General features: G+C 38.8%; 5 protein-coding genes across 9 annotated transcripts; 3 read left to right on the forward strand and 2 right to left on the reverse strand.

Moving 5' to 3' along the window:
* The first annotated feature begins 13,478 nt into the window (after positions 1-13,478).
* LOC115686249 (E3 ubiquitin-protein ligase At1g63170) lies at positions 13,479-18,771 on the forward strand. Of its 2 annotated transcripts, none has more exons than XM_030611475.2 (5): positions 13,479-13,608; positions 14,659-15,474; positions 16,889-17,014; positions 17,148-17,427; positions 18,213-18,771. In XM_030611475.2, the coding sequence occupies exons 2-5, from the start codon at positions 14,810-14,812 to the stop codon at positions 18,393-18,395; spliced, it is 1,254 nt and encodes a 417-aa protein (XP_030467335.1). In that variant the 5' UTR covers positions 13,479-13,608; positions 14,659-14,809; the 3' UTR covers positions 18,396-18,771. The 2 variants fall into 2 exon arrangements, with proteins under 2 accessions (XP_030467335.1, XP_030467334.1); XM_030611474.2 differs by lacking the exon at positions 13,479-13,608 and adding an exon at positions 13,649-13,744.
* A 3,264-nt stretch (positions 18,772-22,035) lies between these two features.
* LOC115686247 (uncharacterized) lies at positions 22,036-28,770 on the forward strand. 2 transcript variants are annotated; one of them, XM_030611472.2, is made up of 5 exons: positions 22,036-22,143; positions 23,818-26,063; positions 26,770-26,890; positions 27,581-27,640; positions 27,717-28,770. In XM_030611472.2, the coding sequence occupies exons 2-5, from the start codon at positions 23,914-23,916 to the stop codon at positions 28,602-28,604; spliced, it is 3,219 nt and encodes a 1,072-aa protein (XP_030467332.1). In that variant the 5' UTR covers positions 22,036-22,143; positions 23,818-23,913; the 3' UTR covers positions 28,605-28,770. The 2 variants fall into 2 exon arrangements, with proteins under 2 accessions (XP_030467332.1, XP_030467333.1); XM_030611473.2 differs by having other exon boundaries at positions 22,068-22,143; positions 23,913-26,063.
* Positions 28,771-29,630: 860 nt separating this feature from the next.
* On the reverse strand, positions 29,631-32,286 carry LOC115686164 (uncharacterized). The gene is made up of 3 exons (XM_056318857.1): positions 31,684-32,286; positions 30,834-31,245; positions 29,631-30,354 (listed from the first exon to the last, which is right to left on the reverse strand). Exons 1-3 carry the CDS (start codon positions 31,850-31,852, stop codon positions 29,916-29,918), a joined length of 1,020 nt encoding a protein of 339 aa, XP_056174832.1. The 5' UTR covers positions 31,853-32,286; the 3' UTR covers positions 29,631-29,915.
* Positions 32,287-35,888: 3,602 nt separating this feature from the next.
* On the reverse strand, positions 35,889-40,537 carry LOC115686232 (polyadenylate-binding protein-interacting protein 5-like). Its single transcript, XM_030611452.2, has 3 exons — positions 40,390-40,537; positions 37,010-37,465; positions 35,889-36,401 (listed from the first exon to the last, which is right to left on the reverse strand). Exons 2-3 carry the CDS (start codon positions 37,451-37,453, stop codon positions 36,261-36,263), a joined length of 585 nt encoding a protein of 194 aa, XP_030467312.1. The 5' UTR covers positions 37,454-37,465; positions 40,390-40,537; the 3' UTR covers positions 35,889-36,260.
* A 13,327-nt stretch (positions 40,538-53,864) lies between these two features.
* On the forward strand, positions 53,865-60,725 carry LOC115686185 (uncharacterized). Of its 3 annotated transcripts, none has more exons than XM_030611395.2 (6): positions 53,865-54,105; positions 54,283-55,116; positions 55,218-56,780; positions 57,063-58,673; positions 59,397-59,649; positions 59,742-60,725. In XM_030611395.2, the coding sequence occupies exons 2-6, from the start codon at positions 54,358-54,360 to the stop codon at positions 60,281-60,283; spliced, it is 4,728 nt and encodes a 1,575-aa protein (XP_030467255.2). In that variant the 5' UTR covers positions 53,865-54,105; positions 54,283-54,357; the 3' UTR covers positions 60,284-60,725. The 3 variants fall into 3 exon arrangements, with proteins under 3 accessions (XP_030467255.2, XP_056174703.1, XP_056174702.1); XM_056318728.1 differs by having other exon boundaries at positions 55,221-56,780; XM_056318727.1 differs by lacking the exon at positions 53,865-54,105 and having other exon boundaries at positions 54,240-55,116.
* Positions 60,726-60,948: the final 223 nt, after the last annotated feature.

Genomic DNA, 60,948 nt, shown 5'->3' on the forward strand with positions numbered 1-60,948 from the left:
CAGTTTAGGTTTTTGGTGATTAAAAAATTAATTTATGATAAATTTGTCACAGGTAATTGGGAGTTTTTTATAGTCAAAAAATTAGTTTTGGGTAAATTTGTCACAAATGTACTAGTTTGAATTTTTTTTTTATATTAACCATTTTGTCTATACTTCAGCGAAGGCAAAAAAATCTTGAAAAATTTAAAGTATTATCCAAATTTCAAAATATAATCGAGGAACTATATGTGCATCTAAGTATTAAAAATTATATGCTGTGAAAATTTCAAGTGTTATGAAATAAAAAAAGTCAAAGTGTGTCCCCTATAAGATTTGTATTAAGTTAAAAAAAAAAACAGCGGATAACAAGACAAATGGTACCTGAACTTTGATTGTCGGCAATGAATTCTTAATTTGATCAATGTAGTCCTTAAATTTTGACCTAATGTGCAATATAGTCCCTAGACTTTTAATTTGTTAAATATGATCCGTGAACTATTAATAAATGTTAAATGTAGTCTCTCGATTACATAAAAATGTTTAAAAGTTCGGAAATCACATTAAATATTAGATAAAAATTCAAGGATCGCATTGAACAAATTAAAAGTTTATGGACAACATTGTATATTGGACAAAAGTTTATGAACTATTTGTTCAATTTTCCCAAAAAATAAAAAGTAAAAGTCTATTCATACGGACATGAGATAATTATCAAAAAGATTTATTGCACTATTTAGGGAAAATTCCAATTAAGGACCCCAAGTGGGGTCAAATTTTCAAATAAGGACCCAAAGTGAATATTGTGTCAAATAAGGGCCTGAAGTGCCCAATCAGTCTCAAATAAGGACCCGAAGTGCTCAAAAAGTCTCAAATAAGGACCTGGGTCCCCGGCCGGCCAAAATACCCGCCGGCGGCGAGAAAATTTACTGTTCCGCCACCGGAACAGTACTTTTTCATTTTTTTTTATTGTTTTTTTTCTATTTTTTTCTTTTCCTTTTCCTTTTCTTTTTTTTTTTTTCTTCTCTTCCTCCGCCGGCCATAGCTGGGGCCGGCGGAGGTCGCCGGCCTCAGGCGAGGCCGCCCTCGCCTGGTCTGGGCGAGGTCGCCCTCGCCGGCCTCAGGCGAGGCCGCCTCGCCGGCGTCGGCGAGGCCGCCCTCGCTGGGGCCGGGCGAGGCCGGCCTCGCCCGGATCCGGCGAGGGCTCGGCCGCCGGCGTCGGGCGAGGTCGCCCTCGCCGGCGTCGGGCGAGGCCGGCCTCGCCGGTTGCGAGGCGAGGTCGAGCCTCGCCGGATCTGGCGAGGCCTCGGCCCCGCCGGCGTCGGGCGAGGCCGGCCTCGCCCGGTTGCAGGCGAGGCCGAGCCTCGCCCGGATCCGGCGAGGCTCGGCCCCGCCGGCGTCGGGCGGGTCGCCCTCGCCGGCGTGGGCGAGGCCGACCTCGCCGAGATCCGGGCGAGGCTCGACCTCGCCGCAACCGGGCGAGGCCGGCCTCGCCCGGCCCAGCGAGGCGGCCTCGCCCGACGCCGGCGAGGGCGGCCTCGCCTGAGGCCGGCGACCTCCGCCGGCGCCGGCTATGGCCGGCGGAGGAAGAGAAGAAAAAAAAAAAAAAGAAAAAGGAAAGAAAAAAACAGAAAAAAGTAATAAAAAAAATGAAAAAGTTACTGTTCCGGTGACGGAACAGTAACTTTCTTGCCGGCCGGCGGGTATTTTGGCCGGCCGGGGACCCAGGTCCTTATTTGAGACTTTTTGGGCACTTCGGGTCCTTATTTGAGACTGATTGTGCACTTCAGGTCCTTATTTGACACAATATTCACTTTGGGTCCTTATTTGAGAATTTGACCCCACTTGGGGTCCTTAATTGAAATTTTCCCCACTATTTATAATGGGCAAAGCTACCGTTGTCCAGCGATTTTATAGGAAGGAGGACACATCTATTCCAAATTACAAAAAAATTTCAAATGGCTGTCTACAGCACGGAATCCTTACCTATCCATGTTGAAATAGTGATTCATGCGTGGTTGGTTCACTTTACCATCTCTTTCATCAATCGGGAAAATGACACAAATAGTCCCTGGACTTTGGCTTAATATGCAATTTAATCTTTGAACTTTTAATTTGTTCGATATAATCCATGAACTTTAGCCTAATGTTCAATGTGGTCCATGAACTTTTAATTTGTTCAATATGGTCCTTGAACTTTTGATACATATTCAATTTAATCCCCAAACTATATGAAAATGTTCAATGTTGTCCTTCCATTAATTCAAGTTCAAGGACATTTTAATATAGTTCAGGGACTAAATGGAACATATATCAAAAGTCTAGGGACCATATTGAATAAATTAAAAGTTCAGGAATCACATTAAACATTAAACTAAAGTTGGACCAAATTGCACATTTGACCAAAATTCAGGGACTGTTTGTGTCATTATCACATGTCCGTCCTTAAGACAGGATGGAATTGAGTCGAGTAACGGAAAGAAACAAGGAAAAGGTGTGGACCGTAAAGTGTCAGTAGGTCAAGTGCTAAAATGTGTATTGGATTTCGACATCGGAGTGTTTTGCCATGAATGTATTTCTACAATACACAGAAATGCAAGCAGAAGGATACCTATAACGAGCAGGCTTCTCGGGCCAGCATTGACCGGTGTTCGTCCACAGGATGTCGCAGACCGTCTCTCCGGTAGTGCACCTTCTCTTTATCATAGTTGACGCTCGTGTACAACCTGCAGCTCCTCGTTGGGTCTTCAGACTAAGATGCTCGCCTTTGTCCTCGATTGGGCAGCCTGAAGAACTCCTCCGCCGCCTCCAACACATCGCTCATTAGCTTCTTTGAAACCCCGTGATTCGTCAACTGCAGTTTGACACGCAACGGCACGTTTATCTCTCTTCAGCATTTGCAATATCGCATTCAGAGTGAATTCACCGGTGCTGGCGCACCATTAGACTATCTATTTCCAAAACCTGATTTTGGCGCCCCATCGAAAGTTCTTGTTACTCCGTTTAATTCTTTTCGAGAAGCAAGTTCAATCCGGCGAGCTAAAATGATTGAATTCACACTACTGCGGTACCGAAAGAGTTCCAACGGATGCGAAAATGCAGGTATGCATGCATGCATGTTGATGCAATGCTTTGCAAAACCTGAAAGAAGCCGAACTCTTGGCCCGCCTTCAGAACTTGCCGGACGTTTTCTGGTCGGGTCTTGTCCGAGGTCGATCATCAGAATGATTTCGCAGAGCACAAATTCTTCCTCCCTAGGTCTGCTCTCTGGAAGCAGCACGTAAGAATCTGGCAAGTGTTGCAAGTCGCATCTGCTCGAAATTAGCTTCTCCATTGATGCGCAACTTAGTTCCTTATTGGTGGCCAATCCTCAGTTCAATGGTGAAGGTCAAGTTGAACTGCGGTAAATGAATTTTGATTTTTGAGTAACGTAAATCGTTTACAAAATTCAAGTACAATCTATTAATCATGAAAGCATTTTTTCCTTAACTTATTTTTTAATTTTAAATAGGACTAGACAAGAAAAATAAGAATGATAATATCTAACAAAATGCAAAGCTTGAAATATCAAGCCCCGCAAAATCTAGAGAAAGCTTGCTTCAAGTAGATAAATCTGAGACTCGTAAGATACTACACTAACTTCGCGGACCAAATAAAATCTGAATCGAAACTTGGACGGTAGAAACAATCCACTACTTGTGTCGCAATACATTACTTACCTTCAGTCCTGACACTCGCACCCGGTCAGGTGTAGAATTGGAATTTGTGCCATGAGCCGAATTTACATTTCCGACTTGGTTTTTTCATCTAATTATTTATTGGTACGACTTTCGATTTCTCATTTTAAGATCGATAAAACCGAAATAAAACAGTAATGATGTGTTTGTTTCGCTAATAGTGAATGATTTGGGAAAACATCTTTCTAAAAATGATTGCTTGTTTTGCTTGAAATAATTAGTCAATAAAAATTATTTCATTACAAATAACAATTTATATAAAAATATTTTTCGTTCATTCATTTATATAAAAATAAATAAATAATTATTTTTAAAATTATATTTTTAAAATTATATACTTTTCGCGAAATAAATGCGCCCTAAATGGCTGTAATTTAGATTGACCATGTGACTCATTTCTATCATTTGCTGATGCATCTTGGAAATTGAAAAAAGGTGTCTAAAGGAGCTTATTGCACGTTTAGTTGTCGGATGGAATCCCTTTGACCCATGTTTGGTCGTTCTTCGAGAGTTGGAAGGGTGATAGAATCTTGATTCCTCCACCAGGTTCCTTTCCTTATTTCTAAATTAAAAATATATATAATCTTTTAATTAATATAAAGAATTGAGAAACATGGTTTATGTATAGATAATTAAACAATTTAAATGATAGATTATAAATTTTAATTAATAAAATCATGATTAACATTAAAATAATTATTTATTTTAAACTATAACTATGGAAATTATTATACCATACTTTAATGATTTATATTTTAGTTAAGAATATATTATAAAGAATAACTAAATAATTTGAAATCATAGTTAGTATATTACAATTAATGAATGATAAAATTGATATTAAATAATCAATACTTCCAAGTTATATGTGAATATATCAATTATTATAGTATTAAATGATAAGAAAGTATTGCTTGATTTTACTTATGAGTAATATTATTTTATAGCACATATGTTGATATAGTTAAGTTATCATTAATGCAAGCGCGGTTTAAATTATCTTCACTGCAAATTGTCATTCAATTCCATTCTCATAACGTCTTTTGTCACAACCAAACACGAGAATTTCCATTTCAATTTATTATTACTGTTCATCAAACAAAGATATTCAAATTCTCATTCCATTCAAGGAAATTGTCCAATTAGTCTTAAACCTATTGTATATATATCAATTCAGTCCTAAATTTTTCAATTTTGCCAATTTAGTCAAAATCTTTTGTTTGAAATTCCAATATAGTCATTTCGGCCCATTTTCGTTAGAAATCACTGACATTAAGTTGTGTTGTGTACGACGGACAACGATGACTGCACCGCCACGTCAACGATTTTCATCGAAAATCGAAATGTATATATTGAAGTTTGACGCAAAGGTTTAAGACTAAATTGGCAAAGTTAAGGCTGAATCGGTATCCGTACCATAAGTAAGAATCAATGATGTTAATTGGGTATTTAAAGAAAACATACGAAAGAGGGGTAGTTAGCTCCCAACCAAAACATAGAAAATGAAATCAAAATTTCAAGTGTTCACAAATAAAAAAACCAGTGCTCGTGCTTGCACACTACACCAAAGTTCAACTACCTTACAAAACATTTAGGGTTAATACATGAAAACCCTAAATTAGTACACCTGTAACAAATTTACCAAAAACTAATTTTTTTAATCACCAAAAACCCCAACTGGTATATTTGTGAAATTTTACCCTCCGTTAGTTTCCGTTAAATTTTACGATCAAATTTCTGAGTCGAATGACATGTGACAGTTGACGAGTGTACCAGTTTGGGGTTTTATCCTCTGTTTGTCACAGGTATACTGATTTGTGATTTTTTGTGGTATTAATTCAATTTAACGGAGGGAAAATTTATCATAATTGTACCAGTTTAGGATTTTTTTTGTCAAAAAATTAGTTTTTGGTAAATTTGTCATAGGCGTACTAGTTTAGGGTTTTTGGTGGTCAAAAAATTAGTTTTGAGTAAATTTGTCACAAGTGTATCAGTTTGGAGTTTTTCGTGATATTTTCTTTTTGTCTGTTTTTCGTGGTATTAACCCAAACATTTATGATCACTTCGATCTCAATCTATCCTATCAACTTGTGGGCTTTGCATCCACAATTGTAGGCACTACGAGTAGTTACATCATAATGTGGAATAAAGTGGAACATGTTGATTGGTACTCCAACCAATAGTAGGAGCACGATCGTGACTTGGATGAACATCTACAATTTGTAAGGGCAAGGAAAGTTGTCCAAACGTCGGTCCCCGCTAGATGAAGATGCGAGTAGTGACACTCTTAACATGAATGACTTGGTGTGCATGTTCTTTGCCCGATCTACTTGCATTTCGCTCATTTCATTGATTTCGAGAGATTGCGACTGCTTCAAGCGGCCTTACCCCTATTAGATGAAGATGCGAGATGGCCACTCTTAACTTGAATGACTTGGAGTCACTATTCTTTGACAATCCACCTCATTTTCCTCGTTGCTTCAAGATGTCAGCCTCACCCTTATCTCGTGCAACGCTAAATTATTCAAGGGAAAATGACACAAATAGTCCCTAAATTTTAACCTAATGTGCAATTTGATCCTTGAACTTTTAATTTGTTCAATGTAGTCCCTAAACTTTAACCTAATGTTCAATTTGGTCCCTGAACTTTTGATTTGTTCAATGTGGTCCCTGAACTTTTAATATGTGTTCAATTTAGTCCTTGAACTATTTGAAAATGTTCAATATAGTCCTTCAGTTAATTCAAGTGCAGGGACTATATTGAACATTTTCATATAGTTCAGGGACTAAATTGAACACATATTAAAAGTTCAGGGACCACATTGAACAAATCAAAAGTTTAGGGACCAAATTGAACATTAGGTTAAAGTTCAGGGACTACATTGAACAAATTAAAAGTTCAGGGACCAAATTGCACATTAAGTCAAAGTTCAGGGACTATTTGTGTCATTATCCCATTATTCAATTTTAGTTTTGATTAAGCCTATAAGAATTTTATATAAGGAGTTGCCACTAACATATTGGGGTCGGTTGAAAATCAAGTGAGGTATGAGAATATACCTCACTTTCTACACAACCAGAGATCTAGGGTCGAAAACTTGATTACACTAATTATCTAAGTAGTGCCATTTCACTACCTTAACTTGATCAATTGTCAACTAAAGTGTTTAAACAGTCTGACAAATTTATGATGGTTAAGGTTCTCATTTGCTAAGTCTATTTATAATGGTCCTAGAATGAAACTTAACCACTCAACTATGGAAATTAATCATAACATAATTTTTTATTATATAAAAGCAATCACAACAAACACATTAACAATAGTACTGGCGAACAAGTAAAAGATACAATGCACTAAAATAATCGGATATCTGACCAAAAAAAAAAATTCAATATGAGTTAGGCAAAGAATATTACATGGCTTCATTAAGCCCTTGCACATAAACCCCATGGGTTTAGTTCAAATCAAATTCAATTTTCTAAAGAAACTAATTTTCTCATTATTAAACTAGAGAAAATCATGAGTTATCCTAAACCACGTGTGTACCATGTTAAAGAAACTAAACCAATTCTAATACTAAAATGAAACAATAATCAAGGCCTATTTCTCTAACCAATTTTTCATTTTTTTATTTTTGAAAAATGGGGACTCGGGCCGGGCTACTTGGCGCATGACAAAATAAGGCTCTTATCTCAAGCCTATTCCTAAGGCATATTTTAGGGGTTTTTAAGTCACAAAAAAAGTTTAGAATAAATGTGTCACAACGGGCATAGTTTGGAGTTTTTTTTTTATGGCTTTTTCCCTAAAAAGAAATAATAAGATGGTTTAATTGAACCAAATGAGTCGTGGGCGTGAATAGGCTTAGTGAATTTGAACTTGCTTAAGCCTAGGTGAATTTGGGCTGGGTTTGATTTAGCTGAGTTTGGGCTCAATTTTACTTTGCTAGATTGGCCCTCATTAGGTTTAAAAATCTTTGTTTTGTGGCCATCGTTTATTTTCTTTTATGCCTTCACCGCAATAAAACGTGAGAATACTACCACAAGACGAGCTGCGCCCTTACGGTAAAAATGAGCTGAAGTCTCCTTATTTATTTATTATTGGTATTTGGGTGTCAACAAAAGAGTCTTTTTAGGTTTTTCTTATCATGTAGAGGGATAATCGGGAAAACTTGATAATTGATCGCAAATGGGCCTTTCTTACTACAGAGAGAAGTCGGTTGCAATTCGCGAATGATAAATTACGAGCCATGGTTGCATATGAAAAGGTAAATAAAGAAACGTTGCCATATGGAAAAATCATAGGCCTTAAATTAACCGACTACATTTTTCCATATGCCACAACGACACGGGCTAATAATAATTAGGGGTGTCAAAAAAGCTCGCGCCAGCCCAGCCCGACCCAGTTCGGCCCAACCCTACCCTAAAATTTCGGGTTTTTTGGGGTCGGGCCTTAGTTTGCTTGGGGTAGTGTTTTCAGGTATGGGTTATATCAGGTCGGGGTAGGGTCGGGCCGGGCCCGAGCGGGCTATTTTGACACCAATAGGGCCAAAAGTAACACGAATAGATTTTCTAGAGTCGGGACCACGTCCGCGGTGGTCCCGACGCAGTTGCCGAAGCCGTTCGATCTGAAGACGTATTGGGCGACCCAAATCGCAGAGATCAACCGGAAGCTGGACGAGGTGATCCCGGTTTAGTTGCCGGAATGGATCTACGAGGCCATGAGGTACTCCGGCTTAGGCGAGGGTGCCGAGCAAGCGCTGCCCATGATATGCGTCACAGCTTGCAACCTCTTCAGCAGCAACCGCCTCGCTGTGTTCCCCTCCGCCTTTGTGATTGTCCATGTTTTGGTGGGGATTGTTGATAAGTTCTGGATCTAAGAATGATGGATTGTGGGATTATTTATGGGTTGCGCAGGCGTTTTTGGTTCTATGTTCAGGCATGGGTTTGACACCCATTTCCCCAAAAAGAAAAAAAAAAAACACAACCCACGAAACCGGATTCGGACCAACCCGACCTAACCCTTCTCTTGGTTGATATGCTAAACAGGGTCTTGGGTCGGGTCAGGGCGCCTCAAGCGCGACCCTCTAGGTTTCGGGTCAGGGCGGGTATCATCAAAGCTCGACCCGACCCATTGACACCCCTTACTACTAATGGTGGGCTCATCTCATCAAGAATGAACCAACATTAAACCTACTAAAAAGGATAGATTGGCCACATATTCACCAACTAGACGAAAATTACTAAAAAAATCATAATCCTATTGCACACGTATCAGTTGAGTCTTAAACATTTCAATTATGTCAATTGAATTTAAATTTTTTCATGTTTTGTCAATTGAGTCCATACGGCCAGTTTTGACCAGAAATTACTATGGACCCGACCGTCGTACATGTCACGGCCAGCGCTCACATGGTTAATTTTTACAATTTAAAAAAAGTAAATTTTATAAATCTTTTTTCTTTATTTTATTTTTAAATAACTTTATTTTCTTTTATTTTCTTTTCTTTCTTTTTCTTTTTCCTTCTTCCGCTGCCAGTCGCTGGCCATGGGGATGGCAGCATAGGAAGAAAAAAAAAGAGAAAAAGGAAAAAGGAAATAAAAATTATTAAAAAGTTTATATTTGACAAAAATTACAAAAATTATCCACGTTAGTTCTGGCCGTGCACGTAGGGCTGCACGTAAGACGACTGGCATCCATATCGGCAATTTCCAATCAAAATTAGCAAGATGGACTCAATTGGCAAAACATGAAAATGTTTAGGACTCAATTGGCATAATCGAAAGGTTTATGACTGAATTGACACAAGCGTAATATATTTAAAACTTTTTTTTGCAGTTTTCCCCTGAACGAGCTTTACTGGAAGTCCATTAAGAACTGACCTCCTCCTATTCCTGCGGCAAAAAGATTATAATGTTAGAAAGAATCGAGTACCCTAGAATTCCGTGGCCGGAATTGAACTGGCCTCCCAAGGCTATATCATATTATCACAAGCCTCAAGTCTCATTTCGAGATTATAATGTTGTGACTAGTTTGAACATGTATCAAAAGTTCACGGACCATATCGAACAAATTAAAACTTTATGGACCACATCGAATATTTTCATATAGTCCAGGGACCAGTTTGAACACGTACCAAAAGTGGGAAAATTACCAAAAAAGTCCTAAACCTTTTGCAATTGTGCCAATTCAGTCCTAAACCTTTTACAATTGTGCCAATTTAGTCCATCCGGCCACTTTTGGCCGGCCGGCGCTGACGTGGACGCCGGCCGGCGCCGGCGTGGCAATTTTTAATAATTTTTTATTATTTTTCGATTTTTTTTATATTTTTTTCTGTTTCGTTTTTTTTTCTGACTTATCTTCTTCCCCGGTTGCCGGTCCGGCGACCGGCGAGAGGTTGAGGCCGGCGTCAACCTCTCCAGCCTCAGCCTCTCATCGGTCGCCGGACCGGCGACCGGGGAAGAAGATAGGCCAGAAAAAAAAAAAGAGAAAAAATAAATAAAAAATAAAAAAATAATTATTAAAAATTGCCACGTCAGCCGTGCCGGCGCCGGCCGGCATCCACGTCAGCGCCAGCCAGCCAAAAGTGGCCCGATGGACTGAATTGGCACAATTGCAAAAGGTTTAGGACTAAATTGGCATAATTGCAAAAGTTCAAGGACCACATTAAATAAATTAAAAATTCGGGGATGGGTCAAAATTGAAGGATCATATATATTATTTTCCCTTTCTTTTATTTATTTATTTGGAGATCCTAAATTTGTTTTGTAAATCGAAAAACTGCCGACAATCTCGGAAATCACACGCTCGTTCTTCGTGTATTGAGGTCGACGCGCTTGCTTGCTTTTTACTATTAACACAAAAACGGCGTCGTCGTCGTCGTCCCCACGCGGCCCCTTCCTTTTGGGAAACTGCTGAAATATCTTTCGGAGAGATGGAGAGATGGCCGAAACGGTGTCGTCGTCATCCCACACGGCTAACCTTCTTTAAGGAAAGCGCTGAATCCTCTTTTCCTCAGGTTCCAATCAAAACCGAAATAGGGGAAAGAAAAGGAAGATACCAAGAAGAGGGTGAGATCAGAACGAAGCAAAGCCGCCCGTCGACGTCCCGTCGACACGTGACCAACGTGCCGGGGATCCGGGACGGCGAGTGGGCGGAGTTGGACAACGACCCTATGTCAAAAGGGGCTTGGGCTCGCTTGGCTTTTGCTCAAAGTCCGATTCCATTCATACTTGGATGTCTTAAGATATGTCACAGATTATGAGCGGACATGGACAGCACATGGGACACGGCTTTTGATCCTCTTCGGGTTTGGGCCCGCCCTCCGATTAAGGTTGATGCGAGATGCGGTGACGGATCTGTCGAATTCTGATTTTTGAATTAACAGGTAGTGTTTGGCAGCTACAATTTAAGTCGAACATAAGAGGCTTTTCTGATGATGTATGGAATGATGATTACACTGATTGCACCTTTTCTTTGGAAAAAAAAATGATAATGAAAGTGCAAATATTAAAATTTGTTTTCATCCGACACTTTAGTCCTTAAAAATATTTTTTAACCATTCATTTGAGCCGCGGAATATTTTTTCAACTTACACTTCAGGACTTCCATTACACGCATGGCATTTTTCTATCGTGTTTTCAATCCTGCGTGACCAGTTAACGGGCCTAATTAAAAAAAAAAAGTACTAACTTTACCTTGAATGACGATTATGTCATGAACTTTCTTTCATCTCATAAAAAATCATCAACTTTCACTTAAATTTCAAATTCGGCCCAACAATTTGAAAAATTCACATCATGGGAGCCAAATTTGAGACTTGAGTAAAAGTTGGTGCTTTTTATTGAGATAAAAAAAGTTCGAGCAAGAATTGTCACTCAAGATAAAATTTATACTTTTTTTTTGGAATTAGCCCTTGATTAACGTGGTGATGAAACTTCTTCAAGCACAAAGCGATGTTATTTTGCAATTTGCCAGATCAGAAATTGTCGGAAAAAATTTTGAAAAAAAATTGGAAATTAGAAAAAGATATATATGAAAGTAAAAGAATAAAGAAATGAAATCTTAATAAAAAAAAACAAAGACTAAGGGTAGAGCTTAGGCTATGCTGCCCCTTTGCGTCGACAAGGGCAGTCGTCGCTGGTGTCGGGGCAAGAGCGAGGGCCGCCCTCGCCAGTTCACCGACAAGGGGTTGCTCAACCTCGTTTTGCTCGGTGGCGGCAAGCATGGTGGCGGTGGCGGCAAGGGCTGGCCTCCCTTATGCAGTCTCGAACCTGTTGGCATTTCTCTCTCCCTTTGTCCTTTTTAGTATTATTTCATTCTCATTTTTTAGAATTTTTTTTGATGTGTCTTTTTCGTGGTACCACATCAACGAATGTGTCTACAAGGAAAAAGGTAAAAAATTCATAAAAGGAATTAGTCATCCCGTCCATCTAAAGCAAATGTTGGTAACGGGATGACTTAAGCGATGAACCCGGTACAAATTTAGAGTCAACTGAACGATGAAAGATTTAATATTAGATTAATATCACGAAAAACTCTAAACTGGTATACCTAACTAATTTTTTGACAACGAAAGATCTCAAATCGGTACATATGTGAGGTTGTGAAAAATATACCAAAAATTAATTTCTTCACCATCAAAAACTCCAAACCGGAACATTTATGATAAATTTGCCCTCCGTTAGTTTCCTTTAAATTAAATTAATACCACGAAAAATCACAAACTGGTACACCTATGATAAACGGAGGGTAAAATACCAAACTGACACACCCGTCAACTGCCACGTGTCATTTAACTCAACGATTTGACGGTAAAATTTAACAGAAACTAACGGAGGGTAAATTTGTCAGATACGTACCAGTTCGGGATTTTTGGTGGCGAAAAAATTAGTTCTGAATAAATTTGTTAATGGTGTACCATTTTGGGATTTTTCATGGTATTAACTCAAAACGAAAATCTTCGCCGGAGCAAACCGGAGGAGAGGAATTCCGCTATCCTTTGCCCTTTTTTTCCAATTTCAATTTTGGCCCTTTTTTTTTAACCAGCTCCAAAAATAGACAATCGATTTCCTTTTTCTTTAACTTCTCGTGGGGAAAACAAGTAGGGATAATGACATAAATAGTCCTTAAATTTTGACTTAATGTGCAATTTGGTCCATGAACTTTTAATTTGTTCAATGTAGTCCATGAACTTTAACATAATGTTCAATTTGGTCCCTGAACTTTAACCTAATGTTCAATTTGGTCCATGAACTTTTAATTTGTTCAATGTGATCCCTGAACTTTTAATATGTGTTCAATTTAGTTCCTGAACTATATGAAAATGTTCAATATAGTCCCTGCACTTGAATTAATGGAAGGACTATATTGAACATTTTCAAATAGTTCAGGGACTAAATTGAATACATATTAAAAGTTCAGGGATCACATTGAACGAATCAAAAGTTCATGGATCAAATTAAACATTAGGTTAAAGTTCAGGGACTACATTGAACAAATTAAAAGTTCATGGACCAAATTACATATTGGGTCAAAGTTCATGGACTATTTGTGTTATTTCCCAAACAAGTAGCAGTAAAAACAATTTTTACTTTATCTTTTTTTACCGGGGGCATAAGAATCCCCGTCGTCGTCGTCGTCGTCATCATCAAACTCTCTCTCCCTCAAACACGTATTCGTAAGTATTGGGTGACGAAGCACCGAATCAATGGTGACCCCAACCCCGACGTTTCATCTCTCCCACCGCCGATAGAGGAGCTCCCCCCCCCACCGAAAGCGAACCCTCCCCCGCAAACCCCAACCCCAACACGACGTCGTCCTCCTCCCACCCTCCCTCCCTTCCTTCCGTCGTCCTACCTCTCCGCGTCTCCGCCCCCTCGCACGACCCTTATCCAGGTGCGATCCTTTCCTTCTCTCTCGCGCGTCCTCGAGAGGCTTCTTGAAATTTGGTGGGTTGATCGTGCGATTGTTTTCTGTGGGGGGTGGGGTGGTTCGGCGGCTTCGTGTTTGCGCTCGCGCTTCTTGGGTCGAGGTGGGTGTCTTGTGGGTCGAGGTTTCTGTGCTAGGTTTCTCGGGATCTTGGGGGATTTCTGGGATTTTGTGTGGGTTTTTCTTGGAGCGTTCTTGAGGATTTCTTGGTTTCTTGTTCTTGGGTGAGGTGGGGGGTCAGTCAACGGGGCGGAATTCTGGGGTTCTTTTTTTTTTGTGGGGGGGTTTTCTTGATCGTCTTGTGCGAATTCGGAGGCTGAATTTTGCGATCGGTGTAATGCTGATCGCGGCTTGCGCCGCCGGCTTGGGTTCGGCTGTTGACGCGATTCTGGCCTGGAGAGTTGGAAGATTTGTTGCCTGTCGAAAGAATTAGGAAATTGGAGTGTTTTCGCCCGGTAGCAGGACTGATCTTGAATCATTTGCTGGCGAAAGGGCCGTTTCCCTTTTTTTTATATTCGTGATTAAGATGGGTTTGGGAGGATTTCGTTTACCTGCTTAAGTTGTACTGTTTACTTGTTGAATGGTTTTAAAATTTCTGGCTATGAGAGGCGTTTGGGCGGTTCAGGTTTTTTCGCAATGAGCCATCATTTTCATTGCCGGAGCTGAAATTTTCCTCTAGTGTGAGAGCTATCGAAGAATATTCGTCAACACTTGCTTTTCTTTGGTTGAATGATGTTGCCTCTTACATTGTATCTGGTTCTTTCTTGTGTTAGATTGCTTTTGGATGGTCAAAATTAAAAAAGAAAGAAAGAAAAAGAAAGCGAGTGGTTGGTTGTTGAATATGCATTTGAGGATGTTGTATCGAGATCTTCTTCTCTACTGGATAAAAGTTGTCCACCCATGTTCTTTAATTTGAAGTTGAGATAATCCAGTAGCTGTTTAAGTTCGAGCTCGTGATCTTTTGCACTGCTTCAAGTAGAGTCTGATGAATCTGACATGGGCTTTGAATCTTTGCAGGCTGAGATTGATAATAGTTTGTCCTCTAGCTGATTGGGCTGCTCTGAACGGGTTTAATTTCTCCTTGTGTTGAGGAGTCAGGACATAAAGGCTGTGTTCTTGTCTAGCAGTTCTATGCTATCTTTACATTCTATTTGGTCGTTGCACTTAGATGGATGTTCCCTCAGTGGAACTACATTCTGATAGCCTACCAGACACTTACCCATTGTTGATGGAGAGGGCAGAGAACGGTAGCAGAAGTGAGCATATTATTAACATAAGGAGCAGTGATGCTTCTTCATCTAGTTCGCATCAGGATAGGTCTTCTAATGGCTTGGATACATTGCAAGATCCAGACAGACATGCGACTACGTCAAGAGCACCAACTTCTCAAACATCAATCCCTTCTAGCAATAATAATTCAAACACTAGAAGTTCCTCGTTGGGAAGGAGAGGTGATGCCCGTCGCCGCCGGAGTCCACTGAATTCAGGGATGTGGATATCTATCGAACTAGGTCTCACAGTGAGCCAGATTGTTGCATCTATTGTTGTTTTGTCCGTGTCCAAGAATGAGCATCCACGTGCTCCCCTGTTCTTGTGGATTGTGGGTTATGCAGCTGGATGTGTGGCGACGTTGCCTCTTCTGTATTGGCGTTATCGCAATCGTAATCAGGTCTCAGAGCAAGAGTCAAATCAACCCCGCCAAGGTCCAGCTCAGATAAGCGTGCCTGCAGGGCCGTTTTCTCTTTCAGTAACAAGAACAACAGATGCAGATGACCGCCATACTACGATTGCGTCCCCTAGGAGTGGTCAAAGAGCAGGAGTACTGAATGCGAGGTATTCGTTTATCTTTATCTGTGAATGTTGCAGAAGTTGTTAATTGGTTGGTACGGCTTATTGCTCTATGGCTTGCCAGTGGGAAAAGCTACATTACTATGTTTTTCTTTGTATGTGTGATATTAAACCTTAGTAATGAATTTTGCTTCAGGTTATTTGTAGTTCATCAGGCAAATTTTGTTTGTTACCAGAATTTTCTTTGTCGACCTGATGAAGTCCCATTCATTTCTTTTTCATAGACAGAAAGAAGCTTGGTTGCGTATTAAAAGGTATTCTGGCCGTGACAAACCTAAGTTCCCAAATGAGGAATCAGAAAAATGAAGTTGTTTTTGAGAAACTCCATTTAGCTTTTTTTCATCAGTCTTCGTTGTACAACACTTCTAATCTAGCTTTCCTCATGCCCTCTGTTTTTTCTTATTGTGACTCATTGGGTAGTCTCTCGTGTCTTTAGGGAAAAAAATGAAATATCATGCCTTACTCACTAAAAAGATTCGTCCTGGTATAATGTTGGGTTGCTTACGTTTTGCCTATGGAAAGCTTCCTGTTTAACTTTTTGAATCTGTACGAAGGTTACAGTTTAGTAATTAGGCACCTTTTTATCCTTGTACCTGTAAATATCCAAAAGACTATAGATCAACATGCACAAACGGATTGGTTGCTCTCGTGAAGAATAATCAATCTGTTGTTGAAGTCATATGACCCCAGTGGTGGAATAGGTGATAAGTCACACATATCAGCTGATGATGTGATTGACTAGATCTGCTAATATCTCTGCTTTCCCGAAATCTGAGCATGCGCTAATTTACAGTTGAAGTTCGTGCTTCTTTTAACTCTCTTTCCTTAATTGAGCTTGAAAGCCTAGCTACTTCAGAGTTGGTTTTGATCAATCTCGTGACCCTGTACTTTACTTAAATGAATTTTCTTCATGATACTACGTTTTTGTTTCTGGGGGCTTTTCCCCAGGTAAAACATAGGTCAAATCCATCTTGTAATATTCTTCAATTAAAAAAGCCTTGTGGTTGAGACCTGGTGTCTATGCCGACTTGTTTTAAAGTGGCCACTACTCATTGTCAAGATGTTTTGAGCATCATTTATTTAGTTTCGCTTGTCTGATGGTAATGGCTATAGCCATATCTTTTATTCTGTATCTTACTTCTCTTCTTTTCTGGGCTTTTCTCCTCCTTTTTATTGGGGAATGGTCTTCCCCTGGCCAATTGTGTTGACCCTCCAAAACCCCATGAATGCGACATATGATCCTTTGGACATTCTGCGGATGACTCTTACCAACTATTTATTAGGTTTCTTGTCTAGAGAACCTTTTCTGCTCGACTTTGGTATAAAAAGAGGGCTGCATTTTTTCTAATAGGGCTGCTTAGGTGGTTTTTGACAGTCATGTTTTGTTCATATGACGCAGAGTGAAGGCACTAATGGAATACTTCAAAATGGGCTTGGACTGCTTCTTTGCAGTTTGGTTTGTGGTGGGGAATGTGTGGATCTTTGGAGGCCACTCATCTGCTAACGAGGCTCCCAATATGTATAGGTAATAATTATAAGCTTTCTTCTTCTTTTTTTCAGAGCTGAAAGTTTGTTGAAAAGAATCCTGGTAATCATGTTTAGTGTATCCTTATTCTTGGTATTACCTTTCACTTATTTCCATGTTCTTCTTCTTGCAGACTATGTATAGTGTTTCTTACCTTTAGCTGCATCGGATATGCAATGCCCTTCATTCTATGTGCAACAATTTGCTGCTGCCTACCCTGTATAATTTCAATCCTTGGATTTAGAGAAGATTTGTCGAGGACAAGAGGAGCCACAGATGAAGCAATTCATGCACTGCCAACCTACAAGTTTAAGTTAAAGAAGAGCAGAAATAGCAGTGATACAGAAAACTCAGGTGAAGGAGTAATAGCTGCTGGAACAGAGAGGGAGCGTACGATTTCTGGGGATGATGCTGTAAGTGTCCCCTCATTTTCCTATTGCGTAGCTTCTTTTTGACAGAATTGAAGGTCTCTCGTGTTGATCATCTCTTACTAGTCAAATATAGCCCGATTTGTTTATGGTTGGATGCTTAACAAAATTCCTATCCGTTCTATATTCGAATTCTAAGTAAATGATAAACCAACAAAATCAAAGCCATGTGGTTAGCCCTATTGACGTGACAAGACCCTACTTGTGTTGGTAATTCTGTCAAATACAGCTTCTTTAATCAACTTGGGGTAATTAATATCATGTAAACACCCTAATATTATTATTTCGGGAGGAGTTCAAGAATGATTGTGCCTGAGATAGTTTTAGTTTCCTGATAATGAAATTAAAGAGATGAACTTTAGCATAGTGTAGAACTGGAGCCAGAGATTGTGTTAAATTAATCAACACTACTTATTAAAGCCACTGATCTTCAAAGTTGAATTCTGATAGTGCATGAGGTGGATCTTGTACCGTGAGACCAATTACTAGATGAATGTAACTCATGCCCATGATTATGAACGAGTTTTAGGGTGACGAAGGCTTTTGTATGGTCAATATTCTCGATACACCTTTGGTTGACAATTACAGTCTTGACTGGTATTTTCGTGCCCGTTATTTAAGCTGGAGAAGACGATAGCTCTAGCTCTTTTTATGGTTTTCTTAGCCATAGGCACATTGATAGGATTCTGGCTTTTTTTCTTCTCAATATTTACTTGGTCTGGTTGGTCTGGTAGCTTCTTGATTATTCTGTTGCTGGAATTGATATGCAGGTCTGTTGCATATGCTTGGCAAAATATGCAAACAACGACGAGCTGAGGGAGCTTCCATGTAGCCATTTCTTCCACAAGGAGTGCGTGGATAAGTGGCTCAAGATCAACGCATTGTGTCCTCTATGCAAGAGTGAGGTCGGGATACTCACAACAGTGTCGGAAACTGGTGCTGGTGCCGCCTAGCAAAGGGCTTCACCAGGATGACGCGCCCCCTTGGCACGCTGCCCTTTGCGGGATAGCTATAACTGCAGCTGTGAACCACAGGATCTTTCATGATGATTGATGATTGTAATGGTTCGAAATCTACCTCTTTCTTGGTTTCCTCGTGACTGGGGGGCGACCGGGAAGAGGTGGCAGCTGTAGCTTTGTGGATGCAGCCACGACGGTTGTTGCGTATGTGATATAGAAAGACAATGGGATGATTTTAGAAACACTGTAATGTGCCTCTTATGAGAATGGTACTTGGTAGTGACTGTCACTTTGGATGATATGTATCGTTTACAGACATGGGTTGCTAGATCAGGACCTGTAAATCACGGCAATGGAAGGATCTTAACAATGTCTCTCTCTCTCTCTCTCCACCATGCCTAACTCGGAGTTCAATACATCACCAGGCATTCTTTTGAAATAATCGAAATACTAACCAAGTTTCTCTCTCTACTACGTTGCTTGAGACATAGAGATGAGAAGGTAATGTCGGAGTGGGTGCAATTGGTATTGTCTTAAATAGAATGGTCCATGAACTTTGATCCAATATATAATATGATTTTTGAACTTTAAATTTGTTCAGTTTGGTCTTTGACTTTTAGTTTAATTTAATGTGCAATGTTATCTTTGAACTTTTAAATTGTTCAATGTGGTCTTTGACTTTCGTACCGTTCAATTTAGTCCATAAACTGTATGAAAATGTTCAATGACGTTTTGTCTCTAAACTTTCATCAATGAAAGGATGTCATTGAACATTTTCATACAATTCATGGATTATATTGAATATATACTAAAACTTTAGGTACTGTATTAAACAAATTAATAATTTAGCAACGACATTACACATTAGGCTAAAGTTCAGGAATTGTATTAAACAAATTTAAAAATTATGGATCGCATCGCATATTGTACTAAAGTTTAGGAACCAATCGTATCATTATCCCTAAATAGACCAGTGGAATGCCCATTACATTCCCTCCTCTTATTAAATTTACTAAATTTAAACTAATAACTTAGCCGTATCATGAAATAGCATTTTTCATGATCTAAAAATATTATATTGTTTAAAATATTTTGTTTATTATTACAGTAATAAGATTTTTATATTCTAATTGATTATTGTGTATGGTTAAAATTTTATGATTAAATAGTGAACATTGTTTAAGTTCATTGGAATTCTAAATTAGTAAAATTAGTAATTTATTGAATTAATTATGACAACTCTGACAAAAAAATAATTAATTATGATAACAAATATTAGATGAACTTTTTCTGTAAATGTTGACCTAAGTAATTCTTTTATTGACCTAATAGTATATTATAATTGCCCTCATTAATGCTTCTTTCTAATTATAGTGATCTTATATAAAGAAGACCTCATAAAATACTAATTCAAATTTATTTAAAAATATACAATCATCTATGACATTTATTAATGTCAATTCATCACTTATGATTTTCATATAAATACTTCATAAATATTTTAAAAATTCAGATATAGTATCGTGTAATAAAATCACAATTTCAATAAAATGCAAGTCTAATGAATTGAAAATTTAATTTACACAAATTCCATTCCATTCCATTCTCCGGCAACCAAACAAAGGAATCATTGTTGCATTCCATTCTCATTATTTTATTTAATTACAACCAAACAAAGAAATTGGAATCTCTTTTCATTTCATTCCATTCATTTCTATTGTACCAAACGCATTGTCGACACTTATTTTATATCATATTTCCTTCAAACGACTTTATAAACGATCGAAACCTATGAAAAAAGATATGCTCGGGCAATACACGAACCATGTATCTATATTAAGTCTAAATCTTGTCCTTATTCACTTTAATACTTTTAGAGAAACATCTCATCAATCTTTACACAAAAATTTTAAAAAAAGATAAACAAGATTATTCAAAAATGTTTTCTCTCATAAGAATGAAACAAAGCACCCAATATAAATATATAAAATTATCTGAAACGTGATCCGAAAACATGAAGAGAGAGGGGGTTACATAGTGGAAAGTAAAGGGATGGGCATTTCAATCTTTTAATTTGGGTGGCAATAATGGAATTTGAAGGAATTCTCATTTTGTTTAGTTTGATTTGGGCATATAAATCGAGGAATGGAATGAGAATTGAAGTCTAAAACTCCTATATTGCCCTTAGAAAGCTTAAAAACAGGTACCCCGATTTAAAAGTTAAGAAAATCGAATCTTCACGCAAAAAACGTCAAAGGATAACATGGATATAAAAAAATTCATTTTCCACATAAAATGAGAAAGATGAAGAGAATATAGGAACAAATTTCTCGATGAAGGAATGGCAATTCCTTTGAAAATGATGATTTCAATATATATATATTGTACCAAACAAGGAATGCGATTAAGAAATGTAAATCAAAATTTCCATTTCAATCTACTAAAGAGGTGCCGATGTTTTCTTCTTACTAACACAATCGAGAGGAGAGCGGGAAATTCGCAAATTAATATGCAAATGCTAAGTGGTCTAACACGATTGGTGTGGAAATCACGATTGTAATGACAAGTGTAGACTAGCGAGTCACGGGACAAACATTCTCTTCTAACTATATATATATAGTATAATGGATTTATGAAAGGAAAGTTTCGGGAGTCAAGAGCATAAAAGTGACAAGTTTTATGATTTTTGGTATAAATATCTCGAAAAGTTTTGGTAATCAAACAATTAAAAATTAATGACGAAGAAAGTAATTAACATGTATGTGCAAAGGAAAAGCTCAAAAGAAAAATGCATATCATTTAAACAAATAACACCAAAGACCCCAAACTGATGCACTTGCCACAAATTCACTTCAAACTAATTTTTTGACCACCAAAAATCCAAAATCAGTACATTTGTGACAAATTTACCATATGTTAGTTCCATTATATTGAATTAATACAAAAAAAAATCAGAAACCGATACACCTGGTGACAAACGGAGGTAAAAGACTCAAACCAGTACATCTAGTGACAAACGGAGGTAAAAAATCCAAACTGGTACACCGGGTGACAAACGGAGGTAAAAAATCAAAACGGTACACCCATCAACTGTCACGTGTGATCAAACTCAGCAATTTGACGGTAAAAATTAACGGAAACTAATGAAGGGGTGTACTAAAAAATTAGTTTTGAGTAAATTTGTTACAAGTGTGCTAGTTTGGAGTATGGTAATGGGTTGGGGGTGGCAACACTAGTATCACAGGTGCAGGGTTCGACTTCCGCACTCTGCAATAGTCGGAGTTAGAGATGGGACTGATTTAAAAAAAAACAAACTCTACTTTCCTTTTTTCTTTCCAATTGCGTATATATTTTATATATGTTTTGGCCAGAAATTGCGCATTCTATTTTGTTAGTTTTTAGGTTTTCAGATTCAGAAAATACCTGGGTGCCCGTAACTTCACCATCGGCCGGAAAAAGAGCGCACAAAGAAAAAAGGGGCAAAAAAATTGAGGAAATCGAAAAATCCGACGGCGAAGGACCGGCCAGACGAAACGCGATCGACGGTCCCCCATACCGCCACGCGTCGGGTCGCACCTCTATCCATCCGCGAGGCATCTTTGACACGGCGCACACAAAAATCGAGAGAGAGAGAGTTGGCAGAAATCAGATCAGCCCAAACCTTTCTAGGGTTTACTTTCCCTCTCTCTCTCTCTCTCTCTCTCTATGCTCGAGGCCCTCTCCCCGGCGTCTCCCCGCTCAGGTACGTCGCCGGAACGAGCGCAGTCGCCGGAATTCCCGGCCGCCGGCGTGTCGAATCGGCTTCGGGCGCTAGGTCCCATCCATGCCTGGGTGTTTCTTTTCTTCCTCCTCCTTCGTTTATCTTTCTTTCTCCGCCTTCCGTTGGCTTTGTTTCGTGTGAAATTCGGTGAAATTGGGCTCCCTTCTATGGAGAGACGTTTTGCATTTCCTCTAGGTTGTGCGTCGATCGAGTTCCCGAATCGGGGCTTTTCTGCCGTGTCTGTATTGCGCTGGCCGCGAAAGGCTTTGAATTTTGGTGGGATTTGATGGTAGATGTAGAGGCAGCCGCGGGGGCTTTCGGATGATTACGATGGTATTGGCCTAAAGTGGGGCTTTTTTTTTCTTTTGGTCTTGTTTGCGTTCGTTGTTTGATGCGGTATTCCTCGTTTTTATGTGGGTATCTGATACGCAGTTGGCGTGTATTTGGTTTTTGAAATCCCAAGTTTGTCAAAGCGATTGTCTTTGATCTATCGAAATGAGGTTTTCTCGGTCTAGAAGCCCCGTTGCAAAACCGGATTGAATCAAGTTTCGTTATTTTGGTTAGTTTGACTGTTCGAATCTTCGATGTTGATTGCATTTAGTTTCGGAAGATCGTTTTGGGTTGCATGGATTTAATTTTCTTTCTCCTGTTGGTTGGAACTGGTCGCCGAGAGTTGTCGTGGATGCATGGTCATGGTCCTTGTTCTGTTTTTGAGTGTGAGCACTGGGTTTTTGGGTGTCGGGGGATGCATGGTCGGCATAAGCACTCGCCAGATATAATTTGAGCGGCTTTAACGTGTGAAGGCTTTTTACATGAGCTGCTTTGTTAGTACTATGCTGTTTATATGTCCAGTCCTCTTGTTGCTATAAAGGATGATCTTGATATTGGTATCTCTACCTGTGTATATTCCTTCTTTGAGAGGTTGGTATTTCATAGTTGATCAGAAGCCACTGTTAACAAGCAGCAAGCTATTTTGATTGCGATAGTCTTGTCGGATTTTCAGTTCGTTTACTTAATTTGGTAAGGTATTAATGGGCGAGTGTTGTGTAGATGGATTATGGTTGATTTAACAAAATTAAGGATGGAAGCACTTGAGAAAAAGTTGGAGTGCTAAGATAGAAGATTAGGTAAATTGGTATGAGATGGCTTTGACGTGTATAATGATGGTCTGCAAATGATCCAGCAGGGAAACTGCGACTTGCCATTGTTTTTTTGTTTTTATTTATTTATTTGTTGGGGGGTGGGCGAAGTTGAAAGGTTAAGAGAAGAGGAAGACCTAAAACGACATGAGCCTAACTATTAGAGAAATCTGCGGTACTTCATTGTGACGTAAGATTGGGGAGAAGTCTTGGTTCTTTTTCGTATTTAGGTTACCACATGTAGAATTCTTGCATTAGATCCAGTTTTGTATCCTAAAATCGGTGACTTGTTGTATGTAGAATTCATGTCTTATATTTTTAGAAATTTTGATTTTACTAGAGTGCTGAAATAGTCCTATCTGTTTTGTTTTTGTGTGAAATTGTTTGTGTCGATGAATGGACTAATCCAATTGCCTTTGGTTCTAACTATTTAGGTAGTTCATGTATTTTGCATCACATACAACATTTCAAGTTTCGTTAAAAATGCCTAATTTCATTTTATTTGTTTTGAATGTAGTGCTGGACTCTTGATGGATGCGACCTGATTGTAACCCATCCAAGGAATCTTTACATTAACTAGGTGGTGTTTCTCTCTATTTGCTTTTTGTGTAGCATGTCAAACAACCTGGTATCACAGCCTTTGTCGATACCAAGTACGCAGATGGCTTCATTGGAAGCCATTCCAAATAGAGTGGAATCATCAATGCGAGACGTCCAAATGGGTTACCCTGGGATTGTTCCTGATGAATCTGCCTCACAGCCTTCACTGTTAAGACAACAAAGAAATGCTGGCACTATGTCACTGTTCGAGAATAATGCTGGATATATAGAGGGCAGGGAAAAAATTTTGGTGCCACAACGAAGTTCAATGCCAATGGAAGATATGGGTAGCATGTTCAGCAATCAGGCAGTGCAGCAGCTTCCAATGCTGAACAAGAGGAAGGCTCCGATGGGGCCCATGCCCAGCAGCCCTTCGCCTCGATCAACTATGGTGCCTAATAAGCGAGCAGCCCAAGTGGAGCATAGGCCGTGGTTGCAACCATCAGCACCTAATAGAAAAAGTATGCCTGGGCAGTCCATACCGACGCCAGGAGTAAAACACTTGCTGGCTCTAAACAGGAAGCTGGGACCAGTGGAATCCATTTCCCCGAGATCAGTGCCACAGCGTCTATCAGTTCCAAAGAATCAGATGTCTAATGTGCAACCATCTCCAAAGGTTCAATCTGATTCATTTGGGTCAGTGAGATCCAAGATGAGGGAATCGCTAGCTGCAGCATTAGCTTTGGTCAGTCAGGAGGAAGGTAGATCTCCAACTGGAAAAGATTCTGAAAACAGGGATCTAAGTGCGCCAAGTTCGAGAGTGGATGCTCAGCCTGCACCCAATTCCAGTGATGCTGTTGATAATGTACATGAAGTTCAGGAGGGGAAAATCACTTCTTGTGATGGATTCGGTATCCATCATGTCCGCAATAGCTCAATTGTGTCGCAGGAAGCTTTTGCTACTGAGCGTAGCCGTGATTCCAACATGCCCTCAATATCTAATGTCCAGGACTTGCAATCTGGTAGTGTTCTGGTTCCAGAAGATCTTCCTTTTGGTGACAACTTCTTTGTGAAAGATGAGCTTTTGCAAGGGAATGGACTATCTTGGGTACTGGATTCAGACCCAAATGCGGGGGAAAGAAGGGGTAATCAAGATGGTGAAATGAAAGAGAAAGTGCTTGATGAATTGAATGGACGAAATACAACGGCAATTGAATCGCCAGAAGTTTTGGCATCCAAGATCGAAGCTGAGCTTTTTAAATTATTTGGGGGTGTTAATAAGAAATATAAAGAGAAGGGCAGGTCTTTGTTGTTCAATTTGAAGGATCGTAGTAATCCTGAACTGAGCGAAAGAGTTGTTTCTGGAGAAATTCCTCCAGAAAGACTTTGCTCTATGACTGCCGAAGAACTTGCTTCGAAGGAGCTTTCCCAGTGGCGAATGGCAAAGGCTGAAGAGCTTGCTCAAATGGTAGTTTTACCGGACTCTGAGGTTGATATCAAGCGTCTGGTGAGAAAAACGCATAAGGGGGAGTTTCAAGTGGAAGTGGAGCAGGATGATGTCTCAGTGGAGGTTTCTAGTGGGGTAAGTTCTGGTACTCGTGATCGGAAAAAAGCTGATGATCAGGAATCCCCTGTGAATAAACCTGGAGAAAGGGATGAGAACATGAAGGCTGGAGATAGAAAGGGTGATTTAGCAGTCCAGGGTGCTGCATACACTCTTACAATTCCAACTGAAGACCATGCACCAGATGTAGATATATTGGAAGAAAATGTGACAAAGGATCTCCCTCCAATTGTGTCCCTAGATGAATTTATGGAATGCCTGGAATCGGAGCCTCCGTTTAAAGATTTACAGGAGGATGCTGGAAAGTCTGAGCCTGCATCTGAAAAGGATTTGAAGATTAGATCCCCTGAGGGAAGTCTGAATGATTCAGCTGATATGACTGAAAAGAAGTCTGTTGAAATATTTCAGCCTGCCTCTGAAAAGGATTTGAACGCTAAATCTCCTGAGAGAAGTCCGAATAACACCACTGATATGACTGAAGAGAAGTCTAGTAAAGTTGAGGAAACATCGTCCCCGACTGACATCGACATTACATCTAGTGACCACCATGGAAAATATGAAAGCAAAGATCCTGCAGTAGCATTGAAGGGTGAGCTAATTTGGGAAGGCTCCCTTCAAATTATAACTACCATGATCTCAGTTATTGGCATTTTTAAGAGGTAATTAATTTTGTGGTTTTGGTTCTCTTTTTCTGTTTAAGTGTGAGGTCTGGTTGAAGGGAATTTTACTTGTTGACATTTACCTTTCCATTTACTTGTAGCATTTAAATTTGACTTTTAGTTCATAGAGAACACCTGAAAGCTTTTCCTACATATAAATATTGATTTGTAAAGTCATTTAGATCTTTTTTTTATAATATTTAAAAGATAAAAGTATTTTTCCAACTTCAAAACGGAAAGTAAAAAGTACGTACAAAAAATTTTGTACATTTGGACCAGTGATCTTTGTTAGAAGATTTGCTATACCTAGTAGGAAGAGGTAGTACTGAGCCTCATGTTGGCTGTTGGTATGGTCCTGCACTTGCAATTAGGTTTTCTAACTTCATCTTGGAAATAGGCATTTTGCATAGTTGTTAATAAGGATGTTCTCAGTGGTGATATGTCCATATCTGTGGGCTCAGGAGGCTGCTTTATGCAAGACCTTATTGATTAGGTTGCTTTATGAGTTAGGCTTTTAACTTACATGAAGTTAACCTGCATTTGTTTGATTGAATGTAAGCTGGCATTTGATGACTTGTACTTTAGTCTCCTTTTGCCATGTTATGAGGTATATATATAAATGTTCTGGGTATCCTAGTGATGTCTTTTTGGTTAGCAATGTCCTTTAATACTATGATGTCCTTTTGGGTATCGATTTTTCCACCAGCGGTGAGAAGACGTCATCGAATGATTGGAGCAGCTCTCTAGAGATCAAGGGAAGGGTCAGACTTGATGCATTTGAGAAGTTCCTTCAAGATCTTCGAATGTCTCGTAGTCGTGCAATCATGGTATCTCGAGATCTTTTCTTTTCCATTGAAAACTTTATGTACTCGGAATTTTGCTGCGCAGTAATTATTTGGGAGGGGAAATGCTACTAATATATCTGTTGATATATTTCTCAATTTTCTTCAATATAGTCCTACAATATCAGTTCTCTGTGACGCAAGCTAGGTTAATTTTATGATCCATGCGAGTGTATGGTTAGAGAACCGAGAGATACTGAGTGAGGTAAAAAATTAAACCCATTCATACTTCAAGGATTTTCCTTTTTCACTGTGCATGCCCATCTCAGCTGATTTGCCGGAAGTTCGCATTTCAAGATTCCTGGTGTTGCGCTTGTCAACTTTGAGAAGCTCTTTAGCTTGATAATATATATTTTAGCAGAGAGTTAAAATGGAAATGAAATTTTCATTTCAAGCAGATGTCTTGGAAAGCTGTGAAGAACCGGGTGGTACTTTGTGGTAATCATTTCTAATATTGTCCAAAATTTGTAACTTAGAGTGCAAATGGCAAGGTGAGAGTTGGAAATCACGTTCCCAGATTACTTGAGGAAACTTTTCGCCGGTGGGACATGTATAATTTTGATCGCCTTTTATGATTCTCTGTGAGGAATAGAAACACAACGGTTCACTACCTAAGAAAGTTGAGGGGCGTCAATTAAAGCTAATGTGACCCATTCGTTGGTTCAACTTTTGCAGGTGGTGCATTTCGTTTGTAAGGAGGAATCATCTGAAAGCGAGCGTGCAAGCTTTTGTGAGGTAACAATACTTCATCAATTTACTGCCAACCGGGCGTCATATTCGCGTCCTCTTCTGATATATGGCGTCTCTCCAGGTCGCGGATTCGTATGTCTTAGATGAGAGAGTGGGTTTTGCTGAGCCTTCCCAAGGAGTGGAACTCTACCTTTGTCCACCTCATGCCAAAATCCGCGAAATGCTCAGCAAGATCCTACCGGAAGACCAGCTTAACGTGCTTAGCGATGTAGAAAACGGCCTAATTGGTGTTGTTGTATGGAGAAGAAGTCATTTAACTTCCGCAATACCATCCCACACCACTAAATTTACCTCGAAAAAGCAGCATTTCTCCTCAAGGAGGCATCAAGAAAAGGATGTAAACTTTAATTCGAACTTGCCACACGGGCGTCTTGCCCATCCTAGTAGCATGCGACCACAACCTAGTGTTGATGGGGATGACGATGACGATGTTCCCCCTGGGTTCGGGCCCGGTGCAGCGAGAGCTGCCCGGGACGAAGATGACCTACCGGAGTTTAATTTTTCTGGCGGGTCGAGGTCAATGGGATTGAACCCGACCCAGAACGTGTCTGCGGGTTCGGGACTGGCTCCCTCTTATGGGCATCCCCGGCCGCCGGTAGACCACATAAGGGAACTCATACATAAGTATGGACAAACAGGAGTGGGAGCTCCTCCAGAAAACTTTGGCGTTCCTGTTCAGCCGTGGAACGATGACGACGACGACATTCCAGAGTGGAACCCACAGGGCTTATATAACTTACGACAGCCATCGCGGGGTGGTAGGCCGGATGCACGCGTTGCATCTGCCCAGCGCTCGCAAAGCCCCAGTGCCTATTTATCGCGAGAACCGTTAGCTAGGAATGCACAGCGGCCAGCTTCTTCAGGCTTGCATGGAGGCCAAGTCTATGTAGCGCCCCAGGCTCGGCCACCGGGGTGGCGGCAAGAGACTCGTAGGGATAGGGGGTTTTGATCTTTCTTTTTGGTTGGATGTAAATTTGGCTGTAATCACTCTTTTTTGGCTCTCGTTTTTTGGAGAGATTTGGGCAGTACTGTAAGTTGGCATTCTTAGATTATTGTCACCTTTTGGACTTGGCAGTTTTTTGGTTCTTTTGGTCGGAAGCTTCGCTCTTTTTGAATGGTTCTGATGATTGCCGTCACGTTACTTTTCGCATTCATTCTTTATTTCGTTCTTTTTGCACGTTCACGCAGAATGAAAAGGCAGAAAAATTACGAAACCACTTTTCCTGAACCTGTGATGAATTCATAAACCGATGTGGATCTCTTTCTCAGTATCTTTTTTCCAGTTGATTCAAGAATGGAATTTGCAGGTTCATAAAGTACAGATCTGTTTGTGCTTCCAACGAGGGGATGTAGTTTTTAGAAAGTGGGTGTGATCCATTTGATCGGCGATCTATACAAGCTTTCTTCTGGTTATGTTGAATGATGTATTTTCTGAGTGAGTGGTTATTTAGGGGGTTAATATCACGAAAAACCCCAAACTGGTACACCTATAATAAATTTACCCAAAAATAATTTTTTGACAATAGAAAATCTCAAATTGGTACACCTGCGGCAAATTTATCCTTCGTTAGTTTCCGTTAAATTTTGCTGTCAAATTGCTTATTTAAATGACACGTGGTAGTTGACGAATGTACCAGTTTGAGGCTTTACCACTGTTTGTAACAGGTGTACAATTTTTTGAGTTTTTATTATTATTATTATTAATTCAATTTAACAGATGGTAAATTTGTCATAAATGTACAAATTTAAGATTTTTTATGATCAAAAAATTAATTTAGAGTAAATTTGTCACAAGTGTACCAATTTAGCATTTTTCGTGATATTAATCCTTCTTTAGGACGTGGGTGTTTGATCCAACTGGTTACAAGATAACAAGGGAAAAGGCGCAGCCAGCAGCCTCTGTGAACTTCGCAGATCTGTTGATCTTGCCCCCACAAAGAGGACGAAACATGGTTAGCAGAAGACAGTATGCGTCAACCCGGAACTGATTGTCCGTAATTTTCACGCTATGTAACATAGAAAAGAAGGAACACCATCACTGTTCAACTCTGATCAATTACATGAAGGGTGATATCTCTACCCTCAAAAGGGGTTTCGAGGGAGATAAAAGAAAGAATGTGGAACGGATCACATAGGATGTCCTCATGTACAAACATCTCCGATCAGTGTTTGCCTCGGCCGACATCCGGAAGCCGCCGCGAATGATGCTTTTCGCTGTGCAGTCGTGTGTGCATGTATAATGTATGTAGGTACGGTTGTCTCAACCCCCGAGTGCGCGCTTGAGCCCCGCTCGTTGCTCCTCCGTCAATCTGGTCGGGAACTTCACCTCGAACTTGATCCTCAGATCTCCCCTGTTCCCGGGCTCCTTCACTATGGGCATCCCTTCCCTCGCGACTACCAGCTCGTAACCGGGGCTCACGATGTCTGTCACTGGGATCGACAGGTCCCGGCCATCTAGCGTGGCGAGATTCACGGTCGTGCCGCCGATCGCCTCCGCCAGCGTCACCCTGTGGTTCAGGATGAGGTCATTGCCGTCTCTTTTGTAAACGTCGTGGGCCTTCTCGTCTATCACGAACACGAGGTCGGCGGGGAGTTGGTTCGGCTGCTCGTTCCCTTTGTCGGGGAAAGTGATCTTCGTTCCTTTCTTCCATCCGGGTTTCACCTCGATCGTCAGTATCTCCGTCTCCACGGTGTGTCGGCTGTGGCATTAGATCTTATGGTTAGCGAAAGAAGTGGGTAATGTGGCATGAGCTTGTCTAGTCATTGGCATAGCGTAGCCTAGGATGACCAGAGAGCTCATGGCATGCTGAATTTGATGAACATTAGATGAGTCTAAACACATTCTCAGACAAGATTGAGAACATCAACCGTTACATGAAAACAGAGAGTTGGATATGGCCAATGAACAAATTCACTAATTCGGGGATAAGGCGGTCGATAGCTAGTTCCGAATTCACGAACGGCTTCAGCTTTACGGATGTTCGAAATAGTGTGATAACCATTGTATCTGACTCGAAAAGAAGTTAGAGCAAGTTTGACAGATTGCTACACAACAGATATGATCATGTTCTTAATAGTTTCACAAAGCCGCGAGTTTTTTACCAGTTCCTTGCCAAAACTTTACTAAGTTCGCATCGACCAAAATGGAAGCTTACACAAGGATAATAGGTGTGCATACCCATTGGCGTCCATCACTGTTCTTGATATCTTCATTTTCCTTGTCGATCCCGAGTATAGTTCCTCGAGAGTGCAAGGCAGCTTGCTCTCGATCGGTGGCGGCTTACGGGGCATAGCGCCACCCCCTTCGCTATACGTTCGGAAAATGTTCTCGCCTCCGCCAAATCCCCCGAACATTCCTCCGCCCCCATCCGATTGGAATCTCATCGACCTTCCAGGTCCTGATGACCCAAACTCGAAAGGGCTACTCCCGAAAAACTCCGCGAATATGTCTTCTGCGTTTCTGGGGTTGAAACCGCTCGAGTTGCCGCTGCTACCGGGAGGGGGCATGTCCTTCAAGCCTTCCTCGCCGTACTGATCGTAGATCACCCTTTTCTGAGGGTCATTCAAAACCTGCATCAAAGTGGGAAAGCACATTCAATGTCACGATAAACCAGCAGTAGCAGATGCTTTATTCAACAGATTTTTATGCAACACAACACACGCAATAACACAGATGCATTCGAAAACAAATTTAGAATGATACTTTTGGGGCGTCATATGCAAAACAATGAGCAGTTGATTCTTCTCTCATCGGCCTACATTTCCAAGAATTTTTTCTATTAGGGGTTGACATGGATGTCTATCTTCGACTCAACTAATGCCTACAAATGCACGCAAACCGTCCTGTCCACCTATGCAGGGCAGGCTGTGGGCATGGCCTATAAGGTTAGTGCGAGATTCTATAATTCAAACACGAAATCTGCTGCATCCTCGACCGCTCAGCCAACCCGAAGAGTTACATGTCCACGATTTCAAGACAGAACATGAAGTTATATGGAGGAAATCAGAACGAAACAAAAGAGGGGGAATTGCCTCATAGGCTTCAGAGATCTGCTTGAATTTGGCCTCGGCTTCCTTCTTGTCGTTGGGGTTCTTGTCGGGATGCCACTTCATTGCCAGTTTCCTGTACGCCTTCTTCAGATCATCGTCCGTCGCGTTCTTGTCCACCTTCAATATCCCGTAATAATCCACCCCCATTTTTCTGTTCTCTCCCTAACGTTTCTTGAGATTCTGAGCCAAACCCAGAAGAGAGAATTGCAAATCCTCAAAATGGCGACAAACTCAAGATCCTACAAAGAATCAACTGATATCAAACATCGATGGAGATGGTCCTAGAATGCGTGAATTATATCTCTCCCTGCCTGGCTCGTTTGGTATCTAGAATGATCAAGATCAGAAACATAACAGCCTCCGGTGTTGAGCTAACTCATCAATGAAACAAGTTTCTCTCTCTCTCTCTCTCTCTCTCTCTCTCTCTCTCCCTATCTTTCTCTCTCTCCCTAACTTGCATCCTCCGACAATCAAAGACTTTTAACAGACAGAAATTCAAGGGAGCTCCAGGAGCATCCACGTGGATGCGTGTCTTTGTCTAATCGTTTTGTTTCATCGCAAATCTCTCTCTCTCTCTCTCTCTCTCTCTCTCTCTCTCTCTCTCTCTCTCTCTCTCTCTCTCTCCCTGTGGATAGGCTTGTGCTTCTATCATGCTAACTTTTGAAACTTTGTCAAGAGGATGAACTGAGATTTCCCATGCAATCAAAAGACATGCAGTCGCGTAAAAACCAAACAAACTTACAACATTTCTTTAACCTCTTTTATCCTTTCAATCCTTTTGTTCTTCCTAATATATGATTTTGTTTCTGTTCTTTTGCTTTTACAAGATCACGGTTGATCTCATGAAACACGTTGAGATCTATATCATTGTCGAATTATTTTTCCGAGCACGGCACCGACGACGACCACGGTTCTGTATTTTCTTGCCCTCTGCTTAATCTTTTGGCATCGGAATATATATGAATAAAGTTCCTCACGCGTGTCTCGCCAGCTGCAGATTTCTGAAGGACAGGCTTTAAATTTTCTAATTTACGTCGTTTGTATGTTTATGACTGTACTCGCAGAAAAATTCTTGACAATTGCAGAAGTCGAACACAACTTGTAAGCCAAGGGTCCACAATGACTTCTACATAGCTGACCAAATTATCAGGTTGTTGTTAGTACGACAGTGGTCATGGCCGGCCGGCTTGTTAGGGTCGTCATGGCCCGGGGCCGACCGGCCTTACGACAAATTGGGCGAATCTGAGTGAGCGATTCTTCCCTTGGGTCCGGGCTGCTTACCTTTGCCCGCCTACGCCTTTTCAATATCGTATTTAATGTATTTCTGGATCATGAGCGGACTTGAGCAAGAAGTTTCAGATTCGATTCTAGGCGTGACCCGTCCAGACCCGTCCACTGTCAGATTTAGCTAATAAGTTGCGTTGCATCACTTTGTTCGTGTAACTATTTCGTCATTGCCAAAATAACACATAGTTTCTTAGAAACACTATATTTTTTTATTTTTCGCAAAAAAATTGACGTTTCTGAAAATAGAGAGGTTATATGGGCCTCTAAATTATTTCAAATTTAAAAGAAAATCTTACTTTAAATATAAAACGCAGATATAATTCTAAGGGCTAATATTACAAAAAATATATGCCCACTATAACACTTATCTCAGAAACTGTTTTATATATCATAAAAAATCTTAAATTATGCTCAGTGTAACCCTAACCAATACCACAATTTTTTTTTTGTGTTCCCAAAACTCCCAAACTTGTAGTAGTGCGACAAATTTTTTTAAATTTTTGTCACATTGGCACAAATTTAGAGTATTAATGACACAAAAAAGAAGTTTGGGTTACACCAAGGTTTACGATTTTTGTGGTAAACATAGTAATTTGTCAAACTCGTACAATCTCGGGGATTTTGTTGATAAAAAGAAAAAGTTTGGAGTATTGGTGTCACGGTAAGCATAGATTGTGATTTTTCATGGTGTATTTCCCTAATTTTCAAACGATAAAAAGTACGACTTGATTTGGCATTATCATTTTGCTTTGGAAAAAGAAAATGAAACTGGATCAAACTGCACAGACGATTTGATTTCATCTGTAAATCGTTCTTTCCAAATAAAAAAATTGCACTTGGACCAAAACAAACCGCTAAACAACAGTTTAGTTCAATGATGCGAACTGTTTTCTTCTTACTCTAGGAGTGCCTGTTCTCATAGTCTAAAGAGAAATATCAAAACCGACATACGTACAATGTCATTGACTAGTTAACATTATTAGGTGAAAAATGAAACATTAGATGATGAGATATGCTCATATCGATATGATTCTACATATCGGTGTTATCAATTGTAACTTTTGAACATGCTACATGAATACAAGCTTTTCTTATTTGAGTGCGTGATGTCATGTCAATACGTTGCTAGCATAACTGTCCCATGAACCACCTACACTGTCGCCCTTGCACAACGACCTCCAAAGACCAACTCGATTGGCACAAAGCTTTCTAAAAGGAAAACGAACTCGCCGCCGCCGCCGCCGCCGCCTCTACCCTCTTGGAAATCACCTCCGTGCTAGGCTGCGGGCGCACAAATTCCACAAGTCTTCTCCCTCGCCATCAACATCTACCTCGCTCATGGGTGACTAATGACTATCATTCCTGATCATGACGATGAATTGGGAGATGGCAGTTTCCAGCATCCATATGCTAATGTAAAAGTCGTCTAAAAGCCTTACAATTATTGAGGAATAAACAATTTATGATCTCCCAGTCATATATATCATAGGCCATCTCAATCGGTGACCATGTGAGCTTCGGACCCATTTAATTAGTAATCACGATGATATTAGTCAACATCATCCAATCGGAGATTTTTTAGGTATACATTATTATTGAGCAAGGAATGCATTATTTCTTATAGAGAAAGAGAGAGTGTGTGTGCTTGTGGCTATGTCAATCTTTAGCCTGGAGTAAATGCCAGTATAAAAGTCGTCCGGAAGCCATACTATGAAGTTTTAATGAAAATTGATGTATGATCTATACATTATATAAACTTTAAGTCCGTTTCAATCATTAATCATGTAAGCTCCACGATAGGACTCATATAATTAATAATTGAGATGATATTTGTCAACGCGATCTACAGAAATGCAATAACTTCTCAGCAGTAAGCTATCCTTTTTTCTCCTCCATTTAATACAAATCACTGATAAGTCTTAAAATCGAGTTTGACCTCGCACAAATGTTGCTAGTTACTTCTTTACTCACTCTTTCGCGCTACTTTAAAGATTGTGCTTCTCCCTTGTGCAGATCCTAACATCCTCGATGAGTAATGAACCGCCTTTCTGTTCAAGAACTAAATTCGGTTTCTTAAATATATTTCCTTTAGTAAGATACCATACCAGAGCTCAATCATGTGCTATGAGCATGCGTGTGGTGGACAGATTTACGCATAGAAAGGAAGCGTACAATTTAGTTGGTCATTCTTAGAAAACTATTGAAGGGTGGTTTTGAAAACCTAAAAGCGAGACAAATGACAATTGTAGTTTAATAGCTAAGATGTTTGCAAGGATGTTCGTGTGACAGAAATCCTACATCGAATATTTGGTGGGTGTAAAATAGTTAATATATTTAAGTTAGCTCATAACTCATTGACTTAAATTTTTAAGTGAAAATAAATCTAACTGGATATGTTAATAGGCTCGAACGTGAACTCCCTCTTTGTGATCTCTGCAAACGAAAAGTATCAAGCTTCTTGCTGCGCACTCCTAATAATATCAATCGTACTTATTCAATGGTAAATCATTTCAAGAATCATATGAGGCCCATTTGTTTTTCCTCTCAAGGCAACGACCCATGAGAACTGTTGCTATACTATATGAGAACTCTTGATGTCCATACCCACCTCCTCTCTCTCTCTCTCTCTCTCTCTCTCTCTCTTGCAGTGGTGAACAGGAGATTCAACCTTGAGGAGATCCGGTCAGGCCACCGGCGGCGGCCAAAAATAACTTTTTCAGTAGACAGATTCTCTCTCCTCATTTTAGGCTAAGTTAGTTAATATAGTGCTAGGGAAACTGGATCTGAGTGGAAACAGCACACAATATACACTGTTTCAATGACATCAAGAAAAGGCACAGCAGGGCGATTGCAGAGTACGCCGAGACAGGAAATTCAAACAATTACTCCACGAGAATTCGCCAGTGTGCTGATCATATCTCCTGGGCACGCCGGGGACATCATATACAAAAATCAGCAGCTCTCTCAAGATGACTTAGGCATCACTTTCGGAATCTGATCACAAACTCATAATCATCTTGCCAACACCAATTCGGTTTTAAAGCGCTAAAGATTTTGCAGATTCGAGCAACGAGGGCTCTTGAAACAAGAAAAACAAAAGTGGTGAGCATAGAGAACATTGCATATGAACAAACCATCGACGACTATACAATGCTGCAATGTACCCTGTTTTGGGGTTGCCCCTTCTTGAACAACAAATATGTAGAAGGGGAAAAGCGCAGCTATTTTTTCCGACTCAATGATGTGTAGAGTGGTGGGTTGGATCAGATCAGCCAGATGATGAAGCAGTTGCCTCACCCTTCACACTCTTCAATTTCACATATCCAGACTCCACAACAGAACTAGGCACTGCGACATCACCAATGTCAAGAGTTTCTGGTAGATTTTCAGGAAAGTCATCGAGGTTGAACTGCATAAAGAAATGATCCAGCTCTTAGGAATATGAACAACATTTAGAAAAACAGATTTTGATGAAATCCACACAGAGATGCAACATTTGACCAGGTCAAGTAGAAGTGCAATATCAATATACTATTTCCAACTAGTCGACGTCATCTTATTTAGAACAATTATCGGATTGGCATATCTTTCACCTGTTATCAGAATGATACGGCACCGTATGAACAAAAGTATTTTCCTTGTTAATCCAGATGGAATCATAGTATAGAGAAGGTTAAGTAGAGATCTACACATAAAAGAAATCTCTTGCCACAAATAAAATGTGAACTATGAATAATTCAACTAAAAGATTCTAACCAAGCATATTAAAAATTACCAAAGCACATTAAAAATTACCATTATTGGATGTTAATTAATCATCTTCAGATAGTCCATTCATGCTTGTCAACTATTTTTACTCATCTCATTTCAGAGTCCAACAGGTAGCTGGACAGGACAAACACGCCACCCCTATTCCTCACAAAAATTGCATAGAATACTTATATAATCATGTTCAACTTCAAAAAGCAATTGGAATCTGTCCTTGTAAATATGCTAAAAAGAGCTGACAAAAGTCACCTCAAGCTGGCTCAGCATGTCAATAGTTGCATCCAGATCTCCCTTATTTGCCAGGTAGACATCAGCTATGGATTGATCAGATAGTCCAGGAAATTGCATCTGAAGATACTCTAGGTCCATTTCCAATTCCTCATCAGGCAACTGTTTGTCTGGAAAATTAATTGGTTGCTTTGACGTTGAACCATGCGCAGAGTGGCTCTTTGAAGAGAAATACTCTACAGAAGGAAAATTTAAAGTCTCATGGAAATTTGGGTGAATAGCTGCTCTCCCTCGGTCCCGACCTTGATCAAATTGCACAAGAGGTTCAGAGAAGACAGTCACATTGGAGGTCTTAAAGTCTCCCAATGTTCCTTCAAAAGCACCACCTTTATGATCTGCTACTCTTTTAGAAAGTGGTACATAAGATGCCGCATATGGATTTAAAGAGGAAGATCCCGACTTCATTAGCTTAATTTGCTGCTTGGTAAAGGACAAAGTACTTGAAATTAAACCCCTCACAAAAAATCTGAAGTAACAAACCATTTACTCCAACAAATGAGATAAAAATGAAATTGACTAAGAATCAATATAGAAAGCAGTTCTACAGAAGCAAAATAACATATGGTCACTCTGTCCTACTTTGCTCAGCTCATTAGTAGCACAGTGGCAGAAAAAACAGTGCACCAAAAAGTTCTACTCTAAGGAGGCCAAGAGAGCACAAAAGTAAAATGAGACAATAAATGTAGCCAGAAAATAATATGAGCCACAGATGGATCTTCAATCACTTTCGTCTCATGGTCCCCACCGTTTTTTAGCTTAAGCACGTTCTTTTCAATTAACTAACCTAACTACCCTCCAAACTCTAGATTCTTTCAAGCATGTATTCATATGAATAACACCATTTTTAGGAAATTTATGATCTATAGATTGTCAATTTCTTATCACAGATTATTTTAAAACTTTTCCTTCTGTATCGTTTCTCGCACTAAGCACGGACAGAACATTTATTCCTACGCTGAAGAGGGCAAAATGCGTATTTAGCCATGAAATCATTTCATGATCTGATTTGGTTGTTCCTTTCAATCTTAACAATATAAAGACTAAATAAAGAAAAAAACAAAAGAACTAAAAGGGAAAGACCAGAACTAATTTTTTTTATTTCCTACCATGGGGGGAAAGTAGTTAAATGATGCTCATTGTCCCATATCTAACAATGAGCACATAAAGGTCGATCAAGTGAACCATATCTAACAATGAGCACATAAAGGTCGATCAAGTGAACCATAAACTCAAATTTTTTCTTGTTTAAGCCTTCATAGAAATACTATAAATCTTAATACAAAGAGCGCTTTTCTATCAACAAACCCACAATATTACATCAACAACAACCCCATTGAGATTGAGACCCAGTAGATGGAAATCATTTTTCTACTCTAAAACATGGTTTTTTGCTTGAATCTTCTCAAATGAAATATTTCATTAATAGTGAATGACAACTTGAATTCATGAATAGAAACTACTTATTTTCAACCACTAACATGATTCAAAAGGACACTAGAGGCATGCTGATCAATCCTTCGGAAACTTGGGAGAAATGTGAATTTTAAGCAACACCTTGAGAGATTTGGAAATCACGGAAGAGTTAGCAGAAATGAATTGATTCAAAAGGAATAAGACGAGAAATTGAAAGCCAAAAGGTTTTCCCTTTATGTGTCTCTTTTTTCTTTTTCTTTTTTTTTTGGAGTTTGGTTGTAATAAGGTGAACAGGAACAAGAAGTGGAGTCAAAGAGCCAGAGAGAGAGACAAAGAGATTAATAATTGTTGGCACAAATCTTGTGTTTAGACGATAATTTAATCAATTAACATGAAAATGTGTGTTTTAGCTAATAAATGTGTGAAAATAGACCCACCCAACAAAATTTCATCAAAGACATTCTCCTCTATGACATTTAGTCCTAAACAAGGTTTGTGACTCATCAGAGCCAATACAAACTAAAGACTCAATGTAAACATGTAGTTTCATGAAATCCATGAATCTTGTGGCTGATAATTAAGAAGATAATATGTTTGACGTCCACTCTTTAGAGAGCTATTATCTCAATACATATGCAACTTCGAATCACTAATGGACAAACTAAGAGCTGTATGGCTACCTCCAGTAATAGTACTCTATACTTCTGCAAACCAGAAGCTGAAAGTCTTTTATATCTGAAAGATTGAATACCAAAACGAAAGAAGAAAGAGAAAAAAAATTGAGATCCAGCCATTTCTCACTGGAAATACCTCAACAGCACAAACTTTTAAACAACAAACCCATAGATTTTAGAATCTGAAACTGCATCAGAGAGCGCAAACAGCCCTTGCTCGATACGATGGATCCACAGCAAAAATCAAATCACAAGACAATCATAAATCCCAACCATGTCGATACAGTTCAATCCATCTTTCGACCACTTTGCGCTTTGATTCTTTACTCGAAAGCAATCAAGCGCCCCCATTCTGATCCGCACATCGAATTTCACAATTTGCCATGATCAGAACAGTGATTGCCGATCCAACAGGAAGTTATAAACAATGAAGCGAAAGAGTTAACACAATCAACAGTTTTCTGAGAAAACAAACAACCAAGAACAAGACACCCAAGTCAAAGAAAATCACAAGAAAAGAGGAAATCAAACAACCGGACAGTCGTGATCGATTCGGTCGACGCCATTTTCGAAAGCAACAATCATATCTCCGAACCACGTCAATACATTTCAATCCATCTTTCGACCACTGTACGCTCGATTCTTTCACTCGAAATCAACAGAGCGCCCCCATTCTGATCCGCGCATCGAATTCGCGATTCGACACGATCAGCACGGCTATCACCGATCCAACAGGAAGTTATAAACAACGAAGCCAAAGAGCTAACACAATCAACAGTTTTCCGGGAAAACAACCACCAAGAACAAGACATCCAAGTCAAGAAAATCACAAGAAAAGAGGAAATCAAACAACCGGACAGTCGTGATCGATTCAGTGGACGCCATTTTCGAAAGCAACAATCATATCTCCCAACCATGTCAATACATTTCAATCCATCTTTCGACCACTTTACGCTCGATTCTTTCACTCGAAATCAACCAAGCGCCCCCATTCTGATCCGCGCATCGAATTCGCGATTCCACACGATCAGCACGGCGATCGCCGATAACGAAAGAGCTATAACACTATCAACAGTATTCCGGGAAAACAAGAACCAAGAACAGGACACCCAGGTTCAAGAAAATCACAGGAAAAGAGGAAATCAACAACCGGGTCGGTCGCGATCGATTCGGGTCGACGCCATTTTCCGATCCTCGCCCACAAAACCTCCCACAGACCCACATGGGCATACGGATCCAAAAAGTCAACTTTACCTCGGAAAAGCGATCTTCGACGTCAGCGGGAGCAGGATTTGAAAACCCTAATTTCTTGGAAAGCGCCGAGAAACGTGAAGAAACGGAGCAGAGGAATGATAGAGAGAGAGAGAGAGATGTGAATGAAATAGGTAGTGTCACTTCGACGGTTTACTTGAAGGTAGAGCTGTTAGGGGTCCGTTTGGGGAGCGAGATACGGCTGTCCCGGTGCGCGGATAACGATCCCCCGTGTAAAGCGTCGGAGCTCGTTTTGGTTTGAAAGTCGGACTGAGCTAAATATAGACCCGTCAAATGAATAGGGCTGATCGAAAATAGTTCGATCCAAATTGACTAATTTCCACGCAACACGATATCCGACCCGGTCCATACCTTACCCGACCTATGTTTCTAAAATATTTACATATTTAACTAAATTTAGTAAAACTCATAGCAAAATTGAGATGAGAGCGAGGAATGAGAGAGTGCAAAATCGAGTGAGGGTGAGAGAGTTAAAAGAGAGTCGTAGAGGTGGGTTGGGTATAAATAAGTCGTGAACCCATTTATTTTGGGTTTATCATTCCAAACCCATTTATAAATATAGGAAAACTCATACCTAAACTGACGTGAGAGCGAAGAGTGAGCAAACGCAAAATCGAGTGAGCGCGAGAGAGTGAAAAGAGAGTCATAGAAATGGTTTGGGTACAAGTAAGTAGTGAACTTATTTATTTTAGTTTTACCATTCTAAACCCATTTATAACTCATTTACTGAATATTACTAATTCATATAACAATTCAACTCATTAAATACCGGTTAGAAAATGATTCTGTGATCCATTTTGACAAATCTAAATTTGAGAAATATCCAGATCGGTTCAAACTGAATATAGTGATTCCGTTCGATCTAAACTTGGTTTTGCTCTGTATAATACTAGGAGAAAAGAACCAAAAAAAATCCTAAATTTATTGCATTTGTACAAATTCATTTCTAAACCTTTCAATTGGACCAATTTAATCCTAAACCTTTTCATATTTTGCTAATCAAGTGAGGGCGAGAGAGTTAAAAGAGAGCCATAGAGGTGGGTTAAGTATAAGTAAGTTGTGAACCCATTTATTTTGGGTTTACCATTCTAGACCCATTTATAAAATCTAGGAAAACTCGTACTCAAACCAATGTGAGAACGAGGATTGAGTGAGCATGAGAGAGTGAAAAGAGAGTCATAGAGGTGGTTTGGGTACAAGTAAGCAGTGAACTCATTTATTTTGATTTTACTATTCTAAATCTATCTATAACTCATTTACTTAATATTTCTAATTCATATAATAATTCAACTCATCAAATATTGGTTAGAAAATGAGTCTATGATCCATTTCGATAAGTCTAAAATTGAGAAATATAGAGATCGTCAAACCAAATATGGTGATTCCGCTCGATCTGAACTTGGTTTTTGCTTTGTATAATACTAAGAGAAAAGAATAAAAAAAGTCCTAAACCTATTGCAGTTGTACAAATTCATAAATAAACATTTCAATTTGATCAATTTAGTTCTAAACCTTTTTACGTTTTGTCAATTGAGTCAATTCGGCCAATTTAAGCAAAAAACTGCCGATGTGGACGACGGCCGTCATACATGACACGGCTAGTGCTGATATAGACATTTTTTATAATTGTTTTGTTATTTTTTCAAAATTTTTGATCTAATTTTTCTTTTCTTTTTCCTTTTCTTTTCTTTTTTTCTTCACTGGGTCGATGAGAGTCGCTCGACCTCACTTGGCCTCGCCATGCATTTACCATTCTAAACCAATTTATTTTGGTTTTACCATTTTAAATCTATTTATGACCTATTTACTGCATATTATTACTAATCTAGATAATAATTTCAACTCATCAAATACTGGTTAGAAAATGAATTTATGATCCATTTTGACAAGCCTAAATTTGAGAAATATCGAGATCAGTTCAAACCAAATATGGTGATTCCGCTCTAGATGAACTCTGTTTTTGCTCTGTATAATACTAGGGGAAAAGAACCAAAAGAACCCTAAACCTATTGCATTTGTACAAATTCATTCTTAAACTTTTCAATTGGACCAATTTAGTCTTAAACATTTTCATGTTTTGCCAATTGAGTTAATCCGGCCAATTTAAGTGGAAAACTGCTGACATGGACGACGACGGTCATACATGGACGGCTGGCGTTGATATAGACATTTTTTATAATTATTTTGTTATTTTTTCAAAATTTTTAATTTTTCTTTTCCTTTTCTTTTCCTTTTCTTTTTTTTTTTTCACCAGGGCCAACGAGAGTCACTCGACCTCGCTTGGCCTCGCCATGCATTTATCATTCTAAACCCATTTATTTTGGATTTACTATTCTAAATTTATGACGCATTTATTGAATATTACTAATCTAGATAACAATTCAACTCATCAAATATTGGTTAGAAAATGAGTCTATGATCCATTTTGACAAGTCTAAACTTGAGAAATATCGAGATTGGTTCAAACAGAATATGGTGATTCTGCTCGATCTGAACTTTGTTTTTGCTTTGTATAATACTAGGGGAAAAGAACAAAAAAATTTATAAACCTATTTCATTTGTACAAATTCATTTATAAACATTTCAATTGGACCAATTTAGTTATAAACTTTTTCATGTGTTGTCAATTGAATCCATTCGGCCAATCTAGGCCGAAAACTTCTGACGTGAACGACAATCGTCCGACGTGGCATAGTTGGCGCTGACATGGACATTATTTTATAGTTATTTATTTTTTGATTTATTTTTTCTTTTCTTTATTGTTTCTTCTCTTAACTTCTTTTCTTTTTTTTTCATTGTGGCTGACGAGAGTTGCTCGCCTAGCCTTGTCATGCATTTACCATTCTAAACCCATTTATTAAATATTACTAATCCATATAATAATTCAACTCATCAAATATTGGTTAGAAAAATGAGTCTATGATCCATTTTTACAAGTCTAAATTTGAAAAATATTTAGACCAGTTCAAATCTAATATGGTGATTCCGCTCGATCTGAACTCGATTTTCGCTCAGTATGATACTAGGGGAAAAGAACCAAAAAAGTCGTAAACCTATTACATTTGTACCAATTCATTCATAAATCTTTCAATTGGACTAATTTAGTCTTAAACCTTTTCATGTTTTGCCAATTGAGTCCATCCGGCCAATTTAGATCGAAAATTGCTGACGTGGATGACGTCTATCCTACATGGCATGGCTAGCGCTCACATGAACATTTTTTATAATTGTTTTTTATTAATTTCGAAATTTATAGTTTTAATTTATTTTTCCTTTTCTTTTTCTTTTCTGCTCTTAACTTCTTCTTTTTTTTATAGTGGCCGACAAGAGTTGCTGAGGCGTGGGCTTTTCGACCCTTGTCCAGTGGCTGGCAAGCTTCGGCCACCGTCGCCGGCCACAGTGGAAAAGAAAAGAAAAATTAATAAAAAATTTAAAAAATATATTTAAAAGTTAAAAAAGATTATTTATATTAGCGCCAGCCATGGCACGTAAGATGATCAGCGTCCATGTCAACAATTTCTACGCTAAATTGATCGGATGGACTCAATTGACAAAACGTGAAAATGTTTAGAACTAAATTTGTCTTATTGAATGATTTAGAACCGAATTGATATCAATATAATAGATTTAAGACTTTTTTTTATAGTTTTCTCGTGGTACTAGAACCAACGTGCTATGCATGTGTTTCATAAATGAATCTGAACGGTTTTTGTTTTTTCAGGTAGTGAGTATTTTTTTAAAATTAAAGAAATAGTTGGCAGTTTTCTATTGATTGATGTTCTGTGCACTACATTTAAGTATAGTTCTTGCGCACATTTTCAAAAAGATTAATTTAAGTAACTTTCGATTGTTTCGTATCTTTGGAATGTACACATTGGCTCATGCACTTTGACCGTAATTTGACATGAAACACAAAAATTTTAAAATATACAAATGTTGACATGCATATTTGTATATGACTTCTTTTTTGTAATAGCTTAAGATTTAAATAATATTTTCAGATGATAATGGGAAATAAAAATATGTGTTTTGAGATAAAATGGACCATCGCGCGGGAAGGACTCAATGAACAACTGCGAGAGTGCTACAATTATCGCCTGGTATAGGCTAGGGTTGCGACCCCATTCCAAACAAAGGTGAGGTCACATAATCCATGTCGGACCACCATGGTCCATACATTTGATCGTTCAATCTCGTCTCTAGTCTCTGGTCAATGATTATTATTATAGTTACAATATTATTTCATTATTTGTTTCGATTATTGGGATGTTCATTTACTGCAATTTAATACGTAACTTAGATTGTGGTTGTCATGTTGGATTTACTTTTCATCTATAATATATGGTCAACAGGAATTTCATGTTGCTAATATATACATTTAAGAAAAAAGTACATATTTTCTTTGGGACTTGTGATAACCCTCGAGTTTTAAAAAGTTTAAAAAATTTCAAGTATAGGTTCCTTAACAACTGTGGATAACTTTACGTACTTGCCAAATATTTTTCGCGATATTTAGATAGTACATACTCAAATAATCGTAATTTTGATAGATTGATATCATATTTCTTATCATAAAGAGAATAGGAATAAATGGATACGATGTACTTCGGAAACCGCGATGACCCTCGAGTTTTAAGCAAATTAAAAAAATGACAAAATAGGTTCCTTAATAGCTAAGTATAACTTTATGTACTCACCACAGTTTTTTTCACAATATTAGAATTTTACATACTCAAACAGCCAATATTTCCAATTTCTGATAAATTAAGATGAGATTTCTTATCATAAAAAGAAGAGGAATAATTGGACATGATTTACTTAGAAACCTGCGATGACCCATGTGACGCCCCAAAATGTCACGTGCGATACGTGTCTTTACCAAAATTTTTTTTCTTTTATAATTATTAAAACATGCGGAAGCATAATAAGGCATTTACACCATTCCCAAACATGTATACTAAAATACATATGCATCTTTTTATAAATATTAACATCAATTTTACAATACAACATTCGCCAAAAAACAAAATACATCATTACTGGGAAAGGTCAGAGTCGCCTAACTTTAGCACTTAACTACTTCGCCCAAAAGCTTGCCTGTACACTGACGGACCAACAACTACAGGTCGACGACTTCACCCGACGACATGCCATCGTCGCCAAACCCTGGAGGGCCATCAAAGCCTCTAAGCGGTCCAACTAACTCGCCCTCGATATTCACATACCAAGCTACATAACTATGGATTATATATTCTGGTAACCCCACGTCGACCCAAAAAATAGTCATACACCTAGTATAAACCACCGGTGATCCAGGTACAACAACGTCTTCATAATTATAATCAAAAAACATAGGAGCTCCAAAACGCGGCGGCGGTGAGGGATCCATCCTACATATCTGAAAAATAAGGAGTGAGCCGAGGCCAGTAATTGAAATCTCTAAGTCTAAGATAGAAAATTCACTCACCACTCAACCTGGTATCAACAATAATTATGAGTCCAAGACAGTGCAAAATACATGAATAATGATACTACTCTTCCAATCATGACATGTCAGTGAAACAACAATAATGCTGCATAAAATCAATCATTCATGTGAAAATGGATGGCATATTATATATCATATATATCACATAATATCTCATCGATTCCTATTTGTCACTGGCCAGGACCATCTCAATTCACGAGGCATCTCGACTAACGAGGCATCGTCACCACCAAAACATGGGGGACGGAATCATTCATACCCTTTGCCACGCCTCAGCCCATTCATCACGGGTGTCCTCTTCATTAGTGAGGATAAATACACCACTGTACATCCGCGTGATTATGGTCGTTTCTGAACATCATACCATGGCAAAGCCATGTCATACCATGACTACAAAAGCCATGTCATCATAGGATTCATATCATCTCAATCTTGTAGAGAACCGTTTCATACGATAGAACATATGGCTGACTCCAGAGTCTTATCCATAACTCATACAAGGGAATTCGCTCGGCGGCGAATAGGCTGTGACAAAGGTCTTAATCACTTAATCATCAAAGACATACATAATTAATTATAACGTAAAACATGTCACGTATTTTCATAATTACAAACGCAAACGACAATATGTCAATCTATTGTCATTTCACATAATATATAAGACAATCAATTAATTATGCACCTTTCAACATGAGAAATTTTCCTTTTCTTTTCACTAAGCCAATATCAATTTACAAGGGCTCTTTTGCAAGTTGTATAACATTTATTACTCCATAATTTAGTATCTCATCTAATATTTATTTATTTATTAATTATTTTAAATCCCCTTGATCAAGCGCACTTTTACCACATATAAAAGCGCTCATTCCTATGATTCCAAATTCTTGAAATTAGAAAATTATCCTAGTAAAATTTCTCACTTTATAATTTTACCCCCTAGTTTTCGAATTTCAACTAACAAAGTCATAATAATTAAATAAAAAAAACTAAATGATAATATTTTTATTCTTTAAAACACACAAACATTTTAATTACACTGTAGACACCACATAATTTACAAAATTTTTAAAACTGCCCACTTTTAATTAATTATTACAATTTGCTCCAATTTTGCATAGCTAAACATATGACCTAATTAAACTATTATCTCTAAAAACTAACTTAACCACTTAACAAAATAAGGTTCCACATACTGTGATCAGTCCCCAGAAATTCCAGTTTTTATAGATTCGCCCCTCAACTTAGGCAGAATCACAAATTTGCCCCTAAAGCTCATAAACTCATTTTTTTCAACCGGTTTGATTTCCTTTAATTAATAAAACTTAATAACCCACTAATTAACATTAAAAATCATAAATTAACACTGTTCACAGCCTCTGTTTATTCTGTAAAATTCGAAATTCCTCCTTGCCATGACAACAAAATTACCAAAATACCCTTTTATGCCTAATTTTATCATTTTCCCACATTTCTCATTCAAGATGCAACAAAACACACTAATAAATTTCTCAAAGACATCTATGCATGTAGAGAACTTTATAATTCAAGCTCAACAATCACAATAGTATAACATATACTATTAAACTTGCTCACACATAACATAAAATCCAAACTAAATAACAACAAATCAACCAACCAAGATCAAGAGCACTAAATGAATCAATCTAGCTTAGCCTTAGAGTTTTCACTTACCCAAAGTGAAATCTTCAACAAAGCAAACCTCTAACCACCTTGAAATCAAAATAGTAACTAAAATTAACAAATCTTGTTCTTGTAAAAACAACAAAGCATATTTGATAAAGAAAAAAAAGAAAGGAAATCCAACAATATACCTTGCCAATAAGCTAGATTGAAAATGAGCTTGAACTTTGATTTTTCTTCTTCTTCCTTTTTTTTTTTTTGAAAGAAAGTCAAATGAAAAATGTGTTCGTGAAGGGGAAGGAGAAGGGAATGGACGTGAAGAACAGGAGGAAGAGAAATGTTGTGTAGCTCTTATCTCCCAAAATTTCACCATAATTAAATGTATTTTGGGGTCACATTTATTTACTTGGGTTAAAGGCTATAATAGCAAGTAACTATAGTTATATCTAGATAATAACTTACTACGGTCAAAATGCAATAGGTCATGCATGATGTCATATCTTAATTAGGCATGTGACAAAATAGAGTGAAAATTAAGACATTTATTCATGCTAATAAAATGACAAATAGCATAATTTAATTGAATAGAGGAAGATATTAAAGTATTTTGGGCATATACTATACATTGCGGTAAATAAACGGAGAAATCGGTATTCGTTTGAAATGCCGGTAATTCAGAAAATTATTTTGAAATCGCTAAAATCATAAATAAAAAGTATAGCATAGAAGTAACACCTTAATTCAATAAAATTTTTAATGCTTGAAATTCATTCGATACGTAATTTGGAGCGTATCAGTTCCTGTTGACAATTACTAAACTAATTTTATTACCTTAATAATTCTCACTACTAATTTCTTAAATATTAGAAACTACGAAGAAAATTGCGGATGTCACAACCCATGAGATTTAAACAAATTACAAAAAATGACAAAATAAGTTTCTTAACAATTAAGGATATCTTTACAAAACGCCACAATTTTTTCACAGTATTTAGATTGTACATGCTCAAATGGTCGTATTTCCAATTTATGATAAATTGAGATGAGATTTCTTATCATGAAAAGAATAGGAATAAATGGACTTGATTTACTTAGAAACCCGCAATGACCCTTGAGTTTTAAGCAAATTACAAAAAACGACAAAATAGGTTTTTTACCAACTAAGGACAACTTTACGTACTTACCACAAATTTTTCACAATATATGGATTGTACATGCTCAAATAGTTGTATTTCCAATTTTTCATAAATTGAGATGAGATTTCTTATCATGAAAAGAATAGGAATAGATGAACACGATTTAGTAAGAAACCTACGACGACTCTCGAGTTTTAAGCAAATTACAAAAAATGACAAAATATGTTTCTTAACAACTAAGGATAACTTTACGTATTTACCACAATTTTTTCATAATATTTGGATTGTACATGCTCAAATAGTCGTATTTCCAATTTTTCATAAATTGAGATGATATTTCTTATCATGAAAAGATAGGAATAAATGTATTCGAAACCTGTGAAGACCCTCGAGTTTTAAGCAAATTATAAAAAAATGACAAAATAGGTTTCTTAACAACTAAGGATAACTTTACGTACTTACCACAATTTTTTCTTAATATTTGGATTTTACATACTCAATTGGTCGATATTAACAATTTTTGATAAATTTATATGAGATTTCTTATCCTAAAAAGTAGAGGAATAAATGGACATGCTTTATTTTGGAACCTACAATGACCCTCGAGTTTTAAGCAAATTACAAAAATGACAAAATAGGTTCCTCAAAACGCTGAGGATAACTTTATTTCACGATATTTGGATGTACATGCTCAAATAGTCATTTTTCCAATTTTTGATAGATTGAGATGAAATTTTTTATCATAAAAGAATATGAATAAATTGAACAATTTGCTTCGAAACCCTCCATGACCCTCTTCAGTTTTAAGCAATTTCAGAAATATGAAAAGATAGGTTCCTTAACAACTATAGATAACTTTACGTACTTACCGCATATTTTTCACGGTATTTGGATTTTACATGCTCAAATATTCGTATTTCCAATTTTTGATAAATTGACATGAGATTTCTTATCATAAAAAAATATATGAATAAATAGGCTAGGTTTATTTCGAAACCTGCAATGACCTTCTTAAGTTTTAAGCAAATTTAGAAAAATGATAAAATAGGTTCCTTAACAACTAAAGATAACTTTATGTACTTACTGCATATATTTAGGATATTTAGATTTTACATACTCAAATAGTCATATTTCCAATTTTTAATATGGAAACCTACGATGACCCTTTTAAGGTTTAAACAAATTCAGAAAAATGACAAAATAGGTTCGTTAATAACTAAAGATAACTTTATGTACTTACTGGATATTTTTCACACTATTTGGATTTTACATACTCAAATAGTAGTATTTCCAATTTTTGATAATTGAGATGATAGTTCTTATCATAAAAAGAAGAGGACTATATGAACAAATCTACTTGGAAACCTGCGATGACCTTCTTAAGTTTTAGGCAAATTCAGAAAAATGACAAAGTAGGTTCCTTAACAACTAAAGATAACTTTATGTACTTACCGCATATTTTTCACGGTATTTGGATTTTACATACTTAAATAGTCGTATTTCCAATTTTTGATAAATTGAGATGAGATTTCTTATCATAAAAAGAAGAGAACTAAATGGACACAATTTACTTAGAAACCTGAGACGACCCTCTTAAGTTTTAAGCAAATTCAGAAAAATGACAAAATAGGTTCCTTAACAACTAAAGATAACTTTATGTACTTACATAATATTTTTCATGACATTTGGATTTTACTTAGTCAAATAGTTGTATTCCCAATTTTTGATGAATTGAGATAATATTTCTTATCATAAAAAGAAGAGGACTAAATGGACACGATTTACTTGGAAACCTGCAATGACCCTCTTAAGTTTTAACAAAATTCAGAAAAATGACAAAATATGTTCCTTAACAACTACAGAAAACTTTATGTACTTACATCATATTTTTCACAGTATTTGGATTTTACATACATTTTTGATTAATTGATATGATATTTCTTATCATGAAAAGAAAAGGACTATATGAACACGATTTACTTGGAAACCTGTGATAACCCTCTTAAGTTTAGACAAATTCAGAAAAATGACAAAGTAGGTTCCTTAACAACTAAAGATAACTTTATGTACTTACTGCATATTTTTCACGCCATTTGGATTTTACATACTCAAAAAGTCATATTTCCAATTTTTGATAAATTGAGATGATATTTATTATCATAAAAAGAAGAGGACTAAATGGACACGATTTAATTGGAAACATGCGATGACCCTTTTAAGTTTTAGGCAAATTCAGAAAAATGACAAAATAGGTTCCATAACAACTAAAGATAACTTTATGTACTTAATGCATATATTCAAGATATTTAGATTTTACATACTCAAATAGTCATATTTCCAATTTTTAATATGGAAACCTACGATGGCCCTTTTAAGGTTTAAGCAAATTCAGAAAAATGACAAAAATAGGTTCGTTAATAATTAAAGATAACTTTATGCACTTACCGCATATTTTTCACGCTATTTGGATTTTACATACCCAAATAGTCGTACTTCCAATTTTTTGATAAATTGAGATGAAATTTCTTGTCATAAAAAGAAGAGAACTAAACTTGGAAACCTGCGATGACCTTCTTAAGTTCTAGGCAAATTCAGAAAAATGACAAAATAGGTTCCTTAACAACTAAAGATAACTTTATGTACTTACCGCATATTTTTCACGATATTTGGATTTTACATACACAAAAAGTCATATTTCCAATTTTCGATAAATTGAGATGATATTTCTTAACATAAAAAGAAGAGGACTAAATGGACACGATTTACTTGGAAACCTGCGATGACCCTCTTAAGTTTTAAGCAAATTCAGAAAAATGACAAAATATGTTCCTTAACAACTAAAGAAAACTTTATGTACTTACCGCATATTTTTCACGGTATTTGGATTTTACATACTCAAATAGTCATATTTTCAAGTTTTGATAAATTGAAATGAGATTTCTTATCATAAAAAGAAGAGGGCTAAATGGACACGATTTACTTGGAAACCTGCGATGACCCTCTTAAGTTTTAAACAAATTCAGAAAAATGACAAAATAGGTTCCTTAACAACTAAAGATAACTTTATGTACTTACCGCATATTTTTCGCGGTATTTGGATTTTACATACTTAAACAGTCGTATTTCCAATTTTTGATAAATTGAGATGAGATTTCTTATCATAAAAAGAAGAGAACTAAATGGACACGATTTACTTGGAAACCTGCAATGACGCTCTTAAGTTTTAAGCAAATTCAGAATAATGACAAAATAGGTTCCTTAACAACTAAAGATAACTTTATGTACTTACATAATATTTTTCATGATATTTGGATTTTACTTACTCAAATAGTCGTATTCCCAATTTTTGATGAATTGAGATAATATTTCTTATCATAAAAAGAAGTGGACTAAATGGACACGATTTACTTGGAAACCTGCTATGACCCTCTTAAGTTTTAAGCAAATTCAGAAAAATGACAAACTAGGTTCCTCAACAACTAAAGATAACTTTATGTACTTACCACATATTTTTCACGATATTCGGATTTTACTTACTCAAATAGTCGTATTTCCAATTTTTGATAAATTGAGATGAATATCATAAAAAGAATATGTATGAATAAATGGACACGATTTACTTGGAAACCTGCAATGACCCTCTTAAGTTTTAAACAAATTCAGAAAAATGACAAAATAGGTTCCTTAACAACTAAATATAACTTTACGTACTTACTGCATATTTTTCACAATATTTGGATTTTACATACTCAAATAGTCGTATTTCCAATTTTTGAGAAATTGCGATGATATTTCTTATCATAAAAAGAAAGAGGGCTAAATGGTGAAGGAGTAGGTAGGGTGTGATTAATTGGCTCTAATTGGGATGGTTTAATCTATTTTGTCTAAAACCATTTAATTCCTTACTAAAGCGATTGGGCCATCATGCCACGTTTGGACTAGTCTTACCATCTTTGCCATTTCTTAAATAGCTCTAACATTCTATTTTTGTAAATCAAAATAAACAAATAAGGCAGCAAATTGGATTGCTTGTAATAAAAAGCTATAAGTCCAAAGGGACTAATTCAAATTTGATTTTTCTTCTAGCATAAAGGCAATTTCGTTATTAACATACCCAAATAATTTTTCCATTTTTTGAGAATAGGATAAAGTTGCCACCAATGCATACATGCCTAATCAAATTAACCCAAAAAAGGAGGGCAGATGTGGTTGCCCAAAGTGTAAAACCCTAGGCCCAACATACTAATCCAAATTTTTTTTTCTATTTTTCCACTAAGGCAAAAGGAATTTAATTATGAATATCGAAAAAATAATTTATTCTTAGTAAGAACCCAACGGCATAACCATTTCGATACATGCATTCCGAAAAGGATTAAGTTTCGATACATGCATTCCGAAGGAGATTAAATTTCCTTAAAAGCGTAATTACCACATCGCGGTAGTCCGAAAGGTGATATAAATAAGCGAGCCGTGCGACGGGGTTCGACGGATTCGAGGGGCGGGGTGGTGGCCTGCCACCTCCCCCCCTCTGTATCCCTCGTCCAGCCCCGGGCCCGACTATCGTCAAATGGGTCGCCGAGAAATCCTCTCTGAAACACTTTTCACGTCGCATCTTCGCCGGGGAGGAGGATTCTCGGGCAGACACTATGTGTGCCCCGAACCTTCACGCCCAAATTACGTACACGCCATCGACGACCGGCGGGATCATGCCGGAGCCCCGGGACAATTATTATGGTAAGAAGAAAAACATCACTTGCTCCTACCAATCCTTCTCCCCCCCCTCGCCCCTATAAATTGCCTCTCACGGTCCCAGGGCTCTCTCCATCATTTCCTCCAACCAAGAACAAAAAAAGCTCTTAAGTTCTCCCCAATCAATTCCCTCATCAATTCCCCAATCTTCCTCGTACTCTCCGAAAAATCCCCAAATCGAAATTCGCAAAATCCAAAGGAGAGCCCAAGAAGAAGAGGAGGCAAAGGAGGGAGGCAGGAGGACCCCGCACCTGAGAAATCTCGTCCTCGAGCTCGCCATCAAGGGGCTCACAGCGCGCCACGTAGGTAAATCCCAGCCCTCCACATCGCGAGAATTTTTCATTTTTTCCTTTTCCATTTTCACCTTTTCTTTTTTTTTTTGTTTATTTTTTGTGTGCGCGGGGGGGTTATTTTCTGATTTTCTGAATCTAAACCCCCTTTTCGCCCTGTCGTTTAACCGAAAAGAAACCCTAAATTGGTCCGTCTCGCTCGCGGTTCCGGAAATTCTTCTGCAGAGAAATTGCGGGGGCGAATTCCTCCCCGAATTCGCCGGATTCTTCGCGGGGTTCCGGCCAGGGATCCGCCGGATTCGCGTGCCGCTCGCGCGCTCCTCGCCCCGTGATCTCCGCCGCCCTGCGCCCGCCGGGGAGACAGGCCCTGATGTATCGAGCTTCGCCGCCTGAGGTGAGTGCCATTACCCCTGTTCGTTGATCCGCGGCTGTCGGTTCTCGCGTTTCGATTGTTCGGGAATTGTTGTCGGCTGATCTTAGGGGGGTGGGGGGGGGAATCCCCCCCCTGGTTCCGGGATTCGTTTTCGTGTGATTTCTCGCGTGATTTCCTGGGCATTTTCGGTGTTTGCAGATCTGGAACATGGGGGCGGGATTGTGTGATGGAATGTGATAGACGCGTGGGGTTGTTGGGATTGGAGTTTGGTCGATGGAGCATGAGGTGGGGAGCTCAAATGGTGCTCAGGCTCCTAAGAAAGCCAGATGCCTGGCTGTTAAGAGCCTGTATAATGCCGGGTCGTCGAAGGAGGATGCCGGGAGGATGCAAAGTAAGAACTTGAAGAGGCAAATCAGCTCCGACGATGGTGGCGATGAGAATAAGAGGAAAAGGGGTAAGAAGGAGGTATCCCTGAGTAGCTTGAAGAAGAGGAAGGAGAAGAGGCTGAGCGATGTAACTAATGCCGGGGCTCATTTCGGCTCGCACGATTCGTCGGAGTCGAAGCCCGAGGTGGACGAGAGGCCGAGCTCAAATGGCAATTTGCATGGCATTGGACTTAGTCTGGACGACAACGTCGTTAAAATTCCGAAGCGGAAGCGCGGAAGTTTGGGGCGAAAAAGATTGAAGCATACTCAAGAGTCGAATCCAGCTGAGCCCTCCGTCAGCAGATTGGATTTTGCTGATCCATCTGGGAAGCTAACAGACGGTGATCCTGAAAGACGAAGCGGCGGTGGAAATATTAAAGAGGAGGATGCTTTGGATGATATGAAGGAGAACGGGCATAGCATTGGCGGACCTTTGCAGGAGCAGGATAACCTTTTGGGGAGTTCTGCAACAGACAATGGGAAACCGAAAAAGTCAGTCAAGAAGCGTCGAAAGCAGAGAGAGGTGAAGCCGGGAGGCGCTCAAAGTGCTGTGGTGGAGGCAGGTTCTGCAGTCGATGTCTCCACCAAGAGATGCGATGATCAGCAGGTTGTTTTTACTTACATATTTTCTAGCTTCTTGGTTGTAAATGGGAGGCACCCCCTTGGTGCTTTTTAATATACTTGCTTATCAAAAACTGTGATGATCAGCAGGAAGATGACGAGGAGAATCTGGAGGAAAATGCTGCTAGGATGCTCTCCTCACGGTTTGATCCAAGCTGTACTGGGTTTTCTTCAAAGAGTAGAGCATCGCCATCGCCATCTCCATCGCCATCATCAAACAGCTTGTATTTTCTGTTATCTTCTAACGGAAAATTTTTAGATCAAGGATGTACGTCTCGTGCTTCACCAAGCTCTGCATCTGTTAAAGCAGCTAACAGAGCCTTGCGGCCAAGAAATCAGCACGGAGAGAAGCTACGTTCTCGGAAAAGGAGGCATTTCTATGAAATTCCTTCTGAGCAGGTGGATGCATACTGGGTTTTGAACAAAAGAATTAAGGTCTTCTGGCCTCTAGACCAGTGCTGGTACCATGGCCTCGTAAACGACTATGATGGAGAAAAAAAACTCCATCACGTCAAGTACGATGACCGTGACGAAGAATGGATCGACCTTCAAAAGGAACGTATCAAACTCTTGCTACTTCCTGGTGAAGCTCAGACCAAGTTTGCAGTAGGCAGCAGGAAGAGAAGGGTGGAGCCTACCAAAGAAGAGGAAGAGAGACCTTTGACTTCAGCCAATGATGGCTGTATCAGCAATTATATGGACACAGAACCAATCATTTCATGGTTGGCACGCTCAAGTCGTGGGGTCAAATCTTCTTCTTCTCGTGCTGTAAAGAAACGAAGTGTCGGTCCATCTCTGAAAACGAAGCCTTCATCATCTGCTGCTGATGCTGTGGATACACGTGGGGCCACTTCTGCTGGTTCTTTCCCGAAAGGAGGCCAAACGGCATTTCATGGAGATCGTGTCTCAACAGGTGGACTTTTTCGTGCTGGAAAGGTTGAGAAAACTGCAAAGAGCTCCAGATCTCTGAAAGGCAGCAAATCTCCTATTGTTTACTACAGGAAGCGGTTTCGCCGGGCTGGTGATGCCTTGTACCAAAGAGTAGAGGACGATGCCTTCACGTCGAGGAAATTGGATTCTCACGGGTCTTTGTTGACCATTGAAGAGACGGGCTTCTTGAAATTAATCTATTTAGTGAGAAGAGAAGCAAACGATATCATGGTCAGTTCTCTTCTCCGCCCTTTTAGAGTAGAGGATTCCCAGCTAGTCTATGATCTCGTTCTGCTTTATCATGGAAGACTGGTGACCGTGTGGCCTGTGGTGAAGTTGGAGATGCTTTTTGTCGATAGCATTGTTGGTTTGAGGCTTCTCTTGTTTGAAGGATGCTTGGGGAAGGCTGTAGCATTTGCGATTTCAGTTTTAAATCTGCTTGGTGAGTCTAACGGGGAGGTGAAATTTGTAAGCTTGCGATCTCCGATAACTTCTGTTAGATTCAAATTCTCTAGTGTTCAAGGTTGTGAAAACCAACTTGTGTTTGGATTTTACAACTTTTTGAGATTACAACGTTCGAAGAGGTCGTGCTTAGAATCGATACTGAGGGAGAATTGTTTGCTAGTTGAGAAACTTTCTCCTTCTGAATGCACTTACAACGCGCTTCAAAATGGAGACATCCCATTGCTGCCACCAGCTGCTTTGGACTCTTCGCTAGAGGTATTATACTCTTTACCATTTTCTTCTCAGAATGTGCAATTTCTCTGTTCAGGAGTTAGGGTTGTGGAGTAATATGTGCATGATTTTCTGTTGTTTTCAGTAGCTTGACATTTACAATTCTTCTGTGACCCAATCTCTTGCCCCCCTTCTCTTCTCTGTCCACACACACACACACACACACACACACACACACACACACACACACACTCTTACTTTGTGCTTAGTATTGTCGTTGTTACTTGTGCAAAACTAGTATTAATTGACCTAAGGTTAACTGATCAGGGTCTCAAGAAGATGACCGGTGAAGCAATGGGGCCCTCAGATGTCTCTAGAGATAATGGCGACGAAAGTGGGGGAAATTCTTCAGTTTCTGATGCAGAGTACACAAAGTTTCCTCAGTTTGCTCTCCCCATTACCGCTGCTTCTACTTTCTTTCTGAGCTTGCACCTGAAGCTTCTTTTGAATCATAGCATCTCCAAAATTAGTTTTGTTGAGCTTAATCAGGTGAAAAGTGCAGAAAATGCAAGCATTTTGGCTCAATCTAACATCGCTATTGGCCAAGAAGCTCCATCAAGAGAGAGTCCTTGTGATAAGCACTTGCAATTTGCTAAAGAAGATCAGGCTGTTGAGCTGGTTGTTTGCAAGGGTACTGCTGTAGATGGTGATGAGGTTGGGCAGGTGCAGGAAGGGCAAGGAACTTACGCAGCATCAGAAAAAACGTCAAGTCCTCCGCTTGATGGGGAGAAGATCACAAATGGTGCTTGTCCTTCTTTGCAGATAGATATTCCCTGTTATAATGAAGGCGAAAAGCCTGTTCATGATGGATCCCTGCGCAGTTTGCCGCCTACTGATATGGCTTGCGATATGAATGGCAACCTCGCCCCTAGTCCAAATCCCACCGCACCAAGAAGTGTATGGCATCGCAGTAGAAGTAGTTCATTTTATGGACACTTCTCACGTGGTTGGTCAGATGCAAAATCTGACGGTTCCCTAAATAGTTTTGGCAATGGACCAAAGAAGCCGCGGACACATGTCACTTACTCATATCCTTCCGGGGTTTCAGGTTCAAGCTCAAAGCCACAACAGAGAACAATTCCTCACAAAAGAATCAGGAGACCCAATGAAAAGAGGGCCTCAGATGTGGCGCGAGTTTCTCAAAGAAACTGGGAGTCTTTATCCTGTCATGCAAACTTGTTAATCACAGTGGGGGACAGGGGATGGAGAGAGAGTGGGGCAGAGGTGGTACTTGAACTTGTTGAGAATGAGTGGCACCTTGTAGTAAAAGTCTCAGGAACCACAAAATATTCTCATAAAGCGCATCAGTTTCTGCAGCCTGGGTCCACTAACAGGTATACACATGCTATGATGTGGCGAGGAGGGAAAGAGTGGACACTTGAATTTCCAGACAGAAGCCAATGGGCTCTTTTCAAGGAGATGCATGAAGAGTGTTACAACAGGAACTTCCGTGCTGCATCAGTAAAAAACATTCCGATTCCTGGTGTCCGCGTGGTGGAAGATTATGATGATAATGGAATGGAGCTGTCATTTCGCAGTTCTGCTATCTACTTCCAGCAGGTTGAAACAGATGTTGAAATGGCCTTGAATCCGTCTTGTGTCCTATATGACATGGATAGTGATGATGAGCGGTGGATTTCATCTTGTCAGAGTTCTTCAGATGTTCATGATAATGGCTCTGGGCGCATATCTGTGGAGATATTTGAGAGGACAATGGACATGTTCGAGAAGAAAGCTCATGCTCTGCAGCGTGACCATTTCACATCCGACGAAATGGACGATCTGAAGTTGAGTGCAGGGCTGGTGGTGAGAGGTATTTATGAACATTGGTGGCAGAAGAGGCAAAAGAAAGGAATGGCATTGATTCGACATCTTCAGGTGCCTTTTAAAAACCTTTTTCTTTTCGTTTATTGATTTTGTCCAGGTACACATTTATGTGAGGCGCTGCATTTAACTCGGCTTTCTGCAATTTCTGGTAATCCACCGTTGGGAACGATTTCCGTCACTCGGTTTTCCAGATGAATGTATCCATGTTGAGATGCTCGTTTTTTTTTTTTTTTAAATTTGGCATCTACTTTGTTTGAGTGGATCGAAAGGATTGTCGGGGTACCTGTTGGTATGTGATTGCTTTGTTCCTCTCTTCCATGCCTGTTTCATTTTTATCTTGTACTGGAATTGTGCTTTGGAATTTTGTCTGATAATGGGGCTGCTTTCTGCACTGGAGTATGTGGAAATATCTGGTTTTTGTGATCTTCCTTTTTCATTCTTGCATAATTAGTATATAGTAATATCAACTTCTCAGGCCTCCGTGCATGATGGTAGCGCTTGGTTTTCAATTAACATGGCATTGAGCATTAACAAAGAAACAAATAGCTTTTCAAATTAGCTCCCGAGTAGTTCATTTATTAATTAGTTGATTATACGTTTTATTAAGAATCAGATGCTAATTTGTATCTCTCTTCTTTTGTTAATTAGATCTTCCTGTCATCATTAATCCTGTTTGTTACCTTTGTGTGCACATTGCTTAAGTGTGCACTTTTTCGAACTTGTGATTTAAAATGTCATGGTATCTTTTATTCAATTCTTGCTCATGCTTTGCAGCCGCCATTATGGGAAATCTACCAGCAGCAGTTGAGAGAGTGGGAGCTAGCTTTGAATAAAGGGAACTCTGCTGCTTCCGATGGATGTCAGAAGGCTTCAGCCACTGAAAGACCTCCCATGTTTGCTTTTTGTATGAAACCTAGGGGCTTAGAAGTTCCTAACAAAGGTTCAAAGCAAAGGTCTCAAAAACGATTCTCAGTCACAGGGCAAAGCAATGGTTTTCATGGAGATCACGACAGTTTTCATGCTTTTGGTAATGTCATGTCACTAAGCGTAAAACTTTTTTGGGCTATTTTTACTTGGATCCAGAATTTTGACATCATTTTTTTTTTGTGTTCCTGTCAGGGAGAAGATTGAACGGACCTAGTTTTGGAGATGATAGGGCCCTCTATTTGGGACATAACTATGGACATGTAGACAGTTCTCAGTTGGCACAAGCATCTCCATTGGGATATTCTCCGCGAGATGTCCCTGGCCAGGGATATTTCCCAATTGGCAATGATGGATCCAATAGAAATTATTCTCCGAGACTACAGAGACATAAGTCAAAGAAATCTGGTGCTGTTGCATCCCCTCGACATTCACAGATGGTCACTGCCTACAGTAGGGGAACCACGGGCAGTAAAAAGAATACCCTTCACTGGAATTCTCATCAACGATTTTCATCTGAAGTCTCTCATAGACCATCTAGTGAGCAGTGGGACCGGATGGATATGGACGAATATAAATTGTTGGATGCATCTGGTGCAGCGCTGTATGCATCTAATTTGGCTAAGCTTAAGAGAGAGAAGGCGCAGAGACTTCTTTGCAAAGCAGATGTAGCAGTTCACAGAGCTGTGGTTGCTCTCATGACTGCTGAAGCGATGAAAGCTGTCTTCGGAGGATAGGAGGGATGATGGGTAGGTTATCTGAAGATTATCAGCAAACAGAATTGGTATAGTTCTTAATTTGACCCTGAAGAATGTGCAGATGGCATGGAAATGTTTCTCTGAGGCGGGAGCTGGTCCAAGATTTGTCGATGCTGGTGCGCCTTTTACCATGCACAGTTTTTGAAGGAAAAGTTTATGGAGAGGGTATTATTAGAGAAATATTTGGTTATCACATTTAATTGTCGATATTTTGGCAGTTTTCTAGTCCATCCTTGCAATACCTTAGTGATTCCAGTAGTCTTTTACACCAGCAGCAAGTGTATGCCTCATTAGTGCTGCTTGTCGTGTTTATTCTGCAAGAGCATTGTATAGAATCTTTTGCTACCATTCTCTGTACAGTTACCCCACCCCCCTCTATCAAATAAGAAAGAAAAAAAGAAATGAAGAGAGATTGACCAAACTTCATTGGTTTTGGTAGGAATTTGGTTGATGCTCTATAGTCTGTTCTCCTCAGATATCCTTGTCATCATCTGTGGAATTGAACAGCAGAATGAGTAATCATCATGTGATACCTTTCATCTTCTGACTTGTACATATGCGATGCATTTTTGAAGCTTATGCCCTCCTTTTACTTCTCGAGCAATTTCTGTATCTGATCTGTGGCTTTTAGATTATGTGTTAAG

Source organism: Syzygium oleosum, unplaced genomic scaffold (assembly GCF_021117445.2).
Source record: "Syzygium oleosum isolate NSW1041296 unplaced genomic scaffold, Sole_v2.1 Sole_v2.16, whole genome shotgun sequence".
NCBI lineage: Eukaryota > Viridiplantae > Streptophyta > Magnoliopsida > Myrtales > Myrtaceae > Syzygium > Syzygium oleosum.

Bases quoted from the DNA above. Each gene is read 5' to 3' on its own strand.
- LOC115686247 (XM_030611472.2), top strand. From the start codon at position 23,914: ATGTCAAACAACCTGGTATCACAGCCTTTGTCGATACCAAGTACGCAG. The intron at 26,064-26,769 runs GTAATTAATTTT...TTTTTCCACCAG, and splicing joins GTTATTGGCATTTTTAAGAG to CGGTGAGAAGACGTCATCGA. The intron at 26,891-27,580 runs GTATCTCGAGAT...CAACTTTTGCAG, and splicing joins CTCGTAGTCGTGCAATCATG to GTGGTGCATTTCGTTTGTAA.
- LOC115686232 (XM_030611452.2), bottom strand. From the start codon at position 37,453: ATGAAGTCGGGATCTTCCTCTTTAAATCCATATGCGGCATCTTATGTA. The intron at 36,402-37,009 runs GTGACTTTTGTC...TTCTTTATGCAG, and splicing joins ACATGCTGAGCCAGCTTGAG to TTCAACCTCGATGACTTTCC.
- LOC115686164 (XM_056318857.1), bottom strand. From the start codon at position 31,852: ATGGGGGTGGATTATTACGGGATATTGAAGGTGGACAAGAACGCGACG. The intron at 31,246-31,683 runs TTCCCCCTCTTT...GACATTGAATGT, and splicing joins CTCTGAAGCCTATGAGGCAA to GCTTTCCCACTTTGATGCAG. The intron at 30,355-30,833 runs GTATGCACACCT...CTAATGCCACAG, and splicing joins ACAGTGATGGACGCCAATGG to CCGACACACCGTGGAGACGG.
- LOC115686249 (XM_030611475.2), top strand. From the start codon at position 14,810: ATGGATGTTCCCTCAGTGGAACTACATTCTGATAGCCTACCAGACACT. The intron at 15,475-16,888 runs GTATTCGTTTAT...CATATGACGCAG, and splicing joins GCAGGAGTACTGAATGCGAG to AGTGAAGGCACTAATGGAAT. The intron at 17,015-17,147 runs GTAATAATTATA...TTCTTCTTGCAG, and splicing joins GAGGCTCCCAATATGTATAG to ACTATGTATAGTGTTTCTTA.
- LOC115686185 (XM_030611395.2), top strand. From the start codon at position 54,358: ATGGAGCATGAGGTGGGGAGCTCAAATGGTGCTCAGGCTCCTAAGAAA. The intron at 56,781-57,062 runs GTATTATACTCT...TTAACTGATCAG, and splicing joins CTTTGGACTCTTCGCTAGAG to GGTCTCAAGAAGATGACCGG. The intron at 59,650-59,741 runs GTAATGTCATGT...TGTTCCTGTCAG, and splicing joins CGACAGTTTTCATGCTTTTG to GGAGAAGATTGAACGGACCT.